A 72,089-nucleotide genomic window follows, 5' to 3' on the forward strand; every position below is an offset into this window, starting at 1 on the left:
GTCTGGGCATGCTGTAGCTCTCTGCCCTGACAAGTTTGGTTCCTTGCATTTTGGCTTAGGTTCCTATTTCACGTGTCTTTAGCTTTCAACATCTGAAGCCAGAACTAGTCTCACCCCACTCTGAGATGGGCATTTGGGATGTGTTCTCTGCCGTAGCTCCTCCCCTGGGTCTCAGTCCTCATAGCATCCTGAGATAAAGACATCTTTCTGAGTCTAAAATTCACTTCCTGACTCCCTTGTGTTTTCTTCATGCTCTGATTTTCCAGCCAGGTTAATATTAAATGCCCTTGTTGGAGGAGATTTTTCTATGGTGCTCCAGAATCTCAACCCCAAAGTCCAGCACAGGAACCACAGTGACTGGGAATCACCTTGAACAGAACCTTAGGTCCCATTCGCATAACCATAGGCCAGCTTTCCCATTCAATAGCGATATTGTAAGTTTCAGTGTCTAGCATCATAAATTTATCCTTGGAAGGAGACTTAGATCAGCTTGCTTTCAATAAATAGATTTAGAACAAAACGCTTCTGTGTAATTATGTTTACTAATAGTATTAACTCACTGCCTGTGGGTAAAACACAAAAATCCCTCTGTTGTACCAAAAGGAAACCTGGTGAGTGAAACTTCTGGGCAAACATGATGCATGGGGTGGATAAAAACCCGGGAAAATAGGAGCCTGCTGAAGGGTGATTTGGGGTAAGGATTATGGAGAGCTCTATGATAACTTCCAGCTCTGAAGTCCTTATACTTTTCTTATATATGTTTGCATGTCTGTTACGCATTCATTCTGACTGAGCCAATGTTTGTTCTGTTTGGTGGGTGATATTCTGAACATTCTCCCAGGCTCTGCCCTTTACAGTAAATTTTAACTTAGTTATTGCCCTTGTATAAGTCACTCAAAGGACTTCCTTTTCCAAAAATATGTGAATTGACTTCAAGATCCCACTCCAGGGCTCTGTGAAGACTCACAGGACTAACAACAGTGGCATATCCTACTCACGGCTCACATTCACGTTCTCTGGCTAGCGTCAGGTCTGTCTGGGTAGGATGGCTACAGTCCCCCAGACCTTGAACTCTTTCAAGTTCCCCAGACTTTTTGAAGCTGTCCCTAATCTCAATAACCCAACGAGCACTCTCTGCCTGTGTCGTGAACACTTGTAACGATCCTCAGAAAGCTCTTCTCTAATTCTTTGTAAGCTCACTAAGGGCAGGGTTCCATTTCTCCATATCCCACAAAGCCAGACTCATCCTTGGTGACCCGTAATTACTTGGGGATTGACTTATTTCAGAGGAACAGAGCAAAAAAAACTTAGAGGAAAGATTGATTTGGGATGTTTGTTTTCAGAATTACACTGTTACTGAGAACAACATAGTCTCTCAGAGCTTGTCTTATTTCAATTTTTAAAAACTTTAATTTACCTCCTGCCACAGGAAGCATCACTTAAGAGAAAGATTCTCCTATTCTCACTTTCAGACTCTCTGTGCTGAACTTCTCACCCCTCCCTGGTTTCAGAGCCTTCCATTTTGCCCTCTGGCCTCTACTCTTTTGACTTCCCATTTTGAAGTTCATGCCTCATTTTTGGCTTTGCTGTTTCCTTAAAGCTTTATGCTGACTGCCAAATTTGTGGCCAAGACCTTGAACTCTCTGGAAACCTCCAGCCAGCATGCTGCAGTCTGCGGAAGGTAAATCCTTCTCCCATCTCAAATCTAGTCCCTGGATCTTCTACCTGTTCTTCTACCAGCCCTCAGGGCGTGACCTGGATATTAAGAACACGTGCTGTAAATGTTCACAGTGGTAATGTCTTTGAATATGGGTCAAAGGAGATTTGACACTGCAAAGAGGCCTGTGGCCATATCCACTAAGAACCTTGGAATTAAACACCTGCCAGGAGGCTGTCTGTGTGTTGAATGTGTCTTAATCAGCACGTGGAGCCACTCAGATGAACAGCCGCTGGCTTGGAAGGGGTGACATTTGCATAGCCTTTTCCTCCTGCCTTGGACTCACTCTGTTATCTGAAAGAAGTCATGCCGAGCTGTGCTCTGTCAGTGGCCAAGAGAAGGGATATCAGTGGAGACAAAGTGATAAGTAAAAACGTTAACACTATCATTTGGAGACTTATCATGGAAATCATGGGTGAAGATTTTCTTTTCTTATACTAGGTAAAAATGTACCTAAAATACACACATAAAACCTCTTTGTTGAGTATAATATACATAATGTACACATAATTATAAGTGTATAACTTTATATGTATCACAATGAAACATAACTACTTAATTAGTACCCTGGTCAAGAAAAAGAACAATCCCAGGACCCTAGAAGCTCCCCTTCACCCCACCGTCTGTCCTTACCCTTATTTCCAGGGTAACTACTATCCTTTTTACTAACAACATGGATTGCTTTTTTGTGTTAGTGCTTTATGCCTGGTATTAATAGAACGATATAGTATGTACTTCTATATAATATTCTTTCAATGAACATTATGTTTGTGAGGTTCAACCCTGTTGTGGAGAGTAACTGCAAATGATCCCTTTTTAAACCACTTAAAATGATGAAATTTTTTAAACTCTGAGAAATGTCATCACTTAATTTTTATTGGTTAATAGCACCCAACGGAAAACATTCTTTAGTGCATATATGCACGTTAGTATCTAAGCTACCATTTTCTGGATTGGATAAACTCTGTTGGGAAACCTAGGAAAGACATTTGGGTCTTCTTAATTGTCCTGTATCGGTTAGAGTATAGTAGGGACCAACCATAACACCCAGCCTGGAGGTTCCTGACACAGACCGCTGCCTCCTGGGTGCTCTCGTTTTATACTAAGGAATGCGAGAGGGCCAGGGCTCCCTGGCTTTGGTTTCCATGAGCCTCCACTTTGCTAGAAGCTATCACAAACACCTCTCAGTGGTTTGCACTTTGGAAACACTTTCATGTATATGATGTCATTCTTTCCTCTCAGTTGCTCAATGGGAAAGCCATTGGTCATCCCAAGGGACAGGTGGGAGGACCCAAACTCTGAAGGATTAAGTAGGTTGTCCCAATTGTACAAACAGTGCCAAAATTTAGTAAAAAACATGCCTACTTAATCGGTACCCAGTTCAAGCATCCTCATCTTGTCTCCCCAGCGATGACACCTCTGAGCATCCCATATAAAGGATTATTGATAAACATCCAGTAACTCTTGAGTAGGAAGCTTGAATATCTTATGGAGCAATCATCTGATGACATCCTGGGCATCATGTGGTCATCTGGGCCCCAGCCCAGGGTAGGCTGGCAGCTGTCATGCTGGAAGCCATCACAGTTCTCACCTTTGAGCTGTTTAGTGGACTTTGAACTGGTGAGATCCTTAAACACAGAGCTTGCCATTTGCTCATCTCTGTAATGGTGGAAGCTATGAAAGGGGCATGCAAAGCCAGAGGAGAGACAGAGCTTGGTGATCTGATCTCAGAGGTGAGAAATGGAACAAGGCACCAACAGGACCAATTTTTGTGGCAATTTGGAACCAGATAATCCCAGATTGAGCTGGAGTTGTTAGTTCTTCAACCATCCCAATCTGGAGCTATCAGAAAAGAGTATGGTGTCAGCTCCACAATTCCCAAGACCTAATGATTTTCATTGTAGTAATTCTTTGATTGTTTCTTTGGGTCTTTAACTTAAGCTTGGTCTCTTTTGCCCAGACTGCTATATAGCATTCTCCTGGGTTCTCTGCTTCCTTTCTTCCTCCTTCTATTTATCTGCCCAGTTGCCCTTTGAAGCCTCTGTACTCCACTGCGACATGTAAGTTCTGCCTACCACATCCAGTTACCTGCTTCTCTCATGAATGACTGGCTCCTCCTTAAAGATTCAGTGCAGTCGTCATTCTTCTAGGACACACTTCCTGCTTCCTGCCAGGGCTGGTGCCCTCTCCTCTGGGTCCTCCTCTTGTCTCACACCAGTCGACTCCTCTTAGCTTACACCAGTTGACTCCTCTTAGCTTATATGATCCCTAAATCATGGACTCCTAGCAGGGTTATGAGAGCAAGTTCAGTAAATGTTTCTTGACCTAAACAGCACAAGGACCCATTCTACTGGCTTGAGGCAGAAGAGTTAAGAGGTGCCTTATGGTTAAGAGAATATAACTCAGGTCAACCGAAAACTGTGTCCCAGAGATTGTTCTGGGCAGAATCTATGAATCCTGAAATGCTCCCCACACCTGGTCTCAAATAATCTCTTCTGGGGGTATGTGTGAGCCCTGCAGACTATTAGGCGATTTTTTTCTATCTCTGGGGTTAATGGATCCATTTCTGGTAAACGAGCCTGGTGTCCAATACATGTCAGGCAAAGGAAGAGCCGAAGGGCACAGAGGAGGATGTGCCTTTTGAGTTGGTTAAACAGTCGACAGCTGCACTGACTTAATTGGGTTTTATCCTATTTGATCTTGGATAAAGAGGATTTTTGAGAGTCCATTTTCTCCTTCTTAAGTGTTCTTGCTAAAAAAAAGAAAAAGAAAAAATTAAAAAAAGAAAAATCCCACCATCTGCTCAGTTCCCAGATGCTTGCTAGCCAAGTTTTCTACACACGGGGGCAGTAGCACGCCACCGACCTGCTTCTTAGTGCCCACGGGAGCTGATTTATGAATACTGAGCATTCACCGGGAATTTTAAGTCTCGTTAGATATTTTCCATTTCATATATAGGTGAGAAATATCACTTAAGATGAAGTTGGAAATAAATTAAGCAGGGAACTGCATAAAGTGGTTTATGTTTGCTTTTCTGCTATAGTCTGTGAATTTTTATACTTTGAATATTTTCAAACTGGATCACAAACCCCCAGTTTGAATTCAATGGTGCCATAGGATTGTTCCCATCAATTGGAGGGTGTTCCTGGGAATTTCAGGTCAAGACAGACAGTCTCTACATATTTGCAAATGGTTCTGAATGCCTAGAATGTGCCAGGTACTGAAACATGGATGGTGACACTCTAGAAAGTTGACATCGTCATCCTACCAGAAGAGAGTCAGGCTTAAGGGGGCTTTAAGGGAATTGCCCAAGGTCACCCCACTCAAGGACATAAAGAAACTTTCCAGGCTGTTCTGTAAAGGCAGGAAGGGTGCTGTGTCTCGTGTTTACTATGGTGTCCTAACACCCAGGGTAGTGCCAAGTCACATGGTTGATGCTAAATATGTGTTGAGTAAGGAAGTGGCTGAAGAGTGGGTTAACTCCCAGCAGTTTCCTTTGCATGTACTGTGCTTTCAGGAGGGGCCTGCAGTGTTTCAAATGTTCCTGATGGATGCTCTATTGCTGGGGCAGCCCTGGTGGTCCAGAGGACAGGCCTTTCCACCAGGAATCCTGCAGACCCACACTTAGACTCAGAAGGCCAGGCAGAAATGTCAGTGTGTCTTACAGTGTGGCATCTTGCTGAACAAGTTCACTGTAAGGCAGAAGAAAAAAAACAACATGGCATGGATTTGGAATATCAGGTTTCCTTCTGTGTCAATGGTGTGGAAGTGGGAGATCAGGAGCCAGGAGTTACCTTGGGGGAGGGTAGCGTGGATCACTGAAGAGCAGATGATACAATTGAGAATGAGGGAACTGCAGTGGTCACTGGCTCCTACCTGGGGTTTCATCCTGCCCACCCCTCTGCCCTGCACTGAGAAACATTGGTGAAGGAGAATGGCATTATCAGGCTATCTGGAGAGTGGCCAAGAGTCTGAGAGCAGAGTCCTGGAGAGTCTGGGGACCACTGAGAAAGGGAAAACTGTGAACGGGGTTTGGAGACTAGAAGAACTTTGTAAGTGTCAATCCCACATTTTGTCCTCTCCACTGCCCGAGAGTCATCACACAGTAAAAGGTACTGCACTCTTTAGCACAGGGGTTCTCAACCTGTGGGTTGTGACCCCTTTGTAACAATGGAAATACATTGAGGCATTAGGAAGGTTGAGCATCACTGCTTTAGCAGGAAGTGGATCAGTGTTCTAATCTGAGAAGGCCTGGGAGGCCTGGGAAAGAGACAGGGCTAGAAGTAGACATGTTGGTGGAGCCAGAATCAAGAAGAAAGGAAATGAGTCCTTGGTACCTTTAGCATGATGGGACAGGGCTTAGCTTCCCAGCATAGGTGGAGTGTGGGCTTCACAGGATTCCTGTATTCTCTTAGGGGTGTGCATGGTGATTGCAGCCCCCAGGTGGGCTCACAGTTGTCTGGGTGTCTGTCAACACTCATCAGATGGGGCTGGAGCCTTATAAAGCAGCAGGTTTCCAGACAGAGCCAGGTTGCCTTCTTTTGTTTGGCAATAAATAAATAAATAAATAAATAAATAAAAATAGACATTCACATAAGTTTCTTCAAAAGTAGATTGTGGGGGAGATATTGTTAAGATCAAGGGGAACCAGCCCTGGTCCTGGAGCAGAGTAGGAGATGGCTTCACTCTCTCATCTTTCTGGTCCCTTCTGTTGCTGCAGGCTGTGTGGACTCCTAGTTCCAGCCCCCTAAATTTAGATTTGGCCTCAGCTTATTCCAGTCCCTCACTCTCCATAGCTACCTTGGTGATTCCAAGTTTTTTAAATTCTACCATGATGAGTAATTTTATGTGTCAATGTGACTTGGTTAGGGGGTGCCCAGATATTTGGTCAAACATCATTCTGGGTGTGTCTGTGAAGCTGTTTTTAGATGAGATGAGCATTTGAATGGGTGGACTGAGTGAAGCAGATGGCCCTTTATGATGTGGGTGACCCTTATCCAATCAGTTGAAGGCCTAATAAAACAAAAATGACTACCCCATGAATAAGAGGGAGCTCTTTCTGCCTGACTGCTTGAGCTGTAACATTGGTCTTTCTCTTTGGAATCAAACAGAAACATCAGTTCTTCTGGGGTCTTGAGCCTGCCAGTGCTGGAACTGGAATTTATATTCCCAGCTCTCCTACGTCTCCAGCTTGCTGACTATAGATCTCAGCACTTCTCAGTCTCCAAGATTATGTGAGCTGATTTCTTATAATAAATCTCTTTATATATGTATCTATTTTCTGTGGGTTCTGTTTCTTTGGAGAATGTTGACTAATACATCCACTTTTGAAATGCTTCTTGATTTTGTGCTGTCTTTCTCATCCCCACAGCCACATCCATTGTCCTCATTTGAGACAAGCTGCTTTGACTGAAGTAGGGTGGAAAACTCAGCTCTTCACCTGCTGTCCTCCCTATCACTCCTTTTATTCTGGCGGAAGGGGCTTTGCTTGCATAAAACATGGTTTAAGGTTACTGGCCTTGTAGGTTGAGACTGACTCTGTCACCTGGTATCTCTCCAGCACATCTTCTGGTGTGTACTTTCTGTGTTGGGAAGGCAAATATTGTTCGCTAAACATACCAGGCTCTTTCCTTTTCTACATGCTCTAAGAAAACTTTTTCCCATCCTTCACCTTATTTGTGAAACCCACCCTGAGTGCAGGTGGAGCTTGTCACCCCCTCCTCTGACTCCTGTAGTACCATCATCATTAATGTGTTCTGCCTACCATCTTTCTTCCTCTACTGCCACTTCCCAAAGAGCCAGAGCTCTGCTTCTCCAGTGCCCAGAAGAGTTTCTAACACATAGTGAAATGGAATGAATGAACAATGAGTATACTGTGTGTGCCTGAGTACAGCAAGGTTTTCAAAATATTGGTCAGTGAGACAACTACAGATCCCTTAATCCTAAAGGTTTATCCAGATTATTTGACCTAATTCTTTAATACCACATCATCAGATAATTCTGTGTGAGCAGACCACTGTAATGTCAGCAAATATAGTGCTGAATTTCACCTCCACCACAGTGTGGAGAGCTTGGAGTCCTTTAATGAATGTACATAGGGAGAGCTGTCAGAAGATTAGCATTTCTTGTAATGAGAAGGAGAGAAACATTCATCAAAATTGCTCAGGTGCTATCAGGAGAGCATCTCTAAGCAAAGACCCTCAGTAAATGAAATGGCAGTGAGAGATGGCAGATTTCACTGGTTGGTCATGGGGAGGCTTGTTAATTTCATATCTTATAAAAGATTAATGGTGAAGGAAATAAGGTACAGCTTCAGTTATCTAATTGCACAAAATTCTTTGCCTAAAATACAACCCAGAAGAAAATAGAAAGTGGAATGTAACATTTTCTTCAGAAATAGGGTTTGACGTCTACATTTCACTTCAGGAGTGATGGGAATTCCTAACCAGACTGACTTTCACCCCTCATCTTGGATGTGGGTCAGCAAATCAATAAGTCCCCATCTTACTGAGAACCCAGGGGGATCCTGCCCTTGAGATCTCTCTGAATCAGGAAGGTACAAGTTGATCCCAGTTCCCTGAAATCCAAGGGATGTGTTGGGTGACCCCTGTATGTTGCCTTTAGTTCTGAGTCCAGGGTATCCAGGGTACATACCAACCCTTTAATTTCCCATTAGTTATCCCATTGATGACTCCCCAAGTGAGGCACAGAACTCCAGACCCCTGTATTAGAGGCTGAATTATGTTCCCCCTCAAAAGGGTATGTTGGAGTCTTAACCTCTAGTACCCCCTAAGGTAACTTAGTTGAAGTAGGTTCTTTATGAAGGTAACCAAGTTAAAATGAGGTTTCAGGGTGCTTGTCATCCAGTGTGACTGGTGTATTTATAAAAATGGGAAACGTGGACACGGACACAGATACATGCGGGGAGAACATTAGGTGAACGTGAAGACAGAGATGCGGGGGAGCACGTACAGCCCAGGGACAGCAGATCACAGCAAACTGCCACCAGCCCAGAGAGAGGCAGGGAAGAGAATCTCCCCTCACTGTCTTTGAAGGAACCAGCCCTGCTTGCACCTGTAACTCAGACTTCTGGCTTCCAAAACTGTAAGCCAATACATTTCTGATGTTTAAGCCATGTAGTCTATGATATTTTGTTATGTAAGTCCTAGAAGATTCATGTGCCTTGTATTCTGTCCTTTGATTTAATTCTTTTGGCTAAGCTTTTGTGGCCTAGAAACAAAAAAATGGAATGATTCAATCTCTGGTACTTTTTCTGAATGTAAATGAGAACAGATAAGGACATGACTCCTGGTCCTCCTTTTCCACAGTGAGGGTGCACCAAAGGGTACCAGGCTCAGATCCAAAAGATATGGGTTTAAATCCATAGGCTCCCACCAACTGTGTGAACATGGGCAGACCACTTGGCTCCCTCATCCTCAGTTTCCCCACTGGGGTACAAAAGAATCCTTACAGAGGAATTGTGCACATGTGAGGTACTGAATGAATACTTGTAGATAAATTAATTCTTGGGTTGAGTTGTGGGCCCTCCTTCCTATTTCATGTACAAAGCCCCAGGACTAAGAATGTGACCTTATTTGGCAAAAAGGTCACAGACATGAAGGTGAGGTCATATTGGAGTAGGGGGATTCCCTAAACAATATGATTAAAGTCCTGATAAAAAGGGGAAATTTGGGCACATATATACCTACAGTGGTGCTTTTCGATCTTTTTTTTTTTTATCTCACAGCACACTTGAACCTATAGTTAAACTTCCATGGCACACTTAAATTACATTGATAAAAAAAGAAAAGAGTAAAGAAAAGAATATACTTACTGTGCTGTGAACTCCTTTCAAAAATCCTCTAATGAATAATCTTTAAAATTTTTCAGAGCACACCTAAAATCCTCTCATAGCATATTGATTGAAAATCACTGACCTACAGAGACAACACCTGCCCCAAGCCAAGGAATGTCTGAGATTATTAGAACAGATCTTTCCCTAGTGCCTTGAGAGAGAGCATGGCCTTATTGACTGCTTGACCTTGGACTTTCAGCCCCTAGAAGTATGAGATGATACATTTCTGTTGTTTAAGCCTGCAGTCCCCAATCCCCAGGCTGTAGGGTATCTGTCTGTGGCCTGCTAGGAACTGGCTCACACAGCAGGAGGTGAGTGGCAGACAAGAGGGAAGCTTCCTCTGTGTTTATAGCCACTCCCCCTCGTTTGCATCACTGCCAAGCTCCGTCTCCTGTCAAATCAGCAGCACTATTAGATTCTCATGGGAGTGGGAACCCTACTGTAAACTGCGCATGTGAGGGATCTAGGTTGCTCCTTCTGTGAGTCTAATGCCTGATGATCTGAGGTGCAGCTGAGGTGGTGATGCTAATGCTGGGGAGCTGCTGCAAATACAGATTCTCATTAGCAGAGAAGGCTGACCGCACAGAGACCATAATGCATCAATTGCTTGCAGAGTCCTATCAAAACCATCCCTTCAACCCCATACTTGGAAGAATTGTCTTCCATAAAACCAGTCCCTGGTGCCAGAAAGTTTGGGGACTGTTGGCTTAAGCCACTCAGTGGCTTGTGGTACATTATTATGGCAGCCCTAGCAAACAAATACTATTTTAAAAAATACTATAGATTGAACCTTATCTCTGGAAACGTTATACCTGGGTATACATGTCTGTCTGCAGTTTTCTTAGAATAAATGGTGAGCATCAAAGCCTTTCACACATTCACAATTTATTCTGTCAGTCAGTAAACACGGTATAGTGGGAAGTCACTTCAGGTGACCTCTGTGTTCCTGCTCTTATAAACTCCTTGGATGGCCCCAGAGAAAATCAGGTCTGTACATAAACATCTAGGTTTGAACACATGACTATTTCAGGCCCCGATAGGCCTGGAGTTTGTGGTTTCTTATTATTCACTGAGCACCTTATATGAATATGTTGCCCATGTGGAAGTGGACATGGGTGATATGGACTGAGGCTGCTTGCCATTTGCTGCTTCTCAGGAAAGCTTCATGCTTGTTACAGAAAGAATCTGCTGCTGTGTGACATGGGATGTCTCCTTTCATGTTGGACTCTACATCAGACAAGAAACCACACTGGTTGTTGAGACAGAAGAAAAAATACAGTGTGGAGAATTATCTAGTATAATGTGGTTGGCTATTGAAGGGTGTTAAGGAGGATTCTAAGAGTGTCCAGAAGCATCAGGAGCAAAGGAGCAGCTACAATTTCTGGGATGATGAAGAGTAAACAGGTGAAGATGAAAGGAGCTGAGGGCCTCCAAATTGATACTCTTTCTGGATGACATGGGAGTAGGCATCTTGCTAATGGCCAAAGCACTTGCTGGATGGTGCAGGCAGGCGTGCTTGCTAGAAACAGCCTGGTGTCTCTGGAGGGTGTGGCAAAGATCAGAGCTGTTTGGAAGTGGCAACCCGGGGAGAAAATGTGGCCTCGGTGCAGAGCTGGAGCTTGTCTACTTGGGTCTCTGGCCACAGAAGGGAGGGGCCAGAACAGAGAAGGGAGATGACTTCCTACTACTACTACCTGGCAGGGTACCCCAGGGCCTAATATTTTGCCATCTGGTGAGAAATTCTTAAAGCATCCAGCTCTAACATCATAAAGCAATACAAACAGGGATGGGCTGAGAGATAATACACTGAACAATTTGCTCGGGCTCTAAACAGGATATAACTATTTGAGCCCAGACATGTTTGGAACCCAAGTGGTGAAGCATAGGTATCAGACTCACCCAAGTATGCGATGGAGATGCAGAGTCTCAGTGCACCCAGACCTACGGAATCACTGTCTGTATTTTAACAGGTTTTCAGGGTGTTTTTTATACACATTAAACTTTGAAGCACACTAGGTAAAAATCACCAACTCACAGTCATACAAGAGATCTCACAGTTGCAGTGGAGACGCAGAGAGCTGGAGTATCGTGCTACCATTGTGATAAACGGAAAGGCAGGTGGCATGGAGCAGGAAACATGGGTTTTATAAAACTGCCTGAGCAAAATGGATCCCCTAAAGTCTGTACTCAAGTTATTATATGCAAAGACCAAGGATTTGCCTGAGTGTAGAGTCCATTTGGGCTGCTCTAACAAACTAATAGAGACTGGGTGACTTATATATAGTAAGAAGCAATAGGTATGTATTTCTCAGTTCTGAAGTTTGGGAAGTCTTAGGTCCAGACACGGCAGACTCCATGTCTAGTGAGGGCCTGCTTTCTTGTTCACAGATAGACAGCTGTCTTTTTGCAGTAACTTCACATGACGAAAGGGCTGAGGAAGCTCACTTGGGCCTCTTTTATAAGGGCACTAGTCCCATTAATGAGGTCTCCACCCCTATGACCTAATCACCTCCCCAAAGCCCCACCTCCTAGTACCATCATTAGAATTTCAACATGTGTAATTTGGAGATACAAGCATTCCAACTATAGCAGCCACTGTCTTAAAGTCTATCACTAGCTCCTTAGCAAGGGGGAACATTCTCGCTAAAAGTCAGTGTATCCTTTATGTCTGCAGGGTGATCTGAAAGCACCTGGGGAAAAAAGAGTTCTCATTCCCTAATATGAACTTGTAGACTTTATAAAGTCCTGTGATAAAGAATCTCTAAAGTTATTGCTATAGATTAACACTGTTAGGACAAGCTAACTCACATTCTATCAAAGTAAGAAGAGTAGTATTAATAATAATAATATATAGTGTGGTGAACTAGAGCATGGAGTCTGGAGCCAGTCGCCTGCATTGGAATCCCAGCTTTGTAGTTTACTGAATGTGTGGCCTTAGGAAAATCTCCTAAACTTGCTGCTGCTTGATTTCCTTGACTTTAAAATGAGGATTGGGCAGCACCTGTGGCTCAGTGAGTAGGACGACGGCCCTATATACCAAGGGCGGTGGGTTTGAACCCATCCCTGGCCAAACTGCAATTAAAAAAAAAAAAGAAATATATATATATATATATAAAGTGGGGATTTTGTCATCTGCATTATTGCCTACACGTAAGGTTTTTGTGAGGTTCAAATGACATAATCTAGTAATGGTCTTAGAATAGCACCTACCATGTAGTAGGTGCTACATAAATGCTAGCTGCTGTTATTAAGATTACTACTACTATTATTACTAAGACAGAGACTTCCATGTCCTTCCTAACAAAGAGAGACTATTGGAGTGAACGCTGTATACTTCTCTCCTCCCTCTGTCAAGGGAGGAGGGCTAACACATCTGACCAGTAAGACCAAATTACCCTTTGAGCCATGTCTGAATCATGGAGGGAACTTTGGGCAGAGACTGGCCAGCTGTTGATCAAACATGTTTTATTCTTTTCCTGGATGCACCATTTGAGTCTACTTCACAGCCTTTCTTGGAGTTAACTGTGGCCAAGCTGCTGAGTTCAGCTGACGGAAAGTGAGCAGAAGTCTTAGGAACTGTGTCCTTCTCTGTCCCACAGAATCTGTGCCTACAGGATCCTGCTTGCCCTTCATGCAGATGGACATAGTGATAGGAGTCCACTAATGAAGGGGGTAGAACCACAACCTGGAAAGTATTGGGTCCCTGGATAACATAAGGGAAGGCAAACTTGAGTTTTGAGAAAAACCCTTTCATTATATTAATATTGAGCTACTGAGATCAGGGAAGTTTACATTTGCATGCCCCCCCATTAATCCAGTGTTAATTTGGCTCGGAAGCTGAAAGGACCTTCGACCCTTCTTTTTCCCTTTGTGGTGCATCTGTTCTGTGGCTTCCTGCTCCTGAGCCCTGGATTAGGACCTGGGATTGCCTCTTAATTAAGGAGCGCCAACGATTGGAGAGTGTGTGCTCTGGGGCCTGTGTTGATGGGGCAGGGCTGCTGCCCTCTGTGCCAGCCAGAGAAGTAGACCTAGCTGGACTCTGCAGTGGGCCTCGCTGCCCATGCTTGGAGAGAGCACCACATACCTCAGGTTCCCTTTTCACCCTCGCATCCTCCAGGGCAGATTTAGCCACAGCTGCAGTGGAAAGTTCTGAGTGGGCTTCTACCCACCTCAGTCTTCCTTCAAATGCCCACAATGACCTTCCGTGTTCTGCCCCTACTGGTTTTCTCTGACACTGCTGTCATTGGAAGGCCCTCACCATCACCCATGCCCCGCCTGGAGGTCAGGGATCCTCCACTGAACCCACAAGTCTGGGAGCCATGGATATATACTTGGCAGGTTGATCTCGAGTAGAAAATTCGTTTCCTTTCTTTTTAAAAAAATTACATAAATTTATGGGATACAAGTGTAGTTTTGTTGTATTGTATAGTGGTGGAGTCAGGGCTTTTAATGTATCCGTCACTGTACCCTGTAAGTAATTTTGCATCACCCTTCCCTCCTTCCAAGTCTCCACTGTCTGTCATTCCATGTGTGCACGTTATTTAGCTCCCACTTATAGGTGTTAAGAGAGAACAAGCAGCACTTGTCTTTCTGTGTCTGAGTTGTTTCTCTTCAGAGAATGGCCTCCAGTTTTAGAGGGAAGGTTCTGAGAGCCTCTGAGTGCCCCTGAGAGCAGCAAACTCAATTATGCACCCACTAAGGGTTTCTCCTCCTCCCTCCTCTGTCTCCAGCCTCTCACTGCGGCTCCCTGAGATTTTCTTGGAAATAAGCTCCCTACATCACAGACTCTGTTTGGGGGGAATCCAAGCTGAGACAGGAAGCCAGGATGCCCCTGCTCCGGCCTCACATCAGGGCCATGTCTCGAGTTCAAGTTTGCCTTGTATTTTAGCACTTATTGAACACTTTTATAAAGCTGATTGTTTGCTCCTATTTGTGATTCCTTTAAGCCTCTTTCCCATCAGTTGGAGTCTGTTGGGATGGGGGGCAAGTCTGCTCTCCTCTCAGTCTCTAACAGAGAACACTCAGCAAGCAAAAACACAGAGCCTGAATTCAAATTCAGGGATATCCATCTCAGTTGGAGGATTTGCATGATACATTATTTATTGACCCAAAAGTGTATTCAATTGCATCAAAACACCACATTGGACTTGACATACTATACAAAAAATTTTTTTTTCATTGCATATGTGGTCTGGGGAAGATGGAATTGTGGTATCACTCTGTGCAGCAAAGTTGCTTTCGGATCCATATGGTGAATGTGTGAATTCGTTCCTTTATTAAAAATAAAATCGTCTTTTATAATTAATTGGAGTAAGACATGCACTTTTACCCCTTTATTGTCTATCATGTGCCTATTGCCAATTAGCGCGGTTGCACTTCATGGCTTAATTTAGTATCAGTTGTGAAACTTGAAGAAATATTGAACCAGCTTTGAATATTAATGCAATTTTGTTTCCCTGGGGCATTAAGCCTTCTGACATACTGGACTCTCTGTACTTGGTGGAGAGTTTTGGAGGTGTTCACTTCAACTACAGCTTAGCTCACATATATAATCTTCCTGTTTTATGCTGGAAAAGAATCCTCATACTTTTGTTAGCTTATTTCTTATCAAGGGGAAGAGAGAAAAATTCCAGATCAGCACAAAAGTGCTTTGATTGTTTCCCAGATCATGAGATTCCACCCATGGTGAACGAATACATTTTAGAAACCCATCAGAGCAGGAAGGACTCCGTGAGATTGAGCCCTCCAAGCAGCACCTGGCACAGGGCAGGGGTTCAATAACACCTCTCTTTGGATGCTGGAGAGTTACCCGTATACCTCCTAGTCATTGGGCCAGGCATCTTTGTGTGACTCTCTGAGAAGTGCCAATGCCTGTGTGACCTCAGAGCTTGCTCAGAGATGGATGGTGGGATTCTCCTACCTCTCTGCACCCTGAGGAGACTCTGGGAATCTGCTAATTTTCCTTCATGAACACGGAGGCTCCTTATGCTTGTGAAGGAGGTAAAGACCCCTGAGAGTTCATGGCCACATGACTTATTCAGCAGCCAAATGCTGCCCTCAACGAGACACTCAGCTTTCTCAGAGCACAACACCATATCTTTTTTGGAATGCCTCCCTCTATGGGGTTGAAGGGAACTTGGCTCTCTTTCTGATCAGCAAGCTGTTTTTGCCCATTGGAACCTCTTGAAATATACACAGAGCTTGAGCTGAACACATTTGGTAAAATTGCCATATTCTCCCTTGCTATATCCTCTGCCAGTATCAGTAGTCGCTGTTGGGCCTGGAGGAAGAAGTCTGCACTAGTTCCTTATAAATATCCTTAGTCTGAGCGAATCCACTTACCAGCACAGCTTCCAAGACCCCTGCAGGGGACACGATGTGCCCCTTCACATCCACTTTCGATGCGTCACTGCCGTCTGTTTCCACCCCACCCACCCGCTCACTCCTCAGGATGACCCACAATCTTTCTCCCACAAGGATGTATTCACTCATTTGTTTGTTCATCAAGCATTTATGGCCCACCAGGCTTGGTGGAGGCTGAAAAAAATCCAGTAAATTCCATACTTTGAGAGGTTCATGGTCCCAGGAAAAGAAAGGTGCATAAACTGAAAATTATAACCGATGTGGTAAGAGCTGCACAAGGGGGACGGACACCCGAGAGTCATAGGAGCAGAGGAAGGGCTCTGGGCTGGGGTTCAGGGAAGGTCCCCTCCAGGAGTGTGCTTTTAAGGGCAGAGAGCGTGCAGGGATTAACCTGTTGAAGTGGTAGGGTGAGGGGAGAGCTCCGAGAGCATTTCCTGCATGTGAGGTGGATGAAGGGTGGGAGATAAGCACACTGACATCTGGAGGCTTGAACTCCAGAGAAACAGCCTGCACTGTAGGGAGAACTGGGACTGGACTCGAGGAGAAATTGTGGTCTCCAGTTTAGAGGCGAGATTGGAAGGGCCCAGACTGGGTGTGGGTTAGAAGACCAGTGAGGCTGGGAACAAAAGCCAAGGTGCAAACTTTAAGAAGATCGGGGAGAAGGCCACTGAGAGAAGGTATAACTGAGAGGGCTTTTTGGATGGTGAGATCAGTAGGGTCTCGGAGATCAGTTGGATGTGCTGGGGGCCAGGGAAGACAATGGCAAAAGCTCTGGTGTTTGAACCTTAGCAGGCAGGCCACACCAACTTCCTTGGGCAAGGCCATCTTCTCCCTGGGCCAGCTCAGAGCTTCTCCCAGCACCCACCCACGTGACAGCATCCTTTCATTCAGACTCTGGCACTCACCTCCCACACACATATTATTGATCTTTAGCATGATTGATATTGCTGTTTATATTAACAATGAATTTTGTCACCAAAAAATAATTAGCACAAGAATTCTGCGTGTTATATTAGGGGCCTCATTAATTTCACCAAATTTATTTAAATGACAGCAGGATGTCAAGTTCATAACGATAGCTAATTAATAAATAAACACATCTGAAGACCTTAAAGCACATTGCACAGGTGGCAGTTACAAATCTGTGGTGGGGTAGGGGATGTTTTCCAGTGAGCTGAGGTCACACCTCTTCTCCTAAATGGAGGAACCCCAAAGGTGACAATCCTAAGGTCTGATGTGCTAGCTGACTTAGGCAAAGGGTTGACCACAGTCATTTTGGAGCTGGAAGAGATATCCCAGTGGGGGGTGAGGTGGGGGGGGGGAATCACTGATCTGAGATCCCATCTCATCACAAGCTGTGGTCCCCTCCCAGCCCTGAGACCTCAGTAGGAGGCAGCGTGGGTTAGGGTGAAGAAGGGCTTTGGGAATCAGACCCACCTGGTTTTGAATCCTTGATTCAACCTTATGAACTTTATGTAACTTTGTGTAACTTTATGTAACTTTGGACAACCCACATAATAAGCAAGAGATGTGAGACTCACCTTTTAGAGATGCTATGGGGACTTGAAATGAGATGCCTTACTGGAAGGGCTGGGTTGCCTGCAATGTAGGAAGTACTCCAGGAAGTCCCCCACCGCCCTCAAACAGAGAACAGGTGTCCCATTGCTCGCTTTGCTCAGCAGGGACACTCCCACGTGAGCTCTTCAGAAGCACCTGAGTCTTCCCTTTATGGTTCTCTGCATGTTGACACCACAGTTAAGCAGCCCTGGGAACCTGTAATCACCTATTAGAGGTGATTTTATTTCTTTATCCTCTTCCCAGCTCCCTGCTCGGGAGCAGTGCAATGCTTAGGGAGCTAATGTAATCAGGATGCTTAGGCAGAGTCCGTTGGCTTCAAACGGAACAATTTGTTCTGAACACACAGCCCTGAGCGACGGCAGAGGGGAATGAGGGAGAAGCTCAGTGTACAAAGGAGTAGAGGCCCTGGGAGCTGCCCCCCCTCTGAGAGCCGGCAGGGAGGGGGCAGCAGAGATCTGAAAGCTTGAGCCACCCTGAGGAGGTGCTAGCTGCTTTCTAGTTAGGCTTATGTGTTTTGCTTTGTTTTGTTTCCTTGTAGGGGAAATTGTTCTTTCAGATATTTTAGCAGATTTCTTGGGAGACCACTGTGCAGTATTTTGCCAAGACTGAGAAACCCTCAGGGGCTTGTTTGGGAACAAGTCAGAGCCAGATTTAACCCTCCCTGGGGGCCCTGGTCTATGTGTCTGGGATTGAATGTTTGCAATGATGTTGGAAATTGACAGCACCCCCCACTTTAAAGATGGGTAAATTGAGGCCCTGGAGTATGTCTCATTAAGCATGCCCTGGACTGCTAAGGGGCAGAGGACAGTAGGAAGTCCCAGGTGGTACCTGGCAAGGCCAGGCAATGCTGACATTTACATCTATTATAGCCACTCATGGTTATTTCCACATCTGCCCTCCCCCTACCAGAGAGTAAGCTGTCCCAGCCATGAGCAAGGAGCATGTCCTGCTCGTTTCTGGAAACTTGATGACTAAACTCAAGCCTTGGCACACCGTGGGGACCCAGTCACTATTTGTTGATTGGACGAGGAAATGATGACCAGTGGATCCCAAGACCCAGACATATGCTTCAAATAAGAGCCCAGTGGTGTGCCACACAGGAAGGAAAGCATGGCCAGCACGGTGCCCGCTGCAGGTGTGGGCACAGGGGTGTTCTCTCTCACCAGGTGTCTCTGCCCTGGGAACCTGTAATCACATGGGGAAGGCAAGGGGTCACTGTTTTCAACAAAGGAAACTGTGGCTCTGACAGCTTTGCCAGCTAGCTGAAGGCTATGGGGGCAGTAAACAGTGAAGATAGAGCATTCTTCTCAAATCCCATGCTCTGTTAACAATGCTATGGAAATGGAACAGAATGATGGTATTATAAAAAGGAGCCGGAAGACAAAAAGAGCAGTTCAGGGACCTCACAGGTAAAGGTCTTTCACTCTGGGGAATGGTGGTGCAGTGTTTTCCTGCTCTCAAGGTGTGGGTCAGAGTCAGGGTCAGAGTGGGTGCTGGCAGCTCCTAATGTGGGCCATGAAAAGGGAATGAATAGCTAGTGGCTAGCAGGAAACACTGGGCTGAAATGCAAGGTCAGAGTGGAAGTGATCTGAGATGGGTGAGTGGCGGGGCTACAGCAAAGCCTGCAGGTAAAAGCAGGGTGGTCCCTAAGCCAGCATGATGGGGATGCCAGAGCGAGAATATGCGTAAGAGAATTCATTCCCTGGTAGGGAAGGGACAGAACACGGGGTTACAAGTAGATGGGCACTGTGGGGTGAGTGCAGGGCTGGGCCTAGGCAGCGTGGGCATCCCTGGGACCTCATTGTCTATACTGTGGTCCCCAGCATAAAGACATCGCCTGTCTTGTGTGTGACATGAGCAGCTATGTTTGGAGGAAACAGTCAGAGTAGAGTCCGGGAGAAGCAGAAAGATACACCTGATACAGAAATGAGGCCAACCTACCTTTCTCTGGAGCCAGGTATGTGAGTCTTTCCCTCCTTCCTAGCAAAGGTTAGGAGCACAGAAAGAGCACTTCCAGAATGTTCTCCATCCACAAAGCCAGCAGGAGTCTTGCTATTGCTATGGATGGTGGCATTTCCTGGGACACTGCCCACTTCCGTGCTGAGGATGCTGCCTCTGGGCACTTCCAAAGCTGCCTGGAAGGGTCAGAGCAGCAGGTGTTCTGTGTCAGTGGGGAGAACATCATCTTTCCTGACTTTTGGTCCCACTTTTTCACCTGAGACTTTCACCTGTAGCTACGGGATTGAGCTGTTGTACTTTCCTGAGTCCCTCATGAAACCATCTCTTAGCCTTCTGTCTGCTCTCTCTCTCTCCTCTTCCTCTTTCTTTTGCCATAGAGCTCAGACATGAACCTGTGGATCTGTGCAGGAACTCTGCTTATAGCCCCCTCCCCCACGTCCCTACATACTGTCCCAGGCACCTCACCTGTGCTCAAGCTTCTACACATTAAAATCTGCATGAGGATAGAGCTGCTTTCCATCACCCTACAACTTCATCCTCTGTAGCCAGGTGTGTCCCCATCTGAGGGTCCTTTGGGCACAGGCAGATCTGTGCTAACACTTGGGATGAACCAAGGGTCAGGTGGAATTTTAAATCTGGGCAGAGTGACAGCCAAAGGCAGGCGTATCAAGGGCAGGGCAGTGGAAGGGTCCACCTTGGATGAAGGCAATCTGGAAATTCATATTATCCACAGCTAATTAAAAAACAACTGTAACATTGACTAGAAATTGCTCTGCTTTTTATGATCACCTTGCACCAGCAATTGTAATAAAGTCAGTGATAAATGTTCCTCCCCCAAATCTTCTGTTGGTCTAAGTTCTAGACAATTGTTTCAGGAGCTTCTGAGCTTAATAAAGTGATTGGTATATAATACATATGTAAGCTGTAAGTTAGCATATTATTATTACTCATCTTTTGTTAAAGATTATCTTCTCCATGAAAGTCACATCAGAGAACTTTCAGCTTTGTAATGGGTCTTAACACACAGGGACCCAGCTGCATACATTGCTTATGAGGGAAAGTTCCTAATGGTTTGGAGTCATTTAAACCTGCTTCGGGGGAAGTTTGTATCTCTAAACTATGTATCAGTATTTAAACAGAGATTGTTTGAATTGTTTAAAATACCTATTATTCGACTTGTTTGAATCTAATGCTTTGAAATAAAAGATGCTATGGGGACTATAAAGGTAAAGAAAGAGATAGAACTTAAATGAGTTCAGTTCTCTCATTCCATGTACAAATTAAGTCTGAGTTTCTGATTCTTTTAGAAAAGTTTCTCCAGATTTCCTCTCCTCTCTTATCAAAAATATTTTAACATAATTTAAAATGTGTTAATACATTTCTCTTTTCCCCTTTTCATATTGTAGTTTTTAATGCTTTTTACCGTATGAAGGCATATACAAGATTCAATAAAAGAGAATTTTCACTGTCTGCATTTCTTTTCTGAACATTATTAATTTTATTTCTTGATTTTTTTTTTTCTCTGAAATGATTTTGATGGACAAAAGTGGGGACTGGGGAAAAATGGCTGCTTTTTGTCTCAACATGTGGTACTGACTGAATTGTGCCCCTTTCCCATTTATATATTGAAGTCCTAAAGTGGCTGTATTTGGAGATAGTGCCTCTAAGGAGGTAATTAAGGTTAAATGAGGGCATAAGGGTGGGACCCTCATCCAACACGACTGGTGTCCTTATAAAAAGAGGGAGAGACACCAGAGATGCCCATATATAGAGGAAAGGCCACAGGAGGACACAGCAAGGAAGTGACTACCTATAAGCCAAATCAAGGAGAGGGGCCTTAAAGCCCATCAATCCTGTCAACACCTTGATCTTGGACTTCTAGACTCCAGAACTGTGCCAAAATAAATTTCTGTGGTTTAAACCATTCAGTCTGCAATATTTTGTCACGGCAGCCCAAGCAGACTAAGAGAATATTTTAGGGGCCTTCCGAGAGAGCTGCTAACCCTGGCAGCTCTGGGTGGGTGTGTGGGGAGCTGGTAGAGCTGGAGCTCAGGGAGAAGGTCAGCCTCCAGGGAACACTTTGGGGGTTTCATCCCACCTGCCCACACTTTGCCTTATAAGGCTCTGCTAGCTCTGTATGGGCCTGAGCTCCTTTAGACTGTTGACCTTGGACCTGGGTTTATATTAGGGTTTCTGCAGGTCAGTGAGGACAAGGAGTCACAGGGGAGAGAACAGAGAACAGTGTGAGCTGAGGGAGCCAGGAGGAAGTTCACGGGCTTATTTAAAAATGCACGAAGAGCAGGGCTTAGCCAGAGCCCTGGCTCTCAAGGTGACTTCAAGGACTCCTGTGGGTCTCCAAGACCTTTCCTGGGACCCACGAGGATCTCCCTTTCCTGCCTACGTATCTGTGTGAGGCTGGATTTTCTATATATAATTTAACTAAAATAACATTTCGCAGCAGATTGAAGAAGCAGATTCAGAAATCCAGCTGTCTTCCATTAAGCCAGACGCTAGAGATTTGCAAAAATCTACAACAATGCTACTCCTGTCTCTAGGTTTCTGTTTGGAAAAGAGAGCTTTTTTTTTCTTTAAATATATGTTATTTACATTATCATGCAATGAGCTCATTGTTATTGAATTAATACAGATTTTAAAAATGTCTGTGTTTTAATCTATAATACAGTATACATTGAAGTTGTAAGCCACAAAAGTAGAAGCATTTGGGGGGCTTTCAATAATTTTTTAAAAGCGTAAAGAAATTAAGAATGTGTGAGAACTTCCTAGCTAAAATAAGGGCAATGTGAAATTCTGTAAGGTAAGCCAGTGACAGACACTCAGAGTAGTGCTTTGGATGTCAAGGTGATGTTGTGGTTACTTTTGTGGGCAGAAAGGGGCCGATGAATGTTTGCATGTGAGAACATAATAAAAAGGGAGTTGAGTCTTGTTTCAGGAAAAAATGAATTTGGTGGAGGCCACTACAGAGAGAAAATGGAGAAGAGGAAAATCCATTCCGTCCAAGGATACAGGGCAGGATGGGGGGAGGGGACAAGGACCTCTCTGGAGACACATTCAGAGGACAGGGGCTGACTCTGCTGCATGAAGTGGGTGTGTGGGAGGGAAGCACCTTTTAGCTAGCACATGGCTCTAAGCTAAAATATTTGGGCAATTCCCTCAGGGAATCTTGGGAAAGTGGTTTCCATGAAGAGTCAGTGTCTGGTGAGTGACTCTTGAACATACCCTTGGGAAAGGGAAACTCTTAGGAACCAAGGGAAGCTCATAGGAATCAGGAAGGCGGCAGGCCTGGGCAGTAACTGAGGCTTCGTGAATGCAGACGGGAAAGAGCAGAATGTGACCTTACTGTGGCCCAACCCACAGGGTCCCCGTCACAGCCCTGTCGGGTTGCACACAGCAGGGCAGAGCGATGGAATACCTGGCCCAAAGGCAAGTGGTTATTGAGTGGCCAAGTGGAGAGTCGAATCCCCATCTCTCCATCTTTGAAGATGAGATTTTCCCCCCCATCCCCCCTTTTAAACATCTTGCTGTCTCCCTTCAGGGAGGCTGAAAGAGCAGAGACCGCAGCAAAGCTGTGTCCCCTTGGGCTCCAGGTGCACCTGCCGCTTGGGGTTCCACATGTCATTTGAATGTGGAATCCATCTCCAGCTCAACTCGTCAGAAGCGAGGCCTAAGCACCCTGTGCCCCACCTGAACGAACACTCATGTCTACTGGTCACTCAGCCCATCTCAGCAGATGTCACCACCATCCACCCAACTGCTCAAAGCCAGACCCGCCCTTCTCCAGCCCTGCTCTGCTGCCGTCATGCTGGTCTGAGCTCCATCACCGCCCAGGTGGTTTGGCACAGCTGCCTCCTGATCGCTTTCCCTGTCTCCAGTCTCATCCCTCTCCCACCCGTTGCTCACACAGAATCAGCCTCTTGGAATACAAATTAGATCACGTCCCTGCTCTGTTAAAACTGTCTGCACTTGCAGTGAAATTTCACCCCGCTCACCCGGGCTAGGGGCCTGTGGGGTCCCCTCGGGTCAGTCTCCTTCCAGTCCCTGCTCACATGCTCCAGCCACTCGGGCCTCTTTTGTGTACCCAGAACATGTTGTCCTCTTTCCCACATGCACATATCTGAATTTGAAGGTTCTTATGCTCATTTTATTTATTTATTTGCAGAGCTTAGCTCTCAGCTCAAATGCTGCTTCCTCAGGGTGGCTTCCTCTGACTTCATTCCAAAGAGGGCATAAGTGCCCTCTCATTCCACCCTATTTACTTCTGTTCCCGTTTTTCACTGCCTGGAATTATTTATTTATGTGTGCCTTGTCTATCTTCCCTGCCAACTTGAATGGATATGTTATTCCTAGATGGTGAGGACTTTGTCACAGCTTGAGTGCCTTGCATGATGCCTGGCACACAGCAGGGCTGGGAGAAGTATTTGTGAAAGGAGTGAATGAAGAGAATGAAGCAAAAGGTGACCAGCTGATCATGGGGCACTTAGGGAGATGTGAGGATGGGTCCCAGACACAGAAGAGGGCGCTGCAGATATGTGGGGCTAGCTTGGGAAGCTGGACTTTGAGGGCTGTTCTGCCAGGAGCAGGGAGCCGTAGGCTGCTGACAGGGCACATTTCAGTGGGTCTGGGGACTTGAAGAAAGTGGAGTCTGCCGCATGGTCCCCAGTGGCTCTGCTCCAAGCACTGGGAGGCTGGGGCAGGAGACCAAGTCCCATCTGCACCACTTTCCCCGGCACTTCTGTTTTGTGTCCATGCCAGTGGACAACGTGGCACCAATTTCCTTTCTTCCTCCGTTCTGTTTCTTCTCTGAGCAATATCTCTCTAAATTGCTGGCATCATGCACAAGAGGAAAATATCTTCTGACAAAGATCCCCTTGGATCAGATGTCAGCTCTGTCCCCTGCCCCCAGGTTCTAACAAATCTCCCCCCGCAACACCCCTTCAGGAACCGCTGCCCCCAGTTTAAATAACCCAAACACATTAAAGGTACATGAGGTTGACCAAAGACATTATTTTTCCAAGGGAGAAGCAACAAATGATTCTTTCCCAGATCCTTTGAGTATGGAAACCGTGGACAGTCACCTCAGGGAGACTAAGGTCAAGGTCAACATTTTGGATGTCCTTCTCAATAAATCTGAAAGAAAAAAAAAGATGCCATGGATTACCACATATCTGTGGTATGGTGGCAACTGACTTTAACAAAGATCACAGGATGGTGTGACCCCTTCCAAAGGGGCTCAAGCTATTCCTCATCCCAGTGCATTCATCCTGTGGAGTTCACCTGCCCTGACAGGTGTGAGCACCCTTGCCACCATTCATGGGTAAATGTGAGGTGAAGTTCTGGTTCATAGGAAGGGAGAGCAGAGGGCAGCATTCAGGGGGTTTTGTCTCCCATCAGTGGCTTTGCTCTGACTCTGTTCTTGCTTGTCCTTTAGGGCTGTGGTCTCTGAGCCCCCTGGCCATGGACTGGGACTGGTTTGTGGCCTATTAGGAACCGGACTGCACACCAGGAGGTGAGTGGTGGCTGAGAGAGTGAAACTTCATCTGTATTTCCAGCCACTCCCCATCACTTACATCACCATCTGAGCTGCCTCCTGTCAGATCACAGGTGACATTAGATTCTCATAGGAGCATGAACACCACTGTAAACCGCACCTGTAAGGGATCAAGGTTCTGGCCTCCTTATGAGAATCTAATGCCTGATGATCTGAGTTGGAGATGCCATGCTCTTGAGTCATCCGGAAACCATTCCCCACCATCTGTAGAAAAATTATCTTCCATGAAACTGGTCCCTGGTGCCAAAACCCTTGTGAACTGCTGTTTTAGAGTCTGTAAAGAGCCCATTTAATGAGCAGCAAGCCTGTCCTCACCAGCCTAAGCCCAAGTTTCCTTCTGCCCATGGCAATTTCACCTGCTGTGCTCCCTTCGCTGGGACTCAGGTAGAAATTGGAGCAAGTCAGAAAAGTTTAAGTGGGCCCCAAATGTGATTAACCAAGACTCGCTGGCATATGCTCTGCTGGTGTTTACCATGCCACAAATTCTAGCATTACCCAGTGGGTCCTAAAAACCATTCAGCTTTTAATGTTCCTTGCCTAGTTTACTCAAGTTGGAATTTAAATCAAAGGGTAGAATCTACATTGGGGATAACTTTATCGTTTATCTTAATGTAACGGCTAATAAATGTCATGTTTTAAAGGAGCTTTTTAAAAACAATGGTTTTAACAATGTTATGTACTTTTAAGGGAATCCGGCAAGCCGTGTACTGAATCTGGTGCACTGTAATTGTGAGCATTATAAAAACAGAGCAGCATGAATGGGAGAGACAAGGCTCAGAGGTATTGAACCAGAGCCAACACAGATACTGGGAGTTTGCAGAAATAAAGATGAAGCATCCCACGCCCTTCCACTGGGCTGCCAATATGACATCTTGACAACAAGGTGTCCTTTCCAACCGCCTTTAAATTAGAAGGGAGTATAAGTCAGGCCCAGGGGACCCTCCTGGAATCAAAATTTCTCATGTAGCACTTGTGATGAACCTTTTTTGATTCCAACTTGGCCACATGGCAGTAAGGGAGACTCCAGTGGCTGAATTAGGAGCAATGGCGTGTGAAGGGGATCAGTGGCCCCAGTCATGCCCTGCCTGTGCCTCTGATGTGTCCTGCAGCCTTAGGTGATCCCACAGCCTCATAGGGCTTCAAGCTCTTCATCTGTGCTGTGAGGGATGTGGACAGGACATTCTCTATGACTCTGGCTCTGTGATTTATTCTGTGTGTTTTGTGTTGCTCTGAGTCAATGGACTGATTTGTTGACTTAATGCCATGCTAGACTCTGTAGTCAATTCCAGTCCACGGATACTGACTGAGAGGCCCTGGATGCCATGGATAGGAGGTGGTCCCTTCCCTCTGACAGTACACTGTCCTGTTTGAAAGGTTAAAGAAGAGGAGGAAGAAAAAAGGAGGAGGAGGAGGAGGAAGAAAAAGAAGAGTAAATGGCATCAAGGACTTCTAGAGAGCAGCTGGTGACAGTCTGCTTAAAACAACCAACAGAGCCAGGTGAGTTACAGAAACCATCGGTCTGAAGGCAGCAGAGACCTTCTAGCTTAGGAGAACTGCAGAGCTTAGGATGGTAGGAGCAGAAGGTTGGAGCCGAGGAGCTGAACATTTCAACTTATGTTTTGTGTGAGTGTGTGTGAGTGTACATGTGTACATATGTAATAAACTTTCATCTTTTAAAATATTGTAGGAAGGACATTATACTTGATTCTTTGCCCAACATTATAATTTTGAAATGTGCAGATATATTTGGCTAATTTTCACTGATGTGTACTGTTCTACTTTTTGGTAATTTTTTTGAAGTATAAAATGTATAACGAAAAGTGCATATGTTTTAAGAGCACAGCTTGAATTATGACAGTGAACACATCCACGGAACATGACCAACAACTCAGAAGCCCCACTGCACTTTCTCTCACTACTCCCATCTCTCACCATAGTCCTATTTCACCATCCCATAGATTAGTTTTTGAGCTTTATATAAATGGGATCAAAAAGTGTGTACTCTTCTGAGCCTTACTGCTTTGGCTCAGTATTACCTTTGTGAGATTTGATCCATTATCATGTTGTTGTAATTTGTTTATTTTCATTCCTATGTAGCATTCCACTTCATGAATACAACACAACTTACTGATCAGTTCTATGGTAGACGGACATTGGGTTGTTTCTAGGTTTTTGCTGCAATTACCAATTATATTCCTATATACATTCTTGAACACGTCTTTTGGTGAATTTATGTACACATTTCTTTTGACTATACCGCAGGGTCACAGATATGCTTATGTTTAGATAGAGCAGACACTGCTAAAGTAGTTATACCAACTCACATTCCCACCCACAGGGTGAGAGCTCCAGTTGCTCTGCTTCCTTGCCAATACTTGGCCATTCTGGCCCATCCATCTGTAGCAATGTTTTATTGTATCTTTTATTTGTCCTTCCCTTATGACAAGTGAAGTCAAGTAACTTTTTATATGTTTATCAACTATGTGGATATTTCACTCTGTGAAATCTGTTCATGTCATTTGCACATTGTACTACTGACATGTCTAACATTTTGTTGTTTGATTTTAGGCGTTATTTTTGTTTTATTTTTTAAATATTCTAAATGAGTCCTTTTTGAGATATGTTCTGTTTGACTTGTCTTTTCATTCCTTTAGTGGATTAGTGTCTTTAGATGAACAGAAGTTTTAATTTTAATGTAGTTCAATTGCTCATTTTTTTCCCTTTTATGATAGGCATAGTTTTGTCTACAGTTTAAGAAATCCCATCTATACAAAAGTTGCAAAAATATTCTCCTATTTTTGCTTCTAAAAGATGTATGTTTAATCTTCGATATGTAAATCTACAATCCAGCTGGAAGTAAGTGTGTGTGTTCTCACAGTGTGAGACAGAGGTCAATATATATATATATTTAACCACATGGATTTCCAGGTAGCTCAGAAATAAAGGAAAGTCATCCTTTTTGTACTTCATTGCATATATGTGATTAAAAATTATGTCACTGCATAAATGGGTGTGTTTTGTGCTACAATCTTTGTGCTACTGAACCTTGTTTAGTGACATTTTGGTTAAATCCTGAAGCTTTATAATAAGTGTTTATTTGTAATAGTGAAAGTCTTCATGACTGCCTTGGCTTTTCTTGGCCCTTTGTGTTTACATATAAATTTTAAAATATGCTTGTCAGTTTTACACACACACAGTCCAGCCTGATGTTACTTTCTCTGAGCTTACATTGAATCTGTAGATCAATTTGGGGAGAATGACATCTTCACAATATTCAGTTTCCAATCCATAAACATAGTCTACCCTTCTATTTATTAAGTCTTTAACATTTTCTGTCACTATTTCATTGTAAGTAAATATGACCTACCAAGGTGTTCCAAATGGACTGAATGCAGGACCACCACTAGCTATTCTTTGCCTTTATTATTTAGATAATAGTATCCTTTCCAGGAGAAAGCAGCCTTATGGACATGTGAATTCACATGGGGACATATGAACTTTGAATGGAGGTGTCTTTGCACACATTAGCAAGAAGCACCCCTTGCTACAGGTGAAGGCTGAACATGGCTGCTACTCCCATCCATCCTCTCAGACATGTGCAAGGACACACCAGCATACCTATATATGGCAATACTGGGCAAGAGAGGGGTAAGTGCCTGATACCTCTGGCCTGTAATTTTTGTTATGAGTGCATCAATAGTAGTACTCTAAGTATCTTACTGACGTACAAAGTTGGACAATTATATTTACGAATTCATTCTAGAAAAAGCACTACAAACCTTGTTGGTGAATATCACTATAGTCACCTTCAAAGTACTCCTCTTGGCCATCCGGTAACCCTGGAGTCACCAGAAGGAGTGAGTTTCATAATGGTGGTGCAGATAGTCAGCTGGGGCTGACCAAGGTACAGCCTTGGTCATAGGGTTATAGGGTCCTATGTGACAGGATAATTTTGGAGTTTCAATGGCTTTGTTGGGTTTCAAGTCAGCTACCTGTCTCCTAAATGTCAGGGTTTCATGCAGCTGGGTGGGTCCTTCCATCTTGGAGCACTCTTGTTGGAAAAATGAGCAGACAAAGTAAGGCAAGCATGAAACAAAGTTTATTGAGGAAGAGAAAGACAGGCTTACAGAATAAGGAAGTTTATAAAGTAGGATACATTCACCTTAGATGGTGAATCTGCCTCCATTGCCAGGAACAAAGAGACAAAAAACACGGCCAGAGGTCCCTTTTTATATTGCCTGGCTTAGGCCTACCTTCTGACTCAGAGGTCACCTTGGAACTGGAGTCTTACTGTACATGCAGACTTCCCATGAGCCTCTCTGAGAGCCCATGGGGGAGGGTGAGCCACATGGTAATTAATCTTCAGGCTGTTCCTTATTACCTTCAAGTCTCCATTGTACCTGTTGTTATGCTAGAGAGTCCTCTGCCTCCTTTCACATTTGGCATGCTGCATTGTGATTGGCAAATTGGTAGGGTGTTCACTCCTTCTGAGGTATGAACAATCAGAATTAAAGTGGGAGGCACAAGATGGCAGCCTGGGGGCTCAGCCCTGTCCTCCTTCCCCAGGAGAGCTGTTCCTAACCACCTAAGAGCTTCATTGGGAAACTTAAAGTCTCCCCTAAATGGCTTCTCTAAGACCTCTCTCCCATCTTTTCCCTTCCTCTTGCCTCCTTTCACCACCTCAATTTTCCCTTCAGGCTCCAAACTCTTTGATATATCCTCATCCAAGTCCCTGATTCCTCCATCCATCCCTCTGTTCACCCTACCAGACTTTTCCCATCCCTCTCTGGCCCCTCAACTCTCTACAGTCACTAATACTTTAGACCTCTATCCCCATTGAGTGCCTTCAAAGGACACAGGGCCCTCCAAAAGCAATAGCATGTCAGGACAAATGAAAATCTTAAAACCATCCACCACAAGCATTGGTAAAAAGCTTCAACCTTCACATTGACCGGGTACCTTTACCTCGTTCCATTCATTAGGCATTATTTTATTTGGATAAAATAAGAAGTGGGGCAAAGGCAGAAACCAGCTATTTTATATAAACCAGTGCATTCAGTATAACTGTGTTTACCCAACGTATGGCCAAAATTTTAGAATGAAAACTATGAAGTCTCTGTGCCTGACTGTAGGTTTACACATGTTCATATGCATGTTTCTAGGTTAGGTATGTGTGCTATTTTTCTACCTGCTGATGGTGTGATCTCATTTTATCTTGATTACCTCTGTAAAGACCTATCTCAAAATAAGGCCACATTCTGAGGTACTGGAGGTTAGGATTTTAACATAAATTTTTTGAAGGGGACATAATTCAACCAGCAACAGTGTCCCACCTCTTGACACATTTGCCTGCTTCCCTCTAGTGGGTCACACGAGTGGGGGCCAAGTGAGCTCATCTTCTCAGCTTTGCTCATCTCTGGACAAGGCTGTGATGATTGTATTAACCTCCTCTGTTTTCCTTAGATCCTATGTCCAGCTTGTCTGGGCATGGCTTTCTAGGTAGCTTGCTAGCCAGGTCCAACCCTGCAGGCCTCTGGAGTGACCTTAGCTTTTCATCTAGGGTCTGTAGGGGGTAAGGGGAAACTTGTCTTTGCCCCCCAAAATTTGCTGAAAGATTAACTCACAATTAAGTCAGATTAATTTTTATTTTCAAATACCATTGTTTTCATCTGTGTCTTTTAGAAGGGATGGGGAGAACATGAGGAGTATATGTGCAATAAATGAATGATTATTCCAGAGAATAAATGCATGGAAGAAACAGACTGATTTGTAAATTAACCTGAGAGGCAGGTATTATGTTTAAAGGAATTTGGACCAGTCAGGTCTGGTTGCATTCTTGATCTTCTTTCCTGTAATACATTGAGATAACAGGGAGAGGAAGGGAAGTCAGTTGTCCCCTTTGGTTGGTCAGTCTGGTTTATGGAGATAGAAGGAAAGCCTCTTTCCATGGCCTTTTAATCTCTAAGGCCCTTCCTTCAAAATATTCTTTATGGCATGTAGTTATATTTTGGCTTGTAATTTCCTGAGCTCCTTTAGGTCTGATAGGAGTCGCAAAGGTAATACTGCAAACAGTTTGCTACCATACACAGTGCTACGTGCACCCTATAGAAACAGACAGTCTCATCTTAATAGATGCATGAAATTGCTCATCCCTGCAACTGAGCATACCCGGCATTTCTGTCTTTCTCTCTAGCAAAATGTTGAGAAGCACAGAAAGCATAGGGGGATGGGGTACAATCTACTGGGTGTAGGAAGTCAGAGCTATTCTGCAATGCCCCGCCAGTGCCAAGAAATGTCACATGAGGGGACAAGAGAAAAGGGTGAACATTTTTTGTCAGTCGCAAATTAAGAGCGCATGTAGTGAGAGTAAGATGGAGTTGGTCAGGATAGGACTGACGTGACACAGCTGGTCTGGTCGGTTTAGGTCCTAGTGAACTTTACCTCATGTCTCCCATTCTTATTGTTTTGTAAATTCGGCTTTATTCTGAAGGTGCCTATTTGAATAATTTAGGGCAATTAATTTGAGAGTTTAACTTTTGAATCGGATGCTTTTATATGGATCATAGATTATGTCAGTTATTGTTTATTGTGGGTCTTGGCGATTATTATTATTTAAGATAAGTGCCAATTATTATTGTTTAAGATAAGGGTTAATATGGCTCTTGCTTTTAACTTTTACATATAAAACTGTGGTTTTGAAAATGGAAAAACAGAGCCATCTGGGAGAGGCTACTCTCACTGTTCTTCAGAATCCCTGGCCTTCTGATAATAAAGATTGGCGAACCTATCCCAGTCTCTGCATAGTGGCTGACAGTGGCAGGTGGCCTGACACTCTTCATTCAGTAACACAATGAAGGGTGTGACAACTTTGAAAAGATTTTTTTCCCCCAGATGTGACTTTTTAAAAAAATTGGTATACACCTTCTCATCTTTTCAATTATAACATCTAGCATTCAAGAACATATAAAAATGCATAATTTCTAAAAGATGGGAGCCCTCCTGAAACCAGGCATTGGCCATCATGCTCTTGGTTTCTGTTTTTAAAGGCTGAGAAGGACTGTGTAAAGAGGCAGGTGGAGGCTGTGGGGATAGAGCCAAGAGGCAGGACTTTGGGGCTCTTCCAAATCCAGTAACTATTTTCAGAAGGGAACAAAACATTCACCAGAAAAGCATGTATCATCTGGCTGATTCTACATGACATCCTGGTGAATCAGACATGTTCCAGCATCTCTGCTAAATGCCATCTCAGAAGAGGTGAGAGTCTCAAGGGCTCTCAAATGCACCCTCTCTGTCTGTCTAGAAAACTTCATGACTTCTAATTTCGTTTCTTTTTTTAATAAATAAGAGAAGTCACAAAAGTTGCGTCAAAAGATGCCAAATATTTACCACGTCCAGAGGAAAATATAGGTTCAGGAATAGGGCATAAATCCAGAATTTGGGCACTGGGTGAGCCAAGGCAGTGAGAAAGAGCAGAAGTGAAGTGTGGACAGATGAAGATGGGTCCAGACTTCGAAAAGGATAAGGCTGAGTGCTTTGCTCACTGGGTACTGCCTGCCTGGCAGAGGGGCAGAGAGACCTGTCGCACTCCTACTTCTGTTACGAGGAGCCAGACCCCAGTTCAACTGAAGCACCCATCTTCAGAGAAAACAAGGTGGCCCTTATTTTGCTTGCAGTTCATCCCATCAGGGAAAGGATGTGGCATTTTCTACAAGACAGAGATATGGCTGAAGAACTATGGAAAACTTAGAGTACATTTGCCTGGCACTGCTCCATAACACCATCGAAGTACTTGTTCATCCTGGCAAGAGCACTTCTGTTTTGGTAGCATTCCTCCTCAAGCCCAGGAATGATTATCTAAGTTTCCTTAATCTCCTGATGTGACCAAAGTGTGCTTCTCTTCATTCCTTACTTTATTGCATCCACTTGGCTATAGACCTCCATGGCCATTCATAGTCAGACTTTCACCTGATCCCTTGACCCTAGGGAGTACATTTTCAAATTTGGCTTTCATACAGTTTTCAACAACTCTCAGAACTACGCTGCTGTTAGGACCCAGCACTCCACTTATTGTGTGCAGCCCTCAGGCAGCCTCCACCTCCCTCACTCTGCCCAGTCTGTCTATCTGGTTTGGCCTTAGAAAGATGTGCACACAGAGAACAGCAGAGTGCAGAGATGGAAGGACCCTGGGTCCTTCATGACATTACTGAGCTGCTGCTGTCCTTCAGAATTTAGTTGTGAGTGGGATAATATATTTCCTTATTGTTTAAGGCAATTTGAGTCAAGCTTGTCCTTTTTGTGTTGCCAAAGACTCCATGACTCATTCACAGGGTGGAGGAGTGATCGTGCAAATGCACACGTGTTAGTTATACCAGTTCCCAGTGCCATCCACTCATCCTCCGGTGGACAGCCCCCCTTGGTGGACCTTTTGGGGAGATTGGGAGGTGGGGAGGGAAGCAACAAGGGGAGAGGAAGTTTAGGGAGATCTATCTGCCTTTAGTTTCTCCTTTTGGGGAGTTGTCAGTAGGTCACAATCCAATGAGCAGGACAAGCAGACTGGAGGATACATTCCTCGCTGGCATGAGCAGGAGAAGGCAATCAGAAAGTGAGGGAGACAGAAATCCCACCGCTTACAGTCAGTTCACCCTCTAATTGCTTTCAAGACTTTGAAGGGGCTAAGGAAATTTACCACAAAATATGACTACTTGGCATAAGGAATATTCTAAAGTAAAGGCCATTCACAATCAGAAAGCACTGGAAGAGGATTGCCTGCTATCTACATATATCAGACTGACTTGATCAAAAGATCAAAGGGAGACAACTGACTTCCTTTCCACCCCTATAAGCTAGCAGACCTGGCTCAAATCATTTAAAACACAATATCTGTCTCTCAAATCATTTAAAACACAATATCTGTCTCTCAGATTAATTTACAAGTCAATCTGTTCCCCACATCCCATTCATCCTCCGTCCTCCCTAACGACCTTGTGTTGCACCTATACTCTGAGTCCTCTCCCTACCTTCCATAGGGCATCTGTAAAGGTATCTGACTATCATTGAGAAATTGGGTAATCACTCTTGTGATTATGCCCATAAGCATGGTATTTGGAAAAAGCCTTTCTCTTATTAATCTGTCTTAATTGTGAATTGATCTTACAGTATTCAGGGGTGGGGCGGGGGGGGGAGAGGGGAAGGCCAAGTTACTCTTAGCCCCTGCAACCTGTATCCCCTACCTGGGCACCTGCATGAACCCTACCTAGGTAAGGGCAATGTCTCTTCTTTACCTTAGTTGCCATGTACTTTATTCTCTAGCTTAATATCCACCTATCATTCCTGTGAACCACACAGTAAAGTCAAAAGCATTGTCATGGTGTTATCCACCTCTGTGAGTGCCTGTGTGGACTTGGATTATAGTTGTTTTCAGATCACCCCACAAGGGATCCCTAGAGCTGGATGACAGTGCTTTTCCCCTTGACGTTAGCTATGGTCTCACCTGGAAGATGCTCATTATGGATGTTAGAGGTTGAATAAAAGAGCTCTTGATTGCTTCTCCCAGGTCTCCTTTTGAGCCAGCCCATCCCTTTGTGCTCAACTTTTGTCCTTGGTCTCAGGCCCCAGGGACCTCAACTGCTCTACTCACCCAGAGCCGTCACTTCCCTTGTCCACTCCCAGGTCTTCCTTTCCCTTCTTTTTCTCTCAGAAAAGAAGCTCCTTAATTTTCCACACACTGGTCTCTGAAGACAACATAAAAGCCCTCTGGTAATGCCAAAGCTTTAAGACTCATCATCATGGGAAAACACACAAGGACAACCAAAAAACGACTCCAGGAGGAGATTTCATAGTGCTGAGAAGAGTCTTAGGAGGAGTTCCTGGATCTACAGTTCATGGCGCTGGTTGGGTCTATAACTGCGAGCAAAATTTACAGAAGACTTTACTGATAGACTCGAATGGAGGGACCTGCTCAAACAGAACTGACCCACCCAGGAAGAAATGAATGCATAGGGAGTCCCACCCAGGAAAAAAGAAGTGTGCCAGTCCCACCCTTCCAACACCTTAACTCTCCATCTACCTTAACCCAAGTGCTGACTTCCTTCTGGAGCTCAGCTCGCCTGTACCTGGGTGGAATAAATGCTGATGTCGCCCATACAGAACCTGGACTCTTTCCTTTCGTTTCACATTTCAGAATAATCTTTTATTTTCGGTCTTTGACCTCTCATTTACCTGGGAAGCTGGTGGACTTTTACTTCTGCCTTCTGGGCAGCACCAGTTCTGTCTATGCCTCCAGTGGGGTCACTTTTTCTCACTAAAAGAGGCAATCGAGGCAGATTCAGTGGCTTTGTTGCTTTTTAAAGGGGATCAATTTGCATCTCTACTGCCTGCCACAGCTCTCTAGACCCGCTTTCTGCAGGATGTTTAGCCTATGGCATTGTTCCATTCAGCACTCATTCTGGCAAGATGTTCATTTTGTATGCGTATGCACCACACCAACAAAACAAAACAAATAAACAAATAAAAAACCATATGGAAGGGGTGTGTATCAGTTTCCTGGGGCTGCTGTTGTTAAAGAAAAAATTATTCTGACACTTGTTAAAATAGTAAGGAAGATTTTATTGCAGATAGCTATAGCACGGATCAGGCTCAACTCTGAATGCCAAAAGGACAAGAGGGGGTTTCCAGTCAAAGAGCAGAGTGACCGAGTCAACAGATGGAAAATTACTAAAAGGAGACTTCGAGGGTGGGGGGGGGGTCTTTGCTAAACTAGCAGGATTTTTGCTAAAGGCCAACTAAGAACTTGCACACTCATATACATCTGTCCACAGAAAAGAAGGTAAATTCTGTAAAACAACTAAAAAAGGTTTATTCTGAGCTGAATTTGAGGATCATGGCCGGAGCTACACCCAAGAAGCCTTGAGCAAGTGGTCTCACTGTGGCTGGGCTTGGTTTTATATGGTCCATTTCAGGGAATTACATGTAAAGTCATAAATGTCCCCTGAAAAGGTGTGACATTGCAAAGTGCTGGTGGGGGAGTTACAGGTTATAGATAGGTTTAAAGGTTCTTTGATTTGTAATTGGTTAAAGAAATGAAGCTTTGTTTAAAGGCTTGGGATGTTGTAAATTAAGATAAGGAAGTCTGTTAATCTGTGACAAGCTGTTTAATCCTAGCACTTTGAGAGGCTGAGGAAGGATTGTTTGAGGCCAGGAGTTCCAGACCTGAGTGAGCAAGGTAGTAAGGCCCTGTCTCTGTGTAAAATCAAAAAGATGTGGTGGTACATACCTGAAGTCTCAGCTATTTGGGAGGCTGAGGTGGGAAGATCACTTGAGCCCAGGAGTTCAAGGCTGCAGTGAGCTATGATTGCATCGCTGAACTCTAGCCCAAAGAGCAAAGCAACACTCTATCTCAAAAACAAACAAACAAAAATTATATGGTCATATCTGACTCTGTGCACATCACTCTCAAATATAATAGCCCGTGAAAAGTCTCGGTTATACAATCAATGTTTCTAATCATCCTGTAGCAAGTAGAACAAATTTTTATTGGATTCATGTATTACATTGCCATGAAAATAAGAATACAGGCAGTCCCCAAGTTACAATCATCAGACTTATGTACAACAGGCACTTAAAAATTTAGGCTATTCATGTAATAAGTAAATGTATCTGGTCCAACTTACATTCAAATTCAACTTAAGAACAAACCTACAGAACATTTTATGTTTGTAACCAGGGGACTGCTTATACTCCATGAGAGCTTTTAAATTTTGGAAGCATCAGATAGACAGAAAAAGATAAATGTTCCATTTCTGTTCCAAAAGTCTACTACATTGTTTTGAGTTTTAGATAGCTTTAAAGAGAAAAGAGAAAGGGCTTTACTAAATTAAAAAAAAAAAATTAGGAACTGAAACTGCCCTTACAGATTGACGAAGCGATGAAGAGCTGTAAAGAGAGAACCAGAGGAAGGACCCCCCCACACACACACTGTAAAAGAACAGGCCTAGTTAAAAATAATAACATTAGTTAGCCACTGTTCCCTTGTTTGCTTCTCTGTAATGGCTGCTGTGGGCTTGCACAGCTGTCGTTTGTAAAGATGCCTAACTTTCTCCCTATGAGTTAGAAAAATTCTTAACTTTCTCCACATAAACATTTGTTGTAAAGATCCTCAATTGTCAGGATCCATAGATAACATCACTGTTTGGAACCCTAAAGGTAGCTTCTAAGGTATCTTCCAGGCCCTACATTCCAGGGGATTGGCTAACCCACAAGGAGCAGTGGCCCAACCAAAGAAACCAATTTGACTTGACTTTTGGCCCTAGGAGCTGAAGCCAAAACGAGGAGATGATTGATTACCTAATCAAACAAGGAGATTGATTACCTAATCTCATATCAGTCGAACTATTCTTAAAAACCCTGTCTCTGCAATTCTCAGGGAGGAGCATTTGAGAAATTTCTCCTGTCTCCCCACCTAGCTCTCTGTGGGATAAACTCTTTTTCTGCTGCAACTCCGGCTGTCTTGGGGATTGGCCATTCTCTATGCAGTGAGTGGTACAACCCAGCTGGGCTGTAACAGAACTAGCCATGTTCCAAACACAAGCAATTAAAAAATCACAATCATTCTTCATTAGTTCCTTCAGTCCCATATAATTAACTCTTATTTTGTTTGATACTTTTTATGAATCCATCAGCTTCTCAGAATTCTAGAAATCCTTGCTCAGTTCTGTTGTAATGTCTCAAAGTTGTTCACACAAAGTCATCAAAAGCCAAAGTGCCTGGCATAGTCCTTTACAAGGGGCTCTGAGAGGGTTGCTTTTCGTTGAAGAAGCACTTTGGCCTGTAGCTGATTAAAATTGCAGAGGAGTAAGAGTAAAAACAAACAAACAAACAAACCTATCTTTGAATAACAAAAGACTTAACATAGCTATTGTTAAAGATCTGCTGAGAGTTCATTAAGAGGAAATGTGGTTGTTTCAATGACATGCAACTTTTTTTTTTTTTGAGACAGAGTCTCAAGCTGTTGCCTTGGGTAGCGAGCGTGCCATGGCGTTACAGCTCACAGCAACCTCAGACTCTTGGGCTTAAGCAGTTCTCTTGCCTCAGCCTCCCCAGTAGCTGGGACTACAAGCGCCTGACGCAACGCCCAGCTATTTTTTATTGTAGTTGTCATTGTTGTTTAGCTGGCCTGGGCCAGGTTTGAACCTGCCAGCTTCGATGTATGTGGCTGGCACCGTAACCACTGTACTGCCGGTGCCAAGCTGACATGCAATGTTTTAAAGTAATAACTGGGTAACATTATATTATTCTCTTTGACCTCAGACAAAGTAGTTTGAGAACATATTCTGGACAGTGAGAACATTGACAAATTTCTAGGATCTTTATACTGTTCTGAAACACTTTTATTAATAATATTTACCTGTTATAAAATATGATATAGGGAGAGGTTGGTATGTCTTATTATTTGACAATGCTTTTCAATGTAATTGAGCACATGGAATAAAACTAATTATTTTTTAACATTTATTTTTCTAAGAGGTAAGAAAACAATTTTTCAGATTTCCCAGGGCCCTCTGGGAAATCTCAAAATCAGTTTGCAATCAAGAAAATGTAATTCAGGACTTGATTTGGGTAAATTGAAATTAACAAAAATGTCAGAAGTTTTCAATGCTTGTCTAAAGAGGATCGTAGGTCCTGGTGACACAATTCTCAGGCACTTATTTCACTAAATAACAACAGAAGATTTCAAAAGTATGTTACTATGGGAGGTAACATAATTGTGAAAAACCTCACCTTTATTTTTAAAAGCCAAAGTCTCAGTTCTCTTAAAGAATCAAGGACATGACAAGGTCTGCATAAAGCATAGAATCTTTGTTTTCTGGGTAGATTAGTTGAAAAGTAAAGAGAAACTTCTTACCATCTGTTATTGAGAGCAGATCAACAGTCCAAGATAAATGTGCTTTTTAAAAAAAGAACATCAAAATCTGGTTGTGTATCAGTACTGATGTTAAAGCTAACTTGTTAAAAAAAACTTAGCTATAAACCTCTCCAATCCTAGCCAGCTTTGACGGCGTGAAGTAAGATTTCCTTTATAAGATTTTTCTGCAAACCTTCTACCACTTTTCCTGTCTGTCCTCTGAGGTTGCAAGTTACTGAAAAGATTTGGAAGTTGACTTTAGGTAGATATTATAAAACTTAATTATTATTGAAAAGTCCATTCATAAAACTTTTATTCCATGTATATGAGCATATCAGCCTAATACACATGATGATTTAGAAGACAAACGTGCCTTATTAAACAAAAATGTTCAGCTAGTCTCATTTACCAAGATTTACCCAAATTATGTGAACTTGAATCTGGGTTAGTTTCTGTACATCTGAGGGTTTGGGAATATTTAATACATCTAAGTATTTACTTAACTTTAATCCTATATGACTGATGTTCTTATAGAGTGAGGAAGGCTATGCTATGTGGAGGCCCAGAGAGAAGACAGCCAGGTGCTTGTGCTTAATGGCTACAAGCCAAGAAAGTTAACAATTGATGGGGAACGCCTGAAGCTAGAAAAGGCAAAGAAGTTTCTCCCTAGAACTAGCAGGAGTTTTGCCCCTCCAAACCTTGATTTTGGACTTTCAGCCTCCAGTAGTGTGAGACAATATATTTTATACATCTTTGTTCTTTAAGTCTGCCATTCCCAAACCCTGGGCCACTGACAGGTACCTGTCTGTGGCCTGTTGGGAACTGGGGTCCATACAGGAGCAGGTAAGCAGCAGGCAAGCTTCATCTGCATTTACAGCCACTCATCTCATTACTCGTGTCACCACCTGAGCTCCCCCTCCTGTCAGATCAGTGGCAGCATTAGATTCTCATAGGAGCACGAACCCTCCTGTAAACTGAGCATGTGACGGATCTAGCTTGCACACTCCTTAGGAGAATCTAATGCCTGATGATCTGAGATGGAGCTGAGGTGGTGATACTAGTGCTGGGGAGCTGCTGCAAACACAGATTGTCATTGGCAGAGAGGTTTGACTGCACAGAGACCATAATAAATCAATTGCTTGAAGACTCATCTCAAAACCAACCTTCCTACCACCCCCCACCTCCCACCCACACCCTCCATGGAAAAATTGTCTTCATGAAACAGGTCTCTGGTGCCAAAAAGGCTGGGGACAGCTGCTTTAAGTCATCTGGGTCAGGCTGAGGGGGACGAATGTAGGAAGGAGCTGCTGGAGTAGGTGGAGAACCAGTAATTGGGACAGTGGCAGGAAGCCCAGGAGGGATCAACCACAGAGACTCCACAGGAAGGAAGTGTAGTAAGAAAACAAGGAAGAGAACATTCTGCAGAAGGGTGAAGGCAGTTAAGGAGGGAGATTTGAAATCTGGAAGGGAAATTCCAGGGGGAGATGTGGAAGCCAGGGTTGCCCTGGCAGGATCCTTTAGGGCCGCCCTCCCTCCCAGACTGTGCCAAGTCATTCACCATCTAACATCATGGGTGCAGTTTGCCTGTGAGAACAAAACTGCTTTATGTCTTGTTTCTGAGCCCTCTTTGTTAATTAAGGATATGAAAATAAAACATTTCTTACAAAGAAAAAAATAAGGTGTTTTATAGCAGCTTAGGAACTAGAAATGTTTATTAAAAAGAAGAATAATGTAAAATAGAGAATAAATGCAGCCAAATTACTCTCAACAAAACAAAGCTCTTGGATAAACATAGAAAAATGCTCAACTTTAGTTATATGCGGTAATCAAAGGAATGCAAAGTAAAGTAGTGATATACTTTTTTTTCTTCTATTGATTTGGCAAAGATTTTTATATGTTCATGGTAATACTCATGACAGTGAGAAATTCATGTGACTGAATAGTCCAAAACAATGGGGAGTACAGGTTGTCCCAATATTTCTAGATGATGGTGGCTTGATAGTATTTATTAAAAACCTTAAAAATTATGCATAACTATTAATCCAGAATTTCATTTCTAGATGTTTTTTCTCTAAGAAAATAATTAAGCAATATGCAGAAATTTTATTATGACTATTTATTTCAGCATTGTTTATGGTACCAAAAATGAAAACAAATATTCAATAATATAGAATTGATTAAATGCATTATATGATTAGATAATGTAAAGTCATTAAGATAGTGACTTAGGTGGGCAGCGCCTGTGGCTCAAAGGGTTGGGCGCTGACCCAATATGCCGGAGGTAGTGGGTTCAAGCCTGGCCCCGGCCAAAAACTGAAAAAAAAAAAGATAGTGACTTAGGGAACATTAACAGACAATGGAGATATTCAGAATATATTAATTAAAAATAAAAAGGTAGGCTGGGCATGGTGGCTCGCTCCTGTAATCCTAGCACTCTGGGAGGCTGAGGTGGGAGGATCACTTGAGCTAAGGAATTTGAGACCAACCTGAGCAAGAGTGAGACCCATACCACTTGGGAGACTGAGTTGGGAGGATCTTTGAACCCAGGAGTTTGAGGTTGTTGTGAGCTAGGCTGACGCCATGAGACTAGCCTGGGCAACAGAGTGAGACTCTGTGTCAAAAAAAGAAAAAAGAAAAAAGTATCAAAACACTTTTTATAGAAGAAACCTTCAGTTGTATTTAAAGAGTTTTAAAAACCTGAAAGAAAACTATACAAAATAATGAACAGTAGTTAATTTGATATGGTGAGATAAAGGATGATTTTAAAATTTTGTTCCCTTTGCTTCTTTACTTTTTCTTATTTTCCTAAAGTGAACATGCTTTGATTATATGTTTGAGATGAATAAATTGTAAATAAGAATTGGGTCTATTCAAGATTGAGTTTGATAGAGAAAAGTTTGATTCACTGAAGTCTGAGCCAAGGGTAAGCAGGAGGGAGTGCTCTTTCTCACCCATTTTATTGACACAGATATTCATTTACATGAGGAGACTGAGACCCATCCAAGCAAGATACTTGCCATCATGTGGATTCTTTTTATTCACTTTTCCAAGAAATGGGGCAACTCACGTGAGAAGATCTGAAGATGGCCATTTAAGTGGCTTCATGATAGAAGTGGTAGAATAGAAGTAAAAATCACATCCTTGATGCATGGCATGTCTGTTTTCCCCCACCGTAATATCCCCACGTTAATAATGGTTGGGGAACCATTCTCTCTTGATTTATGTCTTATGTTTGGATTACCATTTTGAAATGAGATTTTTCCATTTCCTAGCTCATTGTTTAATTTTGGTCAAAACTCATTTCCAAAGCTTTTCAGAAATTTTCCTTCCTGGACAAACCCAGTAGGATAGACTATATACAACTGAAGGTTTCCCTCTGTAACCCAAATTATTACTATCACTCAGGGATAAAGAGTCAGCCAAATCCCCTGGATCAGGCTAGCTGTCCTACACCCAAATGAAATATTGAGCAAAGAAGGAATTTAAAAGTGCCCTACTGAAAGCACTTAATGACTTTACTCATAATAAGAAGATCAATAACAACTGGAGAATAACTAATATAAATTCTAAGGATGAGGCAATAATTTACATCACTGGGCAGACGGCACAAAAATTACCGTGAGTGGATTGTGAACCAGGCTGTTTCACCTCCTCTTAGCAAAGGAGCGCTCAAAAGTGAAAACAAATAAAATGATAGAGTAATTACATAGATCTTTGGGTTGGTTAATACGCAGTTAGGTTTGCCACATAACATATAGGCGTTTGATTCATTTCCAACTGACCACATATCTTCTGCAAATGATCCGTTGATTATAGCTCTACTAATATGATCTTCCTTTTAGATCACTATAATTAAATGCAGGAGAAATTTTGAATTATCTGCCATTTTTTCAGGTGCTTATTAAAAAAAGTTGACTCATTTTATGCCCGGGGTGGAACATCATAAGCTTTGCTGTGGTGTGAGAGACACATACACCGGATCTTATTAAAGAGAGATTTTTGCTCCGTGAGAGCACTCTATTTTTTTGTGGATTGAAATATGTGCTGTGAATATTAGCATCTGCCAAACGATGAGTTGCCTCTCTTCTTTGAGCCAAACAGCGGTATAAAACATTTGAAAAAATAGAAATAATAATTCCAAGATAATAAGAAATAGATCAAAAGAGTTCTATTCCTGTTTATTATATTTATAATATAGTGCCATGTAATAGTTCAATGTTAGCTACATAGGAATGTTCATACACCTAAATATGAGAACCATTAGTGTTCTGAACAGTCCAGGTCCCCTGACTGGTCTTCAGGAGAGCACCACATCACCAGACCCCCCCATCTGCCACCAGGCCTATGCCAACACAACCAGATGACCACCAGGGGCCGGCAAGGTCCTTTGAGTCCTGCTGTTTATGACCTTCTGGCAGAAGTTATGGACCAGTGGTGACATGCATTTACAACTCTCTTACCTGTGGCTGCCGTATATAGCTATGTTGGTGTACTCTAAATAAACACACCTGGCTGAGGGGGTGAGTGGGAAGTGAAGTACAAGCCATGCTTGGCCATGACCTGGAGGAAAACATCTCTTTTGTGATTTGCACTAAGGCACTGACCGCTCAACAAAGCCATGGGTCTATAGGGCTGTATCTTCCAAGAGGAATCACTTTTGTCAAACTCATGCAAAAGCAGCAAATGGGACAGTAGTGGCCTTATCTTCATCCCATTCTGAGTCTTTTTTAATTTTTAAAAATCCAGGTAAATGTGAATACATGTGAAATACATAAATATTAAGAATTCAGTTTACTGAGTTTGCCATGGTATACACTGGTGTAACTAATACTCAAGATTTAAGATATAATAACAGGGCCATCGTCCCAGAAAATTTATGTTGACCTTCCAGTCACTTGTCAACCCTCAGAGGCAACCATTTCTCTGAATCTTATCATCATAGATTAATTTTGCCCGTTCTTGAACTTCATGTATATACCATCATACAGGACATAACCTGTGTTCAGCTTCAGTTTCAACAGAATGTTAATATTCACCCACAAAGTTATAAGTATCAGTGGTTTATTTCTTTTTACTTTGAAATTATATCTGAATAAGCTCAATTTTTATAACATTCCTCCTGATGAACATTTGTGTTTATCATCCTGAAAGGAAGAGCAGTTCTGAGGGCCCATATTCATTTCTTCCTGTCATAATAACTCGTATTATTCTATATTTTGATTATTGCAAAAATTTTTATAAATATTCTTGTATGGAACTTATATTTGTTTTATACATTTATCTTTTTGGGGTAAATACCTAAGAGTGGGATTGCTAGGTTGTGGGACATATGCATTTAAACTTTACAAGAATCTGCCAGTTTTCCAAATAGGTTGCTTCATTTCAGATTCTCCCCAATAGGGTCTAGTTCTGACAATATTTAAGGTTGTCAGTCTTTATAGTTTTAGCCATTCTAATGGGTGTATAATGTTTTCTCATTGTGGTTTTTTAAAATGTTGAATACTTTTCATTATTTGTCATTAATATTATCTTCTCTTGTCCAATGTCTGCTCAACTTTTTTTTTTTTTTTTTTAATTTTTTTATTAAATCATAACTGTATACAATGATATGATTATGGGGCATCATACACTCACTTCATAAACCATTTGACACATTTTTATCACAGTGGTTAACATAGCCTTTCTGGCGTTATCTCAGTTACTGTGCCAAAACATTTATATTCTACATTTACCAAGTTTCGCAAATACCCCTGTAATATGCATTTGCATGAAATATGCATGAACATTTGTGTTTATCATCCTGAAAGGAAGAGCAGTTCTGAGATCCCACCGATTCCCCTCCCTCTACCCACCCCCCCCTTTCCCACTTCCCCCTATTGTTAAGTTGTAGCTGGGTTATAGCTTTCATGTGAGAGTCCCAAATTAGTTTCATAGTAGGGCTGTGTACATTGGGTATTTTTTCTTCCATTCTTGGGATACTTTACTAAGAAGAATATGTTCCAGCTCCATCCATGTAAACATGAAAGAGGTAAAGTCTCCATCTTTCTTTAAGGCTGCATAGTATTCCATGGTATACATATACCACAATTTATTAATCCATTCGTGGATCGATGGGCACTTGGGCTTTTTCCATGACTTAGCAATTATGAATTGGGCTGCAATAAACATTCTGGTACAAATATCTTTGTTATGTTGTGATTTTTGGTCTTCTGGGTATATGCCCAGCAGAGGAATTACAGGATTGAATGGCAGATCTATTTTTAGATCTCTGAGTGTTCTCCATATATCTTTCCAAAAGGAATGTATTAATTTGCATTCCCACCAGCAGTGCAGAAGTGTTCCCTTTTCTCCGCATCCACGCCAACATCTCTGGTCTTGAGATTTTGTGATATAGGCTAGTCTCATTGGAGTTAGATGATATCTCAAAGTAGTTTTGATTTGCATTTCTCTGATGATTAAAGATGATGAGCATTTTTTCATATGTCTGAAGGCCGTGCGCCTGTCTTCTTCAGAGAAGTTTCTCTTCAAATCCCTTGCCCAGCCTGCGATGGGATCCCTTGTTTTTTTCTTGCTGATGCGTTTGAGTTCTCTGTGGATTCTGGTTATTAAACCTTTGTCAGAGTTATACCCTGCAAATATCTTCTCCCATTCTGAGGGCTGTCTGCTTGCTCTGCTTACTGTGTTCTTAGCTGTGCAGAAGCTTTTTAGTTTGATCAAGTCCCAGTAGTGTATTTTTGAAGCTGCTTCAATTGCCCGGGGGGTTCTCCTCATGAAATACTCACCCAGACCAATTTCTTCAAGGGTTTTCCCTGCATTCTCCTCTAGTATTTTTATAGTTTCATGTCTTAAGTTTAAATCTTTAATCCAATGAGAATCTATCTTAGTTAATGGTGAAAGGTGTGGGTCCAATTTCAGTCTTCTGCAGGTTGCCAGCCAGTTCACCCAGCACCATTTGTTAAATAGGGAATCTTTTCCCCACTGAATGTTTTTAATTGGCTTGTCAAAAATCAAATAGCGGTAAGTAGCTGGATTCATCTCTTGGTTCTCTATTCTATTCCAGATATCTACTTCTCTGTTTTTGTGCCAATACCATGCTGTTTTGATCACTATCGATTTGTAGTAAAGTCTGAGGTCTGGTAGTGTGATTCCTCCTGTTTTGTTTTTATTTCTGAGTAATGTCTTGGCTATTCGAGGTTTTTTCTGATTCCATATAAAACGAAGTAATGTTTTTTCAAGATCTTTAAAATATGACAGTGGAGCTTTAATAGGGAGTGCGTTGAAATTATATATTGCTTTGGGTAGTATGGACATTTTGATAATGTTGATTCTTCCTAGCCATGAGCATGGTATGTTTTTCCATTTGTTAACATTTTCAGCTATTTCTTTTCTTAGAGTTTCATAGTTCTCTTTATAGAGATCTTTCACGTCTTTTGTTAGGTAAATTCCCAAATATTTCATCTTCTTTGGCACTACTGTGAATGGGATAGAGTCCTTAACTGCTTTTTCAATTTGACTGTTGTTGGTGTATATAAAGGCTACCGATTTATGAATGTTGATTTTGTAACCTGAGACGCTGCTGTATTCCTTGATCACTTCTAGGAGTTTTGTAGTAGAGTCCCTAGTGTTTTCCAGATACACAATCATATCATCTGCGAAGAGCGAGAGTTTGATCTCTTCTGACCCTATATGGATACCCTTGATCGCCTTTTCTTCCCTAATTGCGGTGGCTAAAACTTCCATTACAATGTTGAAAAGCAATGGAGACAATGGGCAGCCTTGTCTGGTTCCTGATCTGAGTGGAAATGATTCCAATTTAACTCCATTCAATATGATATTGGCTGTGGGTTTGCTGTAGATAGCCTCTATCAGTTTAAGAAAAGTCCCTTCTAGACCAATTTTCTTGAGTGTTCTGATCATGAAGGGATGCTGGATATTATCAAAAGCTTTTTCTGCATCAATTGAGAGAATCATATGGTCTTTGTTTTTTAATTTGTTTATGTGCTGAATTACATTTATAGATTTACGTATATTGAACCAGCCTTGAGATCCTGGGATAAAACCAACTTGGTCATGATGTATAATTTGTTTGATGTGTTGCTGGATTCTGTTTGTTAGGATCTTGTTGAATATTTTTGCATCTATATTCATTAGTGATATTGGTCTATAATTTTCTTTTCTTGTTGGGTCTTTTCCTGGTTTGGGGATCAGGGTGATATTTGCTTCATAGAACGTGTTGGGTAGTCTTCCTTCTTTTTCTACATTTTGGAACAGGTTGAGTAATATAGGTACTAATTCCTCTTTAAAGGTTTGGTAGAATTCTGACGTGAAACCATCTGGTCCCGGGCTTTTCTTTTTAGGGAGGTTTTGTATAGTTGATGCTATTTCTGAACTTGATATGGGTCTGTTCAACATTTCCACTTGATTCTGGTTAAGTCTTGGAAGGTGGCGTGCTTCCAAGTATCGGTCTATTTCCTTCAGATTTTCATATTTCTGAGAATAAAGTTTCTTGTAATATTCATTAAGGATTTTTTGGATTTCTGATGAGTCTGTGGTTATTTTGTCTTTGTTGTTTCTGATTGATGATATTAGAGATTTTACTCTTTTTTTCCTGATTAGGTTGGCCAGAGGTTTATCTATTTTATTGACCTTTTCAAAAAACCAGCTTTTTGATTTATTGATCTGTTGTATTATTCTTTTGTTTTCAATTTCATTTAATTCTGCTCTAATTTTGGTTATTTCTTTTCTTCTACTGGGTTTGGGGTTGGAATGTTCTTCCTTTTCCAGTTGCGTGAGATGTCCCATTAAGTTGTTAACTTCCTCTCTTTCCGTTCTCTTGAGGAAGGCTTGCAGTGCTATAAATTTCCCTCTTAGAACTGCCTTTGCAGTGTCCCAGAGGTTCTGATAGCTTGTGTCTTCATTGTCATTTTGTTCCAAAAAATTGGTGATTTCTTTCTTAATCTCATCTCTGACCCAGCTATCATTCAGCATAAGGTTATTTAACTTCCATGTTTTTGTATGGGTATGCAGATTCCTGTTGTTACTCAATTCAAGTTTTATTCCATGATGGTCCGAGAAGATGCATGGAATAATTTCTATTCCTTTAAATTTACTGAGGTTAGACTTGTGACCTAAAATGTGATCAATTTTGGAGTAGGTTCCGTGGGCTGATGAGAAGTATGTGTATTCAGTTTTGTTGGGATGAAATGTTCTGTAGATGTCTGCTAAATCTAAATATTGGATGGTTAGGTTTAAATCTAAGATTTCTTTGCTCAGCTTCTTTCTGGAGGATCGATCCAACACTGCCAAGGGAGTGTTGAAATCTCCAACGATTATGGAGCTGGAGGAAATCAAGTTACTCATGTTTGTTAGAGTTTCTCTTATAAATTGAGGTGCATTCTGGTTGGGTGCATAGATATTAATAATTGAGATCTCGTCATATTGAGTATTACCCTTAACAAATATGAAGTGACCATTCTTGTCCTTCCTTACTTTTGATGGTTTAAAGCCTACTGTATCTGCAAATAAAATTGCAACACCTGCTTTTTTCTGATTACCATTTGCCTGAAATATGGATGACCATCCTTTCACCCTGAGTCTGTATTTGTCTTTTAAGTTGAGATGTGACTCTTGTATGCAACAAATATCTGGCTTAAGTTTTTGTATCCAGTCAGCTAACCTATGCCTCTTTAGAGGACAGTTTAAGCCATTCACATTGATGGAGAGTAAGGATAAGTCTGGTGGAATTTTGGGTATCGAGTTTTTCAAAGGTCCAGTGGACATTTTTAATCCTTTCGCCAGTGTGGAAGTTGGAGTTTGATCCGAAGTTTCTGAGTGAGTTTACTTTTGTGGTATAGGATTGGGTTGGTCATTGTGGAGGATAGGTCTGAGAACATCCTGAAGAGCTGGTTTACTTATGGCAAATTTTTTCAACATATGAATGTCATTGAAGTATTTAATTTCTCCATTATAGATGAAACTCAGTTTAGCTGGATACAAGATCCTGGGTTGAAAGTTTTTTTGCTTTAGGAGATTAAAAGTTGATGACCAGCCTCTTCTTGCTTGAAAAGTTTCAGCAGAGAGATCTGCAGTTATTCTAATATTCTTACCTTTGTACGTTATAGTTTTCTTTCGCCAGGCTGCTTTGAGAATCTTCTCTTTCATGTTAACTTTAGTGAAGCTAATTATGATATGTCTGGGAGATGGCTTATTGGGGTTGAATCGTGCTGGGGTTCTGAAGCTGTCTGCTATCTGAATTTCAGATTCTCTAGGCATGTCTGGAAAATTTTCTTTCATAATTTCATGTAGAAGGGCCTCTGTGCCCTTGGCTGCCACGTCATCAGTCTCCAAAATTCCTATAACCCTTATGTTATTTTTTTTCGAATTATCTGAGAGCTCTCTGAGTGAGTGATCCGTTTTTGCTCTCCATTTCTCTTCCCCTTTGAGAGATTGGGAGCGTTCGAAGACTTTATCTTCAATGTCAGAAATCCTTTCTTCTGCTTGCTCCATTCTGTTACTGAGGGATTCTACTGTATTTTTCATATCTTTGAGGGCTGTAAGTTCTTGTTTCAGTGTGTCTAAGTCTTTGGTGGTTTTGTCTTTAAATTCGTTAAATTCTTGAGACAGTTTTTGAATTTCTCCTCGAATTCCTAATTCCATTTTATTAATCTTGTCTGCAAACCAAATTCTGAATTCGACTTCTGACATCTCAGCCAGTTGTTTATGAATGGGATCTTCAATCACATCTGCCGTATCTTTTCTTGGGGGGGTTGATCTATTCTGGTTATTCATGTTACCAGAGTTTTTCCGCTGATTCCGCCCCATGGTTTACTCCCTTTGGTTTTTCCCCTGGGGTTTTATCGAGGGCCCGTACAGTGTTGTGGCCTGAGAAACTGGGGCCCTGTCTGGTGTGGTGGAGCAAAGTGGTTCTGTCTTGTTTTCAGCTGGTTTCTGTTCGATCCTATTGCAACTTCTACTCTGGCTTGAAGTCTCAGCTGTGTGGAAAAATCAGCAATTAAGTCACCCCGCCTGCCCACCTCTGGCCCCAGTTGGAAAAGGAGAATCAAACCTTCCTACAATCGCACACCCAGGGCACCACCTGAAAAATCCTCAGTCTATTAGCCCAGTTCAAAAGGTCCGAATCAACTGTCTCAATCGGCACTTGTCTCAGGTGGAAGGGTTCAAGAGGTCTCTGGGAACTGGATCACAGGGGCCTGGTGACTCCTCTGAGACAGCTCACCCCAGTGCAGCATGGAGTCAGGAGGAGCCACCCCGCAAACAGAGCAGTCTGGGAAGGTTGACGTCTCCTTCCCCACTTTGCCCCTCCGTCGGACCCAGTCACTGGTATCTCTGCAGATGGCTAACCCAGTTGCCTGCAGTGAACAGACACTCCAGGGGTTTGCACCTGCCTGAATCGCGAGGAAGTCTGCCAGGCCCCCGCAGACTGCCGCTATCTAGCAGGAGGAGATGGGGCCTGACATCTTTGAGTGTTTGATGCAGGTGATGGGAAGGAGGTGTTCACTCAGGCTTAGCCCCATCCCTGATGGATGCTGCTAACAGAACAGACAACTTTGTGAGGTTCTGTCTCTGTTCCTGTCGTCGCCTACAGGAGACGGGCTGTTTTGAGTTCAAACGTCTTTGCTGCTGGAGAATTGCGTCTGAACACCTCTCTGGGTCGGCCCTGCCCTGGAGGCTTCCGGGTTTGTGAGCCGTGTCACCGGTGGCCTCCTCTGGTTGCCCAGGGAGACAGGGGGTGTGGCCTCAGAATATCCAGAAGTGAGCGTTCTGCCGTTAAAGAAAAAACGGCTGTTGATCTACCTCCAGGGAACTGCTGCTCTGGTGTGGGCACTCAGGCGACCCTTTTCTCCTCTGTCCCGCGCCCCAGAGTCAGCACTGAGCGGCCGCAGTTTGTGCTGGGTCCACACCCCTTAAGAGATCCCCCAAGAATCAGAACTCTTGGGGGATGGGCCCCGGATTGGGAGTGGGGCGGGGGGAAGCTAGAGTTTCATTCAGTTTCACGCAATACTACGGTCCGGGGAGGGCTCCTGCACTGCACTGCAGGGAAGTGCCGCCAAGGCTTGATTTCCCCTCAGCGGAGTGCCCTCTCCTCGCTCACGTATCCCAGAGTCAGCGCTGACCTGACGCAGCTCAGGCACTGTGCACTCCCCTCGAGAAATCACCCAAGGAGCCGAACTCCTGGGGGATAGGCCCTCAGACCCCGAGTGAGAGTAGGGGTTCTCAGCTCTCAGCGGGGAGGCCAGAGTCTGATTCAGTCTTGGGTCCCCTATGCCCGGGGAGGGTTGGTGCACTGCACCGCAGGGAAGTGCCGCGAGGCGTGACTCCCCCTCAGCCCGGTGCCCTCTCCTCACTCGGCGCGCCTCAGAGTCAATGCTGACCAGTCGCAACTCGGGGACTGTCCACTCCCCTTGAGAAATCACCCAAGGATCCGAAGTCCTGGGGGACAGGCCTCCAGACCTCAGTGGGCGGGAGGGGAGCGCCGGGGATTCAGGGTTGCCGGCAAAGGATTCCCAAAGTTTTATTCAGCCCTATGTCCGGCAGGAGAACGCCACGGCACCCCAGTAGGGGAGGTAGGTCCAGTTTTTAGAAGGTCTCTCCCGTGGAGTGTAGTGGGAGGGGCTTTAATTTCTGCCCGCTTGTTCAATTGTGGGGCTCCAGAGCCGGTCTCATGGGGGAGGGGGACTCCCGTCCGCTTGGTGGTGGATTTTGTACCTTTTGTTTGCGTCCTTGTGATCACAACTTGCCTCAGCGGTGTTGATGTGCGTTCTTCAGCCTTCTCTCTTGGTGAGGCTCAAGTCCACCAGGATACTTACTAAATTCCTGTCCCTTAACTCTCCTTCTGGACGGGAGCCTTTGTTGAAAGCTGGCTTCAGTCCGCCATCTTGTCACACCCCTCAACTTTTTTTTTTAACCTGTTTTATATTGGGTTTGTATTTTATTATTAACTCCATCATAAAAGACTTGAATAGTACAGGATGGTTATAGCGCCCCCTCACTGAATTCTTCTCTTTGACCCATGAACAAGTTGGACAGACCTTAGAGAGTGATGGTTTATCACAAACACACCAAAGTGGAAAATTCAATTAAAACTATTCCAGGTCTAGTGGCTTTGCTAGGGTGAATCATTAAATTCTCCTACAACCTAGTATATAGGCGTTGACCTGAAAAACATTGTTTTTCCTGTCCTGTTGGTAAAAATAATAATAGGTTGATTGCTATCACATGACAGGAGCAGCAGCATCGCCTCACAGTTTCACCTCAGACCTGTGCTAATTGATTCTAGCAAGAAAGAATCTAAGAAGACACCTTAGATGAATTAGTGTAGTTATTTTAAAATTGTCACCTGGTCAGGTGCATCAGCATCACCTGTGACCTTGTTAGACATACATATTATCAGACCTATCGCAACAAAAGCTCTTGGAGTTGATACAGGAATCTGTTTTGTTGTTGTTGTTTGAGACAGGGTCTCCTGTTGACTAGACTAGAGTGCAGTGGTGTCATCATAAGCTCACTGCAGCCTCTAACTTTTGGGCTCAAGTGATCCTCCTGCCTCAGCCTCCTGAGTAGCTGGGACCATAGGTGTATGCTACTATGCCTAATTTTGGGGGTGTCTCACTATGTTACCCATGGTCTCATACTCCTATCCTCAAGCAATCCTCCTGCCTTGGCCTTCCAAAGTGCTGGGATTAAAAGTGTAAGCCACCATACCCAGCCAACTGGAATCTGGCTTTTAAAACACCCTCTAGGTGATTTGGATGCATGCTGAAGTTTGACAACCATCTGTAACTGTGTTACAGTTTTCAAATGTCCTCTGGAGTACAGGAGAGAGCTGAGGTTGGGGTGTGTAGTAGTAAAAAAAAAAAAACTGAACTGTACTGATTATTCTGTTTGTCCCCAGATTTTTTCTGTGCCTGTCTCTACCCTGATCTGCATCCCAGAAGACTGATCTCTCTGGATGGCATCACCTGGTCACCTGGGTCCTGGGGTTTCCAGTTAGATTTGGCAAATAGGAGGCATGGGCAGGGGGTGGGGTGTGGGAGGGGAGAGAGGATGGGGTTTATTCCTCCCGGTTCCTTTTTGCTCTCTTTCCCTCTTTGGCTTCTCTCCTGTGACTGACTCAAGTTACTATCTCAACTCTCCTAGTGCTCTTTCCTCCCTGGGATTGTTCAACCCCCCAGGTGGGACCTCACCATTTTTTTTTTGGGGGGGGTTCCCTAACCTGTCTACACCCGTACAACCAGTCTCTTCATTAAAAAGTCTCTTCAAAATCCCAGCTGAGTTTCCATCTTACCCCCGCCAGAATCCTGATGACACGAGAATCATGCTTTAACTCTACCAGTGTTACTCTGGATTGGGGGCAATTTAAATCAATTTGTTAATTGATTCAACAAGTATTAACTGGGTTCTTACCAACGAAAAGAGATCCTGCCCTCACATAGCATTGTGAAGGGTGGGGACTGTGTCACTTTTAAGGGTCATTTGGAGATCTCTGGAATGTGGACAGTACTATGAATATGTATAGAAAGTGCCCTGCACGTACCAGACCCAGACTGGTGCCTAATGAAACTGTGTGCTTTCTGTGGTTGATTGTTTCGTTTGTTTTCAGAAGATTTCTTTATGCTTTGCTACTGTGTGGTCATCTTAGAGAATCACCAGCAGAATCCGATTTGGAAGAATTTTGCCTCTTAGTTTATATTTATTATTATTTTTTATTGTTGGGGATTCATTGAGGTTACAAAGAACCAGGTTACATTGATTGCACTTGTTAGGTAAAGTCCCTCTTATAATTGTGTCCTGCCCCAAGAGGTGTGTCACCCCTCACCCACCTCCCTCCTTCCCTCTCTCTACTCTCCTTCCCCCAATCCTCACCATGTACTGGGTCATTAATTGTCCATATATCAGAATTGAGTATATAGGATTCTTGCTTCTCCATTCTTGTGATGCTTTACTAAGAATAATGTGTTCCACTTCTATCCAAGTTAATACAAAAGATGGAAAGTCTTCATATTTTTTAATGGCTGAATAGTATTCCATGGTGTACATATACCACAGCTTGTTAATCCATTCCTGGGTTGGTGGGCATTTAGGCTGTTTCCACATTTTGGTGATTGTAAATTGAGCTGCAATAAACAGTCTAGTGCAAGTGTCCTTATGTTAAAAGGATTTTTTTCCTTCTGAGTAGATGCCCAGTAATGGGATCAAGTGGGAGGTCTAGTTTGAGGTCTTTGAGGGTTCTCCATACTTCCTTCCAAAAAGGTTGTACTTTGTTTATCTTGTCTGGTGCATCTTACAAAAAGGTTGTACTAGTTTGCAGTCCCACCAGCAGTGTAAAAGTGTTCCTTTCTCTCCACATCCACGCCAGCATCTGCAGTTTTGAGATACTGTGATGTGGGCCATTCTCACTGGGGTTAGATGGTATCTCAGGGTGGTTTTGATTTGCATTTCTCTAATAATTAGGGATGATGAGCATTTTTTCATATATTTGTTAGCCATTGTCTGTCTTCTTTGGAGAAGGTTCTTTTGTACTCAAGAAGGTAGGCTTTTGACCTATTGCCTTGGCATAGTGATCTCATTAGAAGAAAAGTACATAACTGTGCACATATCTGGATTAATCCTGTGCCTTCCCTTTGCCCATGTTGTCATGGACTTTGTATGTACACAATCCGTATGATTGATCTAGAAAGAAAAGAGGGACAAAGAGTGTCAAAAATGGGAGGGAATTCAGGGATTATTTCGGAGCAGTGAGGGAATGATATGCCCTTCCATTAGACTGTTGCCAATGTTGGAATGGAATTTGGTTTTCTGTCTCTTGCCTGTGTTCTTTCTCTCAACGTATGACCCTATGACTGCTTTCAGATGGTGCAACTATGAATTTGCATCTGACAGTGGCCTTGATCTCAGTATGGGAAACAACACTTGATGGAGAACAGACCATGCACGGTCCCGTGCCCTGCTTCCCCTCAGCCCAGAGAGTTCTCCCATTTCCTCTGCTTAATAATCTGCTGTCTGGGGACCTTTTGTGATTCAATTCATTAATTTGTCCTGGCTCAAAGCTGTAACGTAAGTCTCCAAAGGGACCCTCTGCATCTCTCCTTTATTAAATGGAAACCTTCCCCTGGCATTTCTCTTGGGCACTTCTCCAGGTATGGATGCGAGGGACAAAGGGAAAAAGGAGAAGACTTGGGGCTTAAATGCCAGCAATCCAATTAAAGGAATGTTTAACCTTTGTAAATAAAGGCCTCACTCAGCCTGCTTCTCAGGTGGGGGGAAGAACATTAACTGATTTAGTATGAAGCCCCATACTGGGAGGAGAGGACTGGTGTTTATAACATTCTTCCTGGCAGAGGGAGCTCAGCCTACTGTTAAAAATCACTCTCTCTAGAAGGCCAAATGGCAGCAGATGCGGGAAAACATGCAGCGCAATGAGCCACCTCCTCAGGTGCCCTCCCTGGTGATGGGGACTGTAAACTGGAGCATTTGGTTCAAAAGAGCCATTGGTGGGTCCTGTCCAGCTGCTTGGCTTCCATGAAGAACATGAGAAATAGAATTTAGTGTAGAAAAGCAAGCAGTAGGAAAATGAGCAGAAAACAGAGTTGTGTGTTTAACAAACCCTTGGATAGGGAAGACCCCTCCGCTTTAGGAGTAGTGTAAGAAAGCACAAAAGCGATTACAAAGATGTATTTGTACATAAAAAGCATATAATGACAAATAAACGACTTGCCACAAATTTGACATTAGAAGCCTGCTGTTATTACTTGTAATTAGTTCATTCATTTAACATTTATTGGGCTGGCTGCTGGAGACAGAGAGAGCAAAGGCTCAACATCCTAGGTGCCACACCACAGTGGGAGACAGAATTCATCACCCTTGTTTCTGCCTGTGTATTCACCTACGATTGTGGTAGGACAGGGGGGCTTCTGGATCCTTATTTGTATATGCCAATAAGAAAAGCCCAAGACAATGATTAGGTAAGCAGGCGAAAGAGGAAATGTATTTGGTTAGAAAATAGTATGTAAAGGCCGGGTGCGGTGGCTCACACCTGTAATCCCAGCACTTTGGAGGCTGAGGCAGGTGGATTGCCTGAGCTTACAGCTTCAAGACCAACCTGAGCCAGAGTGAGAACCCATCTCTAAAAATAGCCGGGCATTGTGGCGGGTGCCTGTAGTCCCAGCTACTTATGAGGCTGACAAAAGAGAATTGCTTAAGTCCAGGAGTTCGTGGTTGCTGTGAGCTGTGAGGGAGAAATGTGAGACTCTGTCTCAAAAAAAAAAAAAAATGGAAAATAGTATATAAAAATTATCAATTTTGTTAATAGTGATTGAAATACAGCTTAAATGAAGTAATTTTATAGTACTATTAAGTTATCTAACTTATTTTTTAAGTGGTAATACCCAAAGCTAGCACAACTATAGAGAAATAAATACACAGCATAAGGTCTTCGAGTAATATTTTGGCAACTTTCACCAACAATCTTTATAATGTTCATATGATTTGATAATAATTGCACTTATAGAAACTTATGTAAAGGAAATAAAATTGTCAAACATGCAAAGATTTATATATAAGAATATTCATGGCACATATATTCTCCTTGGAGAAGAAAAGCAATTTTAATGCTCAAGAAGACCAATTACATTAATCCGTATCTGTATCGTAGTTTAATTGTTTATTTTGAACAATAATCATAATACGACTTTGAGAAATAGTTAATGACAATAGATATACTCATGATATAATAAGAGGTAAAAAATGTATACAAATTATGCAGAGGTCAAAGACTAAAAAATAAAATATTATTTTGAAACATGAAATGAAAGGAAATGGAGTCTAGGTTCTATGTGGGCAATGTTGGCCTTTATTCCATCCGGGTGTGGGTGAGCTGAGCTTGAGAAGGAAGTCAGCATGTGGGTTAAGGTGGATGGGGATTTTATAGGGTCAGAAAGGTAGGGGTTGGCACATTTCTTCTTTCTTGAGTGGGACATTGTGTTTGGGCGGGTCCCTCCATTTGACTCTATCAATTATATATGGGTACTATGATCTCAATTTGGTGACGAATAATCAAAAAACAAACATTTATTTATCTAATCAAAAGTATTCATTGGATTAGTTTGAAAAATTCTCTAACTATAATAATACATTGATTTTTAAATATAATATGCAATATGTAATATACTTATTCAAAATAACATATTTTAAATAACATACAGGTCAATTAAATACACATCTGAATTTTAGAAATGTTAACATGTTGTAAGAACACGACAACGTATATTTTGGGGTAACAGGGCATTGTGTAGCTTAGGAAAGGAGAAGAAGAAGGGTATTTTGCAGAATGTTGGTTTTCTGTGGGTGGGGACAGGTGTACTGCCCAATAGAGATGAAATTTGTGGAGTTTTTCTCCTTTCTAGAGTGAGATGTCAGCTCCATAAGATGCTGTGGGCACCTTGGCTTCAGTTAATAATTTTCCTTTAGAGAGATTCCCTCTGACTTCCTACAGTGGGCTTCCTCCTGAGGGATGGGGGTGGAGGGCACTGGAGAAGGAAATTTACATTCAGCCCTTTGGTTTGGAGGGTGAGAAGGAAAGCTGTGGAGGCACCAGCACGGAGCCCCTAGCAATAAGATGGACAGGGGTTCTGGGTCTGTAGAACCAATCCACACCCGGCACCCTGGGGATGTCAGCACTCTAAGAGTGGTAGTGTGTGGGAGCCAGGGAAGTGGGCATAGGAGGCCGTGACTGTGGGCACCCATGTTCAGGGCCCTTGACTGAGATCTGACACTGAGGATGGGCTCTTTCTTCCTGGTGAAGCCATAGCAATTGATTGGCTTCAGCAGCAGGTAGTGGAACTGAGACTCTTCTAGCCATGAGCCATCCTCTTCTTGGTACTGTTCGGGTGCCACCAGTTCTGACACATGGATGCCAAGACAGCAGTAGCTGACACTCCAGCATAAATTCCTCCTGGGTACAGAAGTCCAATTGTCCCATTTTGCACTGTTCGAGTCCCCAGCATTTTTGGATAATTCCAGGAGACAAAGATGACATGAGATGTCCTGCTAGTAAGAGGCTTGTTTATAATAATCAGAAAAATAAAAGTGTTGAGACCAATGTTTTCTAAAGTGGAAAAGGAAAAACCTTTAAACAACATCCCCTCCTCTCCAAGGTAAAGCAACATGTGTGGCTGTCCCATGGAAAATGAGGAAGGGAACTGGGATTTAAATCCATCTGGCCTCCTGGGTAACCAGGGGCGGGTGTGCGGGCCCTTCAGAGAGAGACATCTGCCAAAGTTCCATTCTCCCATGGGCCTTCCCCTCTAACTAGCTGAGAGCCTGTATGGCATGTCAGCCCCTCTGCACATGCTCCCTGCAGCTTCCCCCCAGGCCTCAGTGGCACATCAGCAGCCTCTGGCTTGCTTGGCAGGCCTGTCAGTCACCTCTTTCTACCCCAAGATACAGAGCCAGAGTGTTTCTGACATAGATGAGCTGTCCATGAGCTTCTGGAGAGCTTTGAGTGGAAAAATCTTAATCCCAAAGCAAGGGTCCACACCCTTCTGGACCCCAGGCACTGAATAAATCAGTGGAGATCTCAAACTCCATAATTCTAACAGAGCCATCTTTGATGGCTGCGCCAATTTACTCTCTGGTGGGTAAGCGACCAGCTGTAATTGATGAGGAAACTGACAGCTCTTTGTCTTCCTCCACTACATTTGTCATTTGGCAGCTAGCTTAATCTTTATGTATTGCCTGTGACTCTGACACACTCTCTCTCTCTCTCTCTTTCCTTGGGCACTTGTGGAGCAGATGTATCTCCTCCTCTCCCTAAAGACACAATCTATAAAGCCATAACATGTTTTTAATGCAATTCAGCTTTTTGAAAAATGCATAATTGGAGAGTTGCAAAATAATTAGTTTATTATAGTGGGCCTGCACAAATGAACTTGCATCTCATTTATAAGCCATTAGATCCCATGTTCTACGAGGCTGATTGCTATTAATGCCACCAGCATGTAATTTAGCATACTTTATTAAAACGTGTCACCAATGAGCCTTTCTGGCTCCCAGCTCCCATGACTACTGGGGTAGGGCTGGGTTGTAGGGCTGAGATGAGAATTCTTCCCGTGGACAGGCCTCCAGCTTTTGTGGACAGGCCTCCATTGTCCTCTCCCCACCCCATATGGTCACTTTGTGAGGCCTTCCATCCCTGAGATCACCTGATATTTATTTGTTCCATTGCTTTCTGGAGAAGTTAAGCAAAAGAAATAACTAAGTACTGATATAAGAAGGAAGTAAGAAGAGAATAAAATCTAGAAGACAAAATAAGTATATAGCCCAGGGATGTACGGCCCTTGTTTGAAGAGGTAAGAACAATTAACTCCTTTGTAGGCACAGACTTGGATTTTTTTTTTCAGATAATATAATTGGAAGTAAAATATTTATTGTGTATCTTCTACATACCTCTGCATGTGCCTGTGTGGGGCATAAAGGGTGAAAGGAGAACAAGGCACGTTTTCTTACTTGAAGAACTGATGGTTTAATGTGGGAAAAGGGAAAGAATTAATGAAACTTTGTACAAGAGATTAAGAATAATGGCTCTGTAGTGAAAGTCTACACAAGGGATTGACTGGGGTCTGCTGCAGGCCTGGGACTGTAGAGGGCTGTGCTCAGGGGAGGCAAAACGTCTGGGAGTGGGAAGCAGAGAAGACAGCTCCTCAGTACTCCCTTTGCCCTGTGGATGGCTGCCCTGGGTGAAGGTCAGAGGAGAGGCTGTCACCTCCTGGTTGCTGGAAGGGGCAGTGGGTCTCAGGTGGGCCTGTATGCTGGGCCAGCACACCCCAGCCATGGCCCAGAGATGCTGGGCAGGGGCAGGAAGCCATTTGCCTTTCTCCTTGTGGGGTTGTCATTCAGGGAATGGCAGGGAGGCAGAACCTGGGGGTTTGACACACAGAACAAGATGGTAACTCTGTCTTCTTTCTTTATAGGCTTGCCACTGAAGAATGAGAGGGTTTTATTCCCCTTTTTCTTTTAAGAGGGCATTTTAGGCTTTGTAATTTGTTAGTTTACTCCAGAGATGAGGTAAGAGGCTTTTGTTTTTTGAGAAGCAAGGATCATAGAAGAAAACAGCTGGATTGTCCCAAGAAGGAAGTATAAATGGGGGAGGGCCCTGAACTTGGGAGCAGGTGATTTCTGAAGCTGGTGAAGGATACAGAGGTGGTGGCTCTCACTTTGAGCATCATGTGGTCTGCCGTCACTTGACACCCCTAAATGGGCAGCATCCCTAGAGGGCTAGCACAGGATCCTTAGGGCATGAATCCTAAACACCATGGTCATGGCAACTCCCAAGAGAGACCTATAAAGGGTGACCTGGTGAGCTCTTCCTGGAATGTATAGATGGTTTCAGCCTCCCCTCCCCATGACTTTGGTCTGATCCTATGGACCAGGAGGGGGCTATTGAGAACTAATATCCATATCTAAGCAGTCTTCCTAAGGGTCTTTAAAGTCAAACTTAATTTCATTGGGAAGTGAAAACAACCTAGTGGCTTTTGGTCCTGAGCATCGTAGAGTAGACTCTGTGAGGTAGACAGAGTGAGCCTTGGAAGGAAAAATGGCTCATCAGAATCTAGGGGGAGGTAGTATTTTACAAGACTGGGGAAAACCTCAATAGCCCATGACACCATAGAGGAAGACCCATGACATTTAATGTCACAGAACTAAAACATTTTAAATTTCACCAAGAGATTTTTTGTTATAGCCTCTTTACTTCTATGTAATAACAACTGTTTGGTGAAAAAGCAATTCATTAAGCAATGGGCTATGTTAAATAATGCCAAACAGGAAGATAAGAATGAGGAGGAAGAAGGGGGGAGCAAGAGGAGGAGGCAGGAGGAGAGGGTAAGGGGGGAAGAGGAGGAGGAGAAAGGGGAGGAGAAGAGGTAGAACAAGGAGAAGGAGAAGATAGAAAGAAGGCAACTGAATATCCCGGGCTATGTCACTGTAGCCAGTGCCTTGCAATTTGGGGTACACAAATAATTCTGAAAGCCTATTTTCAGTATCTGTGATATAAAATATTGGGATTGTACTAAATCTTTACTTCCAATGAAATCTCACACAGAAGCACAGTATATAGGGCTGCTTGGGTGGAAGAGGTGTGTGTGTGTGGTGTGTGTGTGTGTGTGCGCAAAGACCTCATCTCTATTCTGAGGCCAGACAGAACAGCTCTGCATGCCCAGGGATCCTCTCTGTCTGCATGCTCTCTTGGCAGTGTGTGGATGCTCTCTAGAAGGCATCTGGGAACGAGAGAACAGCAGATAGAGGAACATGGTGCTGAGCCCCGGCTAACGGGAGTGCTGCGTGAAGATTAGGATTCACCCAGCTGGCCCAGAGTCAAAGTGTGGGAATGACAGAAACAAAGTCCAGACTCCACGCTGACATCAGCTGGGAAGTCCCTCAGATGAGCTCCAGAGTACCTGCCATATGTTTGACTGGTCTGCCAATATCCCTTCGTAGAGGAGAGAAAAGGCAAGGAGAGGACACTGCCACTCTGGGCTTGACTCCAACCAATAGAGCAGACTTGGTGAAATGGAGGGGACTGGAGTCAGAGAATAAGTGAGCAGAGAACTTGTGTCAGTCACGATGGGGAAGGCTGTCTCCAAGGACGGGGGCTGTGTCTGCCCTCCTGGGTGGACAACAAAAGGTTCAGAAGAGGGAAGGGCACCAGTCTAGAAGGTGGAGTGGGTTAGTAAGGGACCCCAGCACCAAACATGCACCATTTTATGGACCCTGAAGACAAAGGAGGTGGGAGGTTCATGAGGAGACTGTCAGCTGAGCTCAGGTATAAATACTGCACATGCAAAAGGGGGAATGAGGACACATGGCCCAGGATGGATCTGCAAGAGAAGCATTAGGACAGCCAATTAAGCCCCATATATCGAGCTGCCAACATGCTGAGAAAAATGAAACAGGGTTTTCTGTGGGTAATTAGAGCAGATGAAGGGTCAAACACACTCAGAGTCCCTGCCTATGCTGACAGGGTGATGAAGACAGATGGGTGATACAGTGATCCCTGTTTGATTTCTGTTTCCTCCATCTGGAAGAATGAATTCTGGACTGAAAACAGGAACTTGTGCATTGCCATGGAATAACTTGAGGGCCCTTATGGAGGTAAAGCCAGATTCTATGTGTTTGAGGCATTTCAACCAGAAGAAGGCAGGCGGTCAAGGTCAGAGGGTTAGGACTGAGCCTTTGCAGTCTAGTGATCCTCGGGAGTCCCCGATGTTCTCCCTGCTTCCATCTCCTCCTGTCAAATGGAGATAATAATCTACATTGGTGGTTCTCACACTTTGGCCCCTAGATGTCAGCGTCAGAATCTCGGCACAAATGCAAATTCTCAGGTCCCCATCTGTGCCCTACGGAATCAGGGAATCTGAGGAAAGAGCCCAGCAAGGTGTGTTAACAGACCCTCCCGAGCTTTGGATGCCCACTCTGGTTGGAGAACCTTGGTCTATCACTAGAATGTTAGGATACTTAGACAGGGATGGTACAGGAAACGGCCCTTGCAAATTGTAAACCATCTTGAAATGATTTGCTTTTAGTACATGAGTTCAAATATCCTGGCTTAGACCAATTGCATCCCCCAAAGCCAGATGAAGCTGCAAATGAGATCACCACAGCCCTGCAGCTGGCGGAGCTCCTTCAGAGAAGGGAAAGTCGGTTGGACATTTTCTAGGATAATCAGATGGCGAGGCCACAGGAAGAGGCTCTAAGGAACAGTTGGAATAACGAGGCTAGTTCTCATCCTCTCTGATAGTCTTCCCCCAAGCACCTTCCTTCTTTCATTTAGGCAGAGTAATAAATATAATTGGAAATGCGTAGAGCTCCTATATGCAGGGAGGCATAAATTATTCCTGCAGCACTGGAGCACTAATTTGTAACATAGATTAAATTTGGCTGTGGACTGGGGAAGGATTGCACCTTTAAGATTTGCCACATCATTTAGGGAACTCACTCACGTTATGCATTAGGACAGATTAGAATGTGTCAGTATTAATACTGGGCATTTCCCTGTTGTCACATGTTGTTAGAGGAACAATTATTTCACGTCTGAGTAAAAATCTTACTCGGAGGCTAAAGTTAATGTAGCATGTGGAACTGTGTGGAAGCAGGGCTTGGAACGTCTTGTGAACAGAGGCAATTGCCCATTACGGCGCTGGTTAACATATTTCTTCCACTCATCTGTTTTACTGTATATGAGATGATTATTGTTTTGCTTAGAAGAGGCTCCAGCCCATCTGAACGCGGAACAACATAACACAGACTCACAGTTCAAAGGCTAAAGGAGAATTGATCTGTGAGCTTTCACCAATTCCTTGCTGTGCTCTCTGCTCTCTGAAGGATAAATCCCCTTTTCAGATAAATCCAGATTGCTTTTTCAATAGTTTGCTTTGGCCTCCCTTGCTGAATGGTACTTTGACATAACCTGGATGGCCTCCCTGTAGCTAAGAAGAAATCATTTCTAACATCTGAGGTTAATTCGCTAAATGAAGCGTTGGATTTTCTTTCATGGAAGCAAGAAAAATTGTTTGGGTGAGGTTAGAAGAGGCAAGGCGAGCTCAGAGGGTGTTCCCTGGGGCTCTACCCCTGCAAGAATCTCTATTGGACCTTTATGGCAGGGATAAATGAATTTAAAAAATTAAGCTACGTTGAACAGTTTGATGAGAATATTTCAGATAGTATATGAAACCAGCACATTGTACCCCTTGATTGCACTAACGTACATAGCTATGATTTAACAATAAAAAAAAAAATTAAAAAAAATCGGGCGGTGCCTGTGGCTCAAAGGAGTGGGGCACTGCCACCATATACTGGAGGTGGCGGGTTCAAACCCAGTCCCAGCCCCAAACTGCAAAAACAAACAAACAAACAAAATTAAAAAAAAACCCTCATTCTGCATTGCTTTGTATATTTGGGGTGATGATGAGATTCATAGAAGTGCTGGAATTAACCCCATTTGGAAAATGAATAGAAAGGCTTGGCTAGCTAGGTATGTTGCCGCTCAACCACACATCGAGTTATACCTTATAAGGAGGGGCTGTGGTCTCTTTGGTCTCTGAATCCAAGTGCTTGCAGAAGCAAAGAGGAAAAAATATTTGTGATAAATGGATCACATTATCCCTGCGCAAGGAGTCCCAGGCTCTTGGACAAGGTGTCTTCAGGCCTCTGTCTTCAGGCCTCAGTTTCCCTATGGTTGTCATGTTCCTTAGCAAACATTTTACCTGGGGAAAGTTCTCTTGGGAGGCTCTCCCAGAAGCAAGGACTAATTGATTTGATTGAACTTGTCATCAAGCATTATGACTTTGTGGGGGGTTAGATCCCTGAGGATTGGGAGGGAGAAGAGCTGAGAGAACGGGAGAGAAGATCACAGGTTGGGCATACTCAGGGGTCCCAGGGCTGAGAGGGCTGCAGTGGGCAGCCTGCCCTAGGAGCAGCTCGAAGACCCTTGACATACAGGGCTGTCTAATTTGTGTGCAATGGGATGTCACCTAAGAGTCAGAAGGGTCTCATCAGGAAATTCTTGGGAATGAGGCGCTGGTAGAAAAACAGGCTAAGAAGAGAACAGGTGACCGACCTCAAGAAGATAAGAGACGAGAAATGCTTTGGGGCTTATAATAACCACCAAATGCAAGTTCAAGCAATTAGAAAATGAAAATCTATCAGACTTGTCTGTCAGTAATCTTGAGTCCCTTGTTTGTTTCCTGTAATCTGCAAAAAGTTGAATTGCATCTCCTGTTAAAATTTATATGTTGAAGTGCTCACTTCCAATATCTCAGAATGTGACCTTATTTGGAAATAGGGTCTTTACAGAGGTTATTGGGTTAAAACGAGATAATTAGGGTGAGTTCTACTCCAGTATAATATGGCGGCCTTACACAAAGAGGGAATTTGGACATAGACTCACAAAGGGTGGGGACAAGCTAAGAGATGCCAAGAGGAGACAGCACCTGCAAGCTTGGGCTGAGGCCTCCAAAGGACCCAACCCTCTGACACTTTGCTCTTGGATTGTTGACATCCAGAACCATGAGATGTTACATAAATTTCTGCTGTTTATACCATCGAGTATGTGGCTCTTTGTTACGGCAGCTTTAGACAACCAAAAGATGTCAAAATAAAAATGGCTGCTGGGACACAGACAAACCTTGAACACATTACACTAAGTGCAAGGAGATGACACAAAGGTCGCATATTGTGTGTGTCTGTCCATTTATGTGAAGAATCCAGAATATGAAAATCCATGGAGAAGGAGGTAAAGGGCTTGACTGGTTAGATGCAAGGGCTTTGCTGATTTAAGGGGACGAAAACCTGCTTGACTGCTTCCTTGCTGTGTAGATGGTTCTCCACAGACAACTTTCTTCATTTCTCTCTTCTTTCTCTCCCTTTCTTTCTTTCTTGTCCAAGTCTGTTGCTCAGGCTAGAGTGCTGTGACATCATGACAGCTCATAGCAACCTTAAACTCCTGGGCTCAAGTGATCCTCTTGCCTCAGCCTCCCAAGTAGCTGGGACTACAGGCGCCCGCCACAATGTTCAGCTATTTTTAGAGATGGGGTCATGCTCTGGGTTAGGCTGGTCTTTAACCTGTGAACTCAGGCAATTTACCTACCTTGGTCTCCCAGAGTGCTAGGATTACAGGTGTGAACTACCATGCTCAGCCTTGACCCATGATTGTTTACTCTAGGATGACATGAATGCAATGTACATGCTGTAGGAGCCACACTTTGACTTTTGAATTTTGATTCAAAATTATTGGTAATGTCTTCATTATAAAAAAGGTATTGCTGTCAATGGTTTTATCCAGGTAATGGAAGTGTTCCCAACAGGTTTAAGGTAGGCTAGGTAGGCTAAGCTATGAATCTCAGTAGATTAGATGTATTAAATGTACATTCAAATTAGGATATTTTTAATTTATGATACACTCATGTAGATGCAGCCGCATCGTAAGTTGAGGAGCAGCTGCAGTTGTGCTCGACCTCACATAAGGACCCGCCTGACCGACACCCTCTTCATTGTCTGGAGAAATCTTTGTGGCAGATGTGTGTCTTGGGCTGCCTTGACATTTTTTGATTATCCTTCCTATATTGGGGAATTTCTTTCTTTTTTTTTTTATTGTTGGGGATTCATTGAGGGTACAATAAGCCAGGTTACACTGATTGCAATTGTTAGGTAAAGTCCCTCTTGCAATCATGTCTTGCCCCCATAAAGTGTGACACACACCAAGGCCCCACCCCCCTCCCTCTGTCCCTCTTTCTGCTTCCCCCCCATAACCTTAATTGTCATTAATTGTCCTCATATCAAAATTGAGTACATAGGATTCATACTTCTCCATTCTTGTGATGCTTTACTAAGAATAATGTCTTCCACTTCCATCCAGGTTAATACGAAGGATGTAAAGTCTCCATTTTTTTTAATGGCTGAATAGTATTCCATGGTATACATATACCACAGCTTGTTAATCCATTCCTGGGTTATTGGGCATTTAGGCTGTTTCTACATTATGGCGATTGTAAATTGAGCTGCAATAAACAGTCTAGTACAAGTGTCCTTATGATAAAAGGAATTTTTTCCTTCTGGGTAGATGTCCAGTAATGGGATTGCAGGATCAAATGGGAGGTCTAGCTTGAGTGCTTTGAGGTTTCTCCATACTTCCTTCCAGAAAGGTTGTACTAGTTTGCAGTCCCACCAGCAGTGTAAAAGTGGCCCCTTCTCTCCACATCCACGCCAGCATCTGCAGTTTTGAGATTTTGTGATGTGGGCCATTCTCACTGGGGTTAGATGGTATCTCAGGGATGTTTTGATTTGCATTTCTCTAATATATAGAGATGATGAACATTTTTTCATGTGTTTGTTAGCCATTCGTCTGTCATCTTTAGAGAAAGTTCTATTCATGTCTCTTGCCCATTGATATATGGGATTGTTGGCTTTTTTCATGTGGATTAATTGCAGTTCTCTATAGATCCTAGTTATCAAGCTTTTGTCTGATTGAAAATATGCAAATGTCCTTTCCCATTGTGTAGGTTGTCTCTTTGCTTTGGTTATTGTCTCCTTAGCTGTACAGAAGCTTTTCAGTTTAATGAAGACCCATTTGTTTATTTTTGTTGTTGTTGCAATTGCCATGGCAGTCTTCTTCATGAAGTCTTTCCCCAGGCCAATATCTTCCAGTGTTTTTCCTATGCTTTCTTTGAGGATTTTTATTGTTTCATGCCTTAAATTTAAGTCCTTTATCCATCTTGAATCAATTTTTGTGAGTGGGGAAAGGTGTGGGTCCAGTTTCAGTCTTTTACATGTAGACATCCAGTTCTCCCAACACCATTTATTGAATAGGGAGTCTTTCCCCCAAGGTATGTTCTTGTTTGGTTTATGGAAGATTAGGTGGTTGTAAGATGTTAGTTTCATTTCTTGGTTTTCAATTCGATTCCAAGTGTCTATGTCTCTGTTTTTGTGCCAGTACCATGCTGTCTTGACCACTATAGCTTTGTAGTACAGACTAAAATCTGGTATGCTGATGCCCCCAGCTTTATTTTTGTTACAGAGAACTGCCTTAGCTATACGGGTTTTTTTCCGGTTCCACACAAAACGCAGAATCATTTTTTCCAAATCTTGAAAGTACGATGTTGGTATTTTGATAGGAATGGCATTGAATAGGTAGATTGCTTTGGGAAGTATAGACATTTTAACAATGTTGATTCTTCCAAGCCATGAGCATGGTATGTTCTTCCATTTGTTAATATCCTCTGCTATTTCCTTTCTGAGGATTTCATAGTTTTCTTTATAGAGGTCCTTCACCTCCTTCGTTAGGTATATTCCTAGGTATTTCATTTTCTTTGAGACTATGGTGAAGGGAGTTGTGTCCTTAATTATCTTCTCATCTTGACTGCTATTGGTGTATACAAAGGCTACTGACTTGTGGACATTGATTTTATATCCTGAAACGTTACTGTATTTTTTTTTTTTTTATTGTTGGGATTCATTGAGGGTACAATAAGCCAGTTACACTGATTGCAATTGTTAGGTAAAGTCCCTCTTGCAATCATGTCTTGCCCCCATAAAGTGTGACACACACTAAGGCCCCACCCCCCTCCCTCCATCCCTCTTTCTGCACCCCCCCATAACCTTAATTGTCATTAATTGTCCTCATATCAAGATTGAGTACATAGGATTCATGCTTCTCCATTCTTGTGATGCTTTACTAAGAATAATGTCTTCCACTTCCATCCAGGTTAATACGAAGGGTGTAAAGTCTCCATTTTTTTTAATGGCTGAATAGTATTCCATGGTATACATATACCACAGCTTGTTAATCCATTCCTGGGTTGGTGGGCATTTAGGCTGTTTCCACATTTTGGCGATTGTAAATTGAGCTGCAATAAACAGTCTAGTACAAGTGTCCTTATGATAAAAGGATTTTTTTCCTTCTGGGTAGATGCCCAGTAATGGGATTGCAGGATCGAATGGGAGGTCTAGGTTGAGTGCTTTGAGGTTTCTCCATACTTCCTTCCAGAAAGGTTGTACTAGTTTGCAGTCCCACCAGCAGTGTAAAAGTGTTCCCTTCTCTCCACATCCACGCCAGCATCTGCAGTTTTGAGATTTTGTGATGTGGGCCATTCTCTCTGGGGTTAGATGGTATCTCAGGGATGTTTTGATTTGCATTTCTCTAATATATAGAGATGATGAACATTTTTTCATGTGTTTGTTAGCCATTCATCTGTCGTCTTTAGAGAAAGTTCTATTCATGTCTCTTGCCCATTGATATAAGGGATTGTTGGCTTTTTTCATGTGGATTAATTTGAGTTCTCTATAGATCCTGGTTATCAAGCTTTTGTCTGATTGAAAATATGCAAATATCCTTTCCCATTGTGTGGGTTGTCTCTTTGCTTTGGTTATCGTCACCTTAGCTGTACAGAAGCTTTTCAGTTTAATGAAGTCCCATTTGTTTATTTTTGTTGTTGTTGCAATTGCCATGGCAGTCTTCTTCATGAAGTCTTCCCCCAGGCCAATATCTTCCAGTGTTTTTCCTATGCTTTCTTTGAGGATTTTTATTGTTTCGTGCCTTAAATTTAAGTCCTTTATCCATCTTGAATCAATTTTTGTGAGTGGGGAAAGGTGTGGGTCCAGTTTCAGTCTTTTACACGCAGACATCCAGTTCTCCCAACACCATTTATTGAATAGGGAGTCTTTCCCCCAAGGTAAGTTCTTGTTTGGTTTATCGAAGATTAGGTGGTTGTAAGATGTTAGTTTCATTTCTTGGTGTTCAATTCGATTCCAAGTGTCTATGTCTCTGTTTTTGTGCCAGTACCATGCTGTCTTGAGCACTATGGCTTTGTAGTACAGACTAAAATCTGGTATGCTGATGCCCCCAGCTTTATTTTTGTTACTAAGAACTGCCTTAGCTATACGGGGTTTTTTCCGGTTCCATACAAAACGCAGAATCATTTTTTCCAAATCTCGAAAGTACGATGTAGGTACTTTGATAGGAATGGCATTGAATAGGTAGATTGCTTTGGGAAGTATAGACATTTTAACAATGTTGATTCTTCCAAGCCATGAGCATGGTATGTTCTTCCATTTGTTAATATCCTCTGCTATTTCCTTTCTGAGGAGTTCATAGTTTTCTTTATAGAGGTCCTTCACCTCCTTCGTTAGGTATATTCCTAGGTATTTCATTTTCTTTGAAACTATGGTGAAGGGAGTTGTGTCCTTAATTAGCTTCTCCTCTTGACTGTTATTGGTGTATACAAAGGCTACTGACTTGTGGACATTGATTTTATATCCTGAAACATTACTGTATTTTTTGATGACTTCTAGGAGTCTTGTGGTTGAGTCTTTGGGGTTCTCTAAGTATAAGATCATGTCGTCAGCAAAGAGGGAGAGTTTGACCTCCTCTGCTCCCATTTGGATTCCCTTTATTTCCTTGTCTTGCCTAATTGTATTGGCTAGAACTTCCAGCACTATGTTGAATAGTAAAGGTGACAGAGGACAACCTTGTCTGGTTCCAGTTCTAAGAGGAAAAGCTTTCAGTTTTACTCCATTCAGTAAAATATTGGCTGTGGGTTTGTCATAGATAGCTTCAATCAGTTTTAGAAATGTGCCACCTATGCCTATACTCTTCAGTGTTCTAATTAGAAAAGGATGCTGGATTTTATCAAATGCTTTTTCTGCATCTATTGAGAGGATCATGTGATCTTTATTTTTGCCTCTGTTAATATGGTGGATAACGTTTATGGACTTGCGTATGTTAAACCAGCCTTGCATCCCTGGGATGAAGCCTACTTGATCGTGATGAATGACTTTTTTGATGATAAGCTGTAATCTATTGGCTAGGATTTTGTTGAGAATTTTTGCATCTATATTCATGAGTGAGATTGGTCTGAAATTCTCCTTTTTGTTTGGGTCTTTTCCTGGTTTTGGTATCAGGGTGATGTTTGCTTCATAGAATGTGTTGGGGAAGATTCCTTCTTCCTCAATTTTTTGGAATAATTTCTGCAGTGCAGGAATAAGCTCTTCCTTGAAGATTTGATAGAATTCTGGAGTGAAGCCATCTGGACCAGGGCATTTTTTGGTTGGAAGATTTTTTATTGTTTCTTTGATCTCAGTGCTTGACTGAAATTGGTCTGTTCAGGAGCTCTATTTCTTCCTGGTTGAGTCTAGGGGAGGGTGTGATTCCAAATATTGATCCATTTCCTTCACATTGTCAAATTTCTGGGCATAGAGTTTCTGGTAGTATTCAGAGATGATCTCTTGTATCTCTGTGGGATCAGTTGTTATTTCCCCTTTATCATTTCTGATTGAGGTTACTAGAGATTTTACTTTTCTATTCCTCGTTAGTCTGGCCAATGGTTTATCTATTTTATTTATTTTTTCAAAAAACCAACTCCTTGTTTCATTAATTTTCCGAATGATTCTTTTGTTTTCAATTTCATTGATCTCTGATTTGATTTTGGATATTTCTTTTCTTCTACTGAGTTTAGGCTTAGATTGTTCTTCTTTTTCCAATTCCATAAGATCTGTTGTGAGATTGTTGATGCGCTCTCTTTCTGTTTTTTGAATGCAGGCATCTAAAGCGATGAATTTTCCTCTCAAAACTGCTTTTGCAGTATCCCATAGGTTTTGGTAGCTTGTGTCTTCATTGTTGTTATGCTCAAGGAAGTTAATGATTTCCTGTTTTATTTCTTCCTGCACCCATCTGTTATTCAGCAGAAGATAGTTCAATTTCCATGCCTTTGTGTGGGGTCGAGCATTTTTGTTAGAGTTGAGTTCCACCTTTAGTGCCTTATGGTCTGAGAAGATACAAGGTAAAATTTCAATTCTTTTGATTCTGTTGATATTTGTTTTGTGTCCCAGGATATGATCAATTTTGGAGAATGTTCCATGGGGTGATGAGAAGAATGTATATTCTTTATCTTTGGGGTGGAGTGTTCTATATGCGTCTATCAAGCACAGTTGTTCTAGGGTCTCATTTAAATCTCTTATATCCTTGTTTAATTTCTGTTTAGAGGATCTGTCCAGCTCTGTAAGAGGAGTGTTAAAGTCCCCTGTTATGATGGTATTATCAGATATCATATTGCTCAGACTGAGTAAGGTCTGTTTCAAGAATCTGGGAGCATTTAAATTGGGTGCATAAATATTTAGAATTGAAATGTCTTCTTGTTGTATTTTCCCTTGACGAATAAAAAGTGACCATCTTTGTCTTTTTTGACTTTAGTTGCTTTAAATCCACATGTATCTGAAAATAAGATCGCAACTCCTCTTTTCTTCTGAATTCCATTTGCCTGAAAAATTGTCTTCCAAGACTTGACTCGGAGCTTTAATTTGTCTTTTGAAGCCAGGTGTGTTTCTTGCAGACAGCAAATGGATGGCTTGTGTTTTTTAATGCAGTCAGCCAATCTACGTCTCTTCAGTGGGGAATTCAAGCCATTAACATTTATTGCGATAATTGATAAGTGTGGTAGTATTCTATTCGTCTTATTTTGTGAGAGTCCATTGCTTAGTTTTATCTTTTGCATCAGTGTGGAGGTTTGGTGCTGTCCTTTAATTTCTGAGTTCTTACTTTGCTGCTGATCCATTGTGGTGGTCAGTGTGCAGAACAGGTTGAAGTATT

The sequence above is a fragment of the Nycticebus coucang genome, chromosome 12 (assembly GCF_027406575.1).
Source record: "Nycticebus coucang isolate mNycCou1 chromosome 12, mNycCou1.pri, whole genome shotgun sequence".
In the NCBI taxonomy this organism is placed as follows: Eukaryota; Metazoa; Chordata; class Mammalia; order Primates; family Lorisidae; genus Nycticebus; species Nycticebus coucang.